Consider the following 60948-nt stretch of genomic DNA (forward strand, 5'->3'; position numbering starts at 1 on the left):
GGCTAAGCTGACGCTAGCTACCATGGTGACACAAAGTAATCATAGGCTAAGCTGATTCTAACTAGCATGGCGAAACAAAACAACCATAGGCTATGAAAGCTGATGCTAACTATCCTGGCGACACTCAATGAAAACATATAGTACCACAGGGCATGTAAATGCTACTGCTACAACAAATAGCCTTGTTGTAAAAAGCTGTACAAGCTTCCTTCGCATATGTAACCAGTTTTCGCCATTTTTATACCGGTACTATCACAGTCCCTATGGCAGATTATCAAATCCCGGTACCTGGCAGAATTCCAAGATGCTGTAGTTTGACTTCTGAATTGTTAGTATAGCGGAATTCAGAGAAACTGGTTTACCAAAACTTGTCATTTGTCTTGTGTGAAATTCTCCCGGAAAATTTGCAGAACTACAATTATTTAATCAAAGGTAACATGGCTTTGGATCCGTGCAACGTTTATTAAAAAAAACTGATAAAAATTGTCAATACTCTTTTCGTCCACACTTGTCACTTTTTGTTCACATTTTTAAATGCCCTATAACATAGTTTTGTGTTAGCCTATACTTCCAGGATTATGTCACAAGACCAGCAGAAATATGACTCGGCACTTTCAATCAATATTTCTGTTTCGTTTTTCATTTCTTTCAGGGTTGAATTCTGTGCGCACGACCACGTCGTTAAAGATGACCATGTGATTGCCCTGTTTAGAAGCCATGGTTGCTAGGGACGCCATGCACGAATCAAAATGTTAGACCTGTGATTTGTATGTACACGATAATGTAGTTCTACATATACGCAAACCAATGCTCACTCTCACTGAATAGTTTCTGATAAATGATTGGGAAATATAGCAGATGTGTGACAGTGTGTCATAACACACGTGCTCTTTTTATCGGTACTGTAGGCTGAAATAAAACGCCTCCCACTGTATTTTGTAGATTTCCTGTAGATTGTAGATTGGCGATAGCAATAGTTTACTTAACCCATTTATCATGGTGTTAAGTCAGATGTCATTCCCGCCTTAGCCAGTTAGTCGTCGGTTCTTTGGTGGTACATGTACGTCAGGTCTGGGCCATTAGGTGTACCTTTCAGTGATCAATAGCTGAGGATTTGCATCTTCAAATATTTATTAGATATTTTGACAGACAGTTAAATATAACTGTAGAGCGCCCGCACAAAGTGACCACAACTGGGTGAGAAACAGTGACTTAATCGGTGATGTTCACCAGAAGCTCCAGGCCTATGTAGTGTGCAATGGCCTGACTTTAATCTATAACAAGACGTCATTCAGTCCAATCCTGCAGCAATGAAACCGTCAGAACAGAGGGCATTCATGTGTCCAGTGGAGGTACATATCAATATACCTCCATGATGTATCCAGTGAGAGGTACATGTTTATATACCTCCATGATGTATCCATGGAGGTACATGTTTATATATCTCCATGATGTATCCAGTGGAGGTACCTTCATGATGTATCCAGTGGAGGTACATGTTTATATACCTCCATGATGTATCCAGTGGAGGTACCTTCATGATGTACCAGTGGAGGTACCTTCATGATGTATCCAGTGGAGGTACATGTTTATATATCTCTATGATGTATCCAGTGGAGGTACCTTCATGATGTATCCAGTGGAGGTACCTTCATGATGTATCCAGTGGAGGTACATGTTTATATACCTCCATGATGTATCCAGTGGAGGTACCTTCATGATGTACCAGTGGAGGTACCTTCATGATGTATCCAGTGGAGTTACATGTTTATATACCTCCATGATGATTCCAGTGGAGGTACATGTTTATATACCTCCATGATGTATCCAGTGGAGGTACCTTCATGATGTACCAGTGGAGGTACCTTCATGATGTATCCAGTGGAGTTACATGTTTATATACCTCCATGACGTATCCAGTGGAGGTACATGTTTATATACCTGCATGATGTATCCATTGGAGGTACCTTCATGATGTATCCAGTGGAGTTACATGTTTATATACCTCCATGATGTATCCAGTGGAGGTACATGTTTATATACCTTCATGATGATTCCAGTGGAGGTACATGTTTATATATCTCCATGATGTATCCAGTGGAGGCTTTGGCACATGACGGGCGCAAGTTTCACAGCTGTTTCACCTTAATAAATCACAACGGCCACGTACGCTATATCAGTGCTCAAGAAGTCGTCAGTTATGAAATGATGGCCAGGTTTATGGACGGCGTAAATCTGAGTGCTCGGAGTAAACCACCGACCCTGACCAGGTTCCTGACAAACCTCTTGACCACAAAGCGAGTTTGGTCAGAGACTCGGTCATTGATTTCCTGTAAAGTATCATGATAGTCGTAGTGAGTTAGCCATTATGTCAACTTTGTTCTCATGCGTTAATTTATTTATTTGATTGGTGTTTTATGCCGTACTCAAAAATATTTCACTTATACGACGCCGGGTAGCATTATGGTGAATGGCAGAGCATGAGGACAAACCCACAACCATTCACAGGTTGCTGACAGACCTCCCACGTGCGGCCGTGGAGGAAGACTTGATCTCACAGTGATCGCACTGGTAAGAGGCTCCTGGGTCACTGCGTCGTGCTGGCACACTGACTACCTCAGCCAAGGAAGCACCCCACTCATGCGTTCAACGCATTTGTGTAAATAAACACATTAGCTTTAACAGCTATAGCCCAGCCAAGAAAATCATTGTACTGCCAATGAAATCTATCCTCTGTCCCCCCTTGAAAAATAATGCTTTCATAATGTGCGGTGAAATCTACCACTTTATTATTCCTATCAGTATGAGACAAGGTGATAAACTAATTTATTTAATAAATGAATACAACGTATCTGTATCACGGCAACACACCTTGCTGGTGGATAGGTATACATTTGACGACATGTAATGAATACCTTGTTATCAGGTTTATGAAATGTTTATCAATAACAGTTTTCTGTGTATGGGCAAATGCATACTGTATCAATGCATGTACAGACTTGGACACCTGGTCTGCTATAAAAAATAAATAATCTTACTCAAATGGCACTTAAATATACACACATAATAATAATAATAATAATAATAATAATAATAATAATAATAATATTTCAACATATGGCAAAAAAGTATAAATGAAACAGACTGTGCAGCCCTAGGTATAAATATGCACTCTATGTGAAATATATAATAATACTTCAAAACAATCACAACAATATAGATACATTAAAAATTTTATGAAATGTGTGGAATTCCTACAATGCTAGTAATCACACATGACGTGTGTTGTACAAATCAAGAATATAACTGTTTCACTGGCAAGACAAATTCTTGGCAAATACAAGTTTACAGAGGTTTAAAATTTAATTTCATCTCAACAATTATATATGATGATATCGGAAATTCATTTCCAGAAAAACCTGTTACTGTGGTGTGAAGAACTTCATTAATTCCTCCCATGACCACAAAGGTTCATCAGGGTAGGACATGAAGCTGCTTTGGATCACAGTGTTAAGAAGACAGGACTAGGTGGTAGCTGGCGCTCACGTTGCTATTTTTACCGGCTGCTGAAATTGGTGGTGTCAAAAATATTCAAGGTGTTTGGAGTTGGGGCAGTGGCGTTATTGGGTAAGAACATGGCAGGTAGTTGAGTATGCTGTGCCATCAGCTGGTGTCCGTTCTTTTGGTGGTGTAGAAAGTCTACATATGTAAACTTTCTCGCAGCGACAATTATACGTGTTTAATTGTTGAATCGTTCTGATGAGGCTCACCCACTCCAGAACCTATATATCTTACAACAATGTAGCAATCAGGTGTCGAGCCTTACTGAACCCACAAACATATTGACCAGCTTTAAAAACGCACCAACATGAATCTATGATAGTTTAAGAATAGCAACGGAAATATCCATGGTTAGGGGTTAAGGAAGCCCCAAAGATGTTGTCAGGTTTGAAAGCGTTTGTGTGAATGGTCACAAAAACGCAACAGGGAACAGTACCTGAAAACATGTTTTTTACACCTGAAAATCACGAAAAATTCAAGGTGTCATTACTTGTCGGGGCAGAAATGTTGTAGTGAGGGAAAGCATTTGAAGGCTATCTGCATAAAACGACTGAGGAATACCACTGAGGACGCAACGCAGCGATTGACACCTGAGCAAAGGGAGCGCGCCATTGCATTGATTAAAGTTAGCCTGACTACAACGGCCACAGCAGCAAGGCTTGGATATCACCACAATACCATCACAAGACTGAACCAGTGACTGCAGCAGAAGGGACGCACCACAGACCGGCAACGACCAGGGCAACAACAAGGTGACAACAGCAAGGGAAGACTGACAAATTGTGAGGGCTCATCTGTGTGATCGAACACTTCCGGCGTCCAACAGCAGCTACCATCGTAGGTCGTAGGTTAGTTTTAGTGGCCGTCGTGCAAATGGAGGTGGTCGTTCCCGATAATGACTTTGTCTTTTACATCTTGTCTGTTCCATTTTCTTTACATTAAAATTGTGTAGTTTCCAATGACCCTAGTCATTACTACTGCGTAACTGACTTATCTGAGACTGAGTGTGAACGTAATACCATGGAGGCATACACAGCAAACACCACATAAAATTTTGGTTTAGCGTTTAGCGTTTTTTACCTCTGGTGCGTTTTTAATGCGTTTCAGTATATAACAATCAAACTGTCAGAGCGTAAATTACATTGAAAAATACAAAACACACAATTTATAATGTATTATCACAGGAAATGCGTACAAATAAAAATAGTCCAGCTCATGCTGGCTTCCTCTCCAGTCGTACATGGGAAGGTATGGCAGCAACCTGCGGATCATAGTGGGTTTCCCAATACCATAATGCTGGTCGCCATCGTACAAGTGAAAATATTCTTGAGTACGGCGTAAAACACCAATCGAATAAACATATAAATAAAATAAAAATACATAAATGACACGGAGTTGAGGAATTGCACGAGTGGAGAGGTATTGGCAAGTCAAACAGATCTTTTAGCCAACATGGCACAGTGTAGTTCAGCTGGCCTACATAAGGATTTTATGCACCGGAACGCTCTTTGTTCCACACCAGCATGGACCTGAATATTTGCCCGCTCTGAATAATTTACAGCATTCTGCCAACGCAGATGTAAGAAACAAATCTTACGCAGATATCATCTCAACTGATGGTTTTTTAATCGGCACAATTCAGTGCTCATTTAAATCGGTGTTCATTGTTCATTTTGACCTCTCATCTTTCTTCTGCCTGTTTTTCCTCTGGAAGATAACACGTCAGACAAATTTGATTATTGAGCACACCTATGCAACATACACAGTAAAAATGGAGGGAATGTGTGGCCACATCACTGAAAGTTGACTGGTTGATGTTCAAGCATAATTCCTTCAAATGCATATATTTATTGTGCTTGTGTTGCTGATCATAATGTAAGAACACTAGCTGGCAAGGATATAAGTATAAGGACATTTTTTTCATTTACGTGTCCTTTTTTATTTTATTTTACAGTGTTCCACATCATATTCTAAAAATCCTCACTCAAGCATAATGGGTCTGATTTATGGTTGTGGAAAACCACAGTGCATGGAGTAAAACCACTGGTCTTTGGCAAGCAACTGATGCACTTCCTGTCTTAAAGTTGCAACTTCAACAGCCAGAGCTGGATTTGAACTGCAACCTATGGTTTAAATAGGGTCAGGTTGGCTGAACAAGAACAAGGCTTTAGCCCGCTAAGCCAGCAATGGCCTTCCAGTGATAGTTAACTGCATGGGAAGTTAGCTGTATTCTTGTCTACTTGTGCTAATTGCTTACTTCAATCTTACAACCACACATTTCTCTCTTTGGCATCCATCACACATTCGTCTACACTACCAGTCATATTTCTTCTACTCACCTTTTCCTGAATGGCCAGGTAGGCAGTGGCTATGTTACTTCTCTTGACCGGCTCTTCCCCTGTCCTGGCCACCACGTAGTCAATCATGTCCAGACAGAGGGAATAAGCAAACACCTCAGGGTGGACATCCCCGGCAATGTAAAACTGACCACCGTTCATTCTCTCACTGGGCGGGCACAATGATTGATTACCCCTATCAACATAGACGTAGGTGTATAAGTACACATACCCTCATCAGACCCAACTTTTACCACTGCTGAATAGCCTTCAAATCCTGCCATGGCATCTTAGAGATAGTTAATTAGCATAATCGAGGCTAACAAATGACAACGAACAAACCACAGCTATAACAAGTTGTTGTTGTTGTCAAGTTACTGAGAAAGCTCCTCTTTTTGTCTTCAACCTGCATTCAAACACATATTTTCCTTAAAGTAAACTTGAAAGAACACTCTCTGATAATGCATATTGCTGTTTGAACCTCAATTTCTCAAACAATAAGGTCAACTTCCCAGTGAATTTCTTTCATTTTATGTCCAGTACTGGTAGATACAGTGCCTCTGTCCAAATCATGAAAAAGCACCTCCTATCGGACTACTGAAAATTTTAAACTCATACAGGACGTTGACTGGATAATGCTGATTACAGATACATGTGCCTGTACGTCACTTTTCACTCATATCAGAAAACTATGTGTCTTGCAATGGAGCTAGAAATTTCAAATGGTCTGTCATGGAAACACGCAGTAATCAGTATGTGACATGATGATTACAGACTTTCATTTCCCCTCTAAACCACCTAAATGACTTGAATAGCTAATATTCATGATCACTTTTTGTAACGGACATGTACATATACTGTTCTCCAGCAGATCTGGTTTATACCGTACCATCTCCTGAAGGCCACAGTCATCTTTCTGCGGCTTTCCTGTGAAGCTCTAGCCTGAAGGGTCATGACATTGACTGTGTTAGACTTCTGAAGTAGAGGAAAAATTATTCATTAATGATACAGTATTATTGCATTAACACAAGAATTTCATTTACACTGTATAGGACAGCTGACAAATTTCTAGATGAACAGAATACTTAGGAACTCATCACACTTTGGCAGGCCCCATATCCGACAAAGATCCCAGGGGGGCCTCCGTGGCTCAGTCGGTTAGCGCGCTAACAAAGGGTAATGACCCAGGAGCCTCTCACCATTGCAGTCGCTGTGAGTTCAACCTGTGGATGGTCGTGGGTTTCCAGTGGGCTCTGACCAGTTTCCTCCCACCATAATGCTGGCCGCCGTGGTATAAGTGAAATATTCTTGAGTATGGTGTAAAACACCAATCAAATCAATAAATAAAATAAAGCTCCCAGCTCAAAGATACGTGTAGACTCTCATAGGTGAATTTTTATTAATCCACTAAGGCTGGCAATTAGCATAAACAAACAGTTAAAAAGTGACAGTTCAAAATAAATATCATATACAGATACATGTATATGATATTTATTTAAAACAAAAGCAATGCACTTAAAAATCCCTTTGCCTTGAGCACCGAACAAATGAACTTACTATATGGTGTTTTAATATGGGCAAAAGTCTTCACCTATAATCCTTCAAGCATTCAGCCTAAAATAAGTCTCCACGGCTAGATGTATCTGTGACATGAAAACAGCAGCCCTGTCTTTAACTATTTATTAAAAAAACATAACACATGTTTAAACCCATTTACCATAAAATAATCCAGATTACCTTGAAAAAAAAAGGCAAGGCTAGTAACAATGAATAACGTACTACTCTCATGTATGAGGACTATGCAACGAGTTTCATTATTTTTGTTCCATGCCTTCATAAGATATCATGTTTACAAATGCTACATGCCATTTAACTTCAGCACCTCTGCACATGCCATTTAACGTCAGCACCTCTGCACAGGCCATTTAACTCCAGCGCCTCTGCACATGCCATTTAACTCCAGCACCTCTGCACATGCCATTTAGCTTCAGCACCTCTGGACATGCTATTTAGTTTCAGCACCTCTGTACATGCCATTTAAAATCTTCAGCACCTCTGCACATGCCATTTAACTCCAGCGCCTCTGCACATGCCATTTAACTTCAGCGCCTCTGCACGTGCCATTTAACTTCAGCACCTCTGCACAGGCCATTTGACTTCAGCACCTCTGCACATGCCTTTTAACTTTAGCAAACCTTGTTCCCCTTGGAAAAAATAATCAATGATGTGTCTCTCCAAGGCTAGATGCATCTGTGACATTAATACAACAGCCTTAACCTCAAGATACAGCAAACATGTTTACACCAACTTGGAATAATAATCATGATGACCTTGAAAAAACAGGTTGAGGTCACTTAAAATCAATAATGTTTTACTCCCCTATAGTAGGTATATGTGACAAAGTTTCGTTAACTTTGCTCCACGCCTTCAAAACATATCATGTCTGCAAGCACTACATGCCATTTAACTTCAGCGAACCTGTTTACCTTGAAAAAAATATGGCAAGGTCGCGGAAAATCAATAAGGTTCTTCTCCATGGTTGTGTACATTTATCACACAAATTTGGTAAATTTCACTTTAAAACGATGCAGAGAAGTGTTTACAGAAAGTGGACGGATGGATGGACCCCAATCGCAAGCTTAAGGACAATATGCCTAGGCCATTTCGTGTGGTAAGAATTAAAGAAACTTAAATACACTCACCTGCGCATAGTTAACAACGTATAAGCTCCCAGCACAAGACACAACTGAGATCTTAGTGTTAGGAGGATTATTCCAGGCTAAGGCATCAATACTGCACCCTCCAAAATCTGAAAACAAACCCAAAATGTTCACCTACAATGGAGGGCAATGTACATATATTTCATTTTTATTGATGAGCCGACTGCTTCGGTGGCGAAATCGTAAGAATGTCCTCCTAAAAGTTGGGAGATCAAACCCGGATCGGGTCATACAAAAGGCGCGCAGCACTGAGGTGTTTGAGCAAGGAAACAAGACTGACTGGCCCGATCTCACTATAATGTGACTGGGTGGGGTGTCATGTCTGGTGTCTTCAACACGATACTTCAGTGGTGGCAGTACTTTGGCAGCATGGGCTTGCCCGGCCACAAAAAGACACAGTACATGTACACACACATAATGACTCCTTGTCATCATATGACTGAAAAACAGTACGACATTAAACCCCAAGCACACATACATACATAATACCCTGAAAGGCTATTACAACTTTCTTTGACCTGTGTGTTTTTTTTTTTGTGAGGTTGTCCCATAAAGAAACTATCTTCAGTTTCACAAACTATTAGCACGGCTGCTACCTAATTAAACTGATCTTTGGCATAGGCTATAGACTGGCAGTAGGTCCAGGGCCAGTCCTTAGTGCAGTCACACCAAAGACCTTAAAAGAGGAAGTTGTAACTTCCTCGCTTGCAGTTCAGCATGAAGAGGATAGTGCAACGACTGGTTGACTCGTATCAGTATAATAGCTTGGACAGGTCGGCTTACTTGCCTTCGGTAAGTCGTCTCAATGAAGCAGCAATAGATAAAATGGCGGTGGAAATCTGTCCTGCAACAAGGAGGCACATTACATGCACTCTAAGGATTCCTTCATCATCATATGACTGAAAAATTTATAAGTACAACGTTAAACTCCAAGTACCCACTCACTCCAATTTTATAACCCACCTTTCATTCACAAAAAGCCCCATGGCATGACATTTTGGTGTGAAATTCAAGTAAGGTGAAATCATGCTTTAAGCCAGAGCTGCATGTTATCATGCTTATCAGAAAGACTCGTGTTCATGTGCCTGTGGCATGATCATGAAGAGAACGCCCCTCTTGTCCTTTGTGTTGTGTTGTTTTGACTATCTACATGTTCACAAGGTTCAAGAAAACCTCATGCATGCTGCAAACTGTTGGGATACAAGAGTGGAATCCCAATTCTCATCGGCTCATGGCAAATCTGGTTCTAAAGCGTGATTTCACCTTACAGGAATTTGTACCTCTACCTGTGATATTAGCATTAGGATCCTCCAGCTGAAGTATGATTTGGCCAGTCAGGAGTGACACTCCCAGAATCTCCCCCCCTATAGACACCAGCAGGTAGTCAGTGCCAGGTGGGCCCATCACTCGTGTGACCTGTACTCAACAGGTACATGTAGTACAAGTTAGTAGAATTTGAACTTAAGGAAACCGTACTGTATTGTTATACAGAAGAACAACTTTAAATTAACTATGTTCTGATTTCCCAAAGTTGCACTTATCACAATTTGATATATTTTATTTATTTATTTGATTGGTGTTTTACGCCGTACTCAAGAATATTTCACTCATACGACGGCGGCCAACATTATGGTGGGAGGAAACCGGGCAGAGCCCGGGGAAAACCCACGACCATCCGCAGGTTGCTGTCAGACCTTCCCACATACGGCCGGAGAGGAAGCCGGCATGAGCTGGACTTGAACTCACAGCGACCTCATTGGTGTATCACAATCTGACTCTGTTCACATATTTATCTATCCACATATGTGAATTACACATAACCATATATTTTAAATGTTGTTAATAAATCTATCAAAAGATAAGCATTCGTTTTTCTTTCACGGAATATTTCTTGAAAACCACACGGGAACAACAAAACTTTGTATTCCTTAGCAAAGTTTGCATCTTAATGATGCATATTTAAACTCCTCCTCAAAGAATAATGCCTAGAGAAATAAATATCATAAGTATTATCCACAACACATGACATTAACTACCTGACCTACAATAAAATTCTATTAAAATACATATATCCAGTGATAAAACACACTGATTATGGATAATATGATTATGGATATATATATCTGCCCATACAAAAAGCCAGTAATTTCCCTGACCGTAACCTAACGGGATCAGATCAAACACAAAGAGACGTCCCCACAATGCCATAAACTGAACAAAAGTATAAACGTGACACCCAATATTTTGAGAAAAATTAACGTCATACTGAATTCCACACTTCAGAATCGAGCATGTTTGCCGTTTGCCTGCTGTACTGCTACACACTGTTGACGCATAGACCTGATGGCATGGTTAATTGTGACTTGCAGAATGTTTTCCCACTCCTTTGCAAAAGCCAAATGCAGCTCCGTGATGTTACGCGCAACTGGATGTTGCTGACAGTAGAGCGGTTCCGTTGGGGATAGATCAGGTGAACATGCTGGCCAGTCAAGCACTTCAACGTTTCCGTCCTGTAGCAGCAACATGAGGATGGGTATTGTTGTGCTGAAATTTTACCCCATGGCGCCGAACAGTGTACGCATGACATTTTTGCTCTAGGTCATGCTGTGGTGCTATACTGACAAAACCACAGCATTATCTTGTGAAATATTGCACAAAAGCGATGCATTTATATTTCGTTCAGTATATATACCCTCATACTTACACCACATGACACATTGTTGAGCTTTAGGGCGTCCAAATACTGATCTTCAGAGATAGGAATGTCCACTCTCAGGTCCTTAACCTTCAATGTCAGCACGTTAATCACAATAACACTCACATGGTGACCTAAAATGTCAAAAACTCCCAGGTGATTACCCAAAACAATAGTTGTAAACTCCTAAATGGTGAAATAGAACAAAACATTTAGAAAGACAACTTAACAGACAGATCCTATTCCGCATGTTTTGTCTACATTCATGGGCAGGTAGGTACACAGAAAGCACAGGTATGAAACTTAAAAAATGTTTATTTGGATACCCAAAACTATTTCATTTATTATGCAAGTGCACAATGTATGGGTGTAGGAAACCAGACAAGAGCGACTGCACTACACCAAGTACCTGACTGATTTCTTGATAAAAGGTCGCCATGCAAATGTTTTCGTGTGAATTTCTTGCTAAATGTTGAGGAGCTATTGACATGCACATACCTTTGGGTGTGACCTCTGGGTAGAGGAGAAGAGCAATAAGCTCTGTACTGGATGGATTAAGAACAACAGCCCAACAACCTGCTAGACTTCACCTGAAACGTAACAATATTACATGAAGCCTGGTGGAGCTCACATGGTCTCATGGTGGGATGATTCTGTGGACATTACTGAACATCCATGTCAACTGCTACCTACCTTTTATACTGTACACATGCTTTGTACCAGTGAATGTAATTTGCTTCAACGGTCTGACTGATTACTAATATGATGATATGCGGCAAAGTGCAATAATCTCTCCACTGCATTTTAACTGTCTGCATTAAAATTTTTGTGCCTGAACCAAGTATGACATTTTACAGTCTCCAACAATATCTCATATCACAAACCAGAAACATGTAAATGTGATAAAATTTAAAATCTTAACTGAGACATAATGAGCCATTGTGAGGGTTAAACAAGCTGCTTGCCATCCTCACTGGTTGGTTTGTTTCTATTGATCAACCCATACTCAATAATTTTTCAATGTACAATGGCATGTGCGATGACTCACCCTGACTGGTGTCTACAATGACTCATTCTGACTGTTTCGTGCAATGACTGACTCACACAAGTCTGCACAATAACTCATCCTAACTAATTTGTACAATGACTCCATGTGGCTGGTTTGCACCATGATTTACAAAAACAAGGTTGCACAATGACTATTGCTAACTGGTTTGTACAATGACTCACCTAGACTAATTTGCACAGTGACTTGTCCTGACTGGTTGCACAATGACTCATCCTGACTGTTTAGTATGACTCATTCGAACTGCTTTGCATAATGACTTACAAAGGCTGGTTTGCACAATGACTCACCCTGACTGGTTTGCACAATGACTCACCCTGACTGGTTTGAACAATGACTCACCCTGACTGGTTTGCACAATGACTCACCCTGACTGGTTTGAACAATGACTCACCCTGACTGGTTTGCACAATGACTCACCCTGACTGGTTTGTAGAGCCGTGTGAAGTAAGTGGAGAGTAATCCACCACGCTGATGTCTCATCACTGTGTGAAACAAAGCCCCTGAAGGAGAGATGAGCTTCTTAGGTATGTAGGTGCAGGCCTGTGGGAAAAATTGAGCACAGATTTGCCAATCTGGAGTTAAATTTAGTAGCAAGGCCCAATACACTTTCATGTAGCACATGTACTTTTTGAGATACTACCCTACATTTACCATAACACTGACTGGAACTTGTGAATTTTGTAATTTTTGTTAGCTAGTATGCACAAAGGGCATCAACATCAAATATCCCTATCAAAATATTTGCTTTAAATGTATGTAGAACTTTATCTCGATACATGCTTCCTGAGCTCTAATCTGCTAATTTGAGTAAACCAGCTGAAGACAGCAAAATAATCGTACTCACACGATGCTCATGAGACACATGAATGCAAATTGTCAATTCAGTATATGAAGGACTGAAATATTTACCTTATTAAACATGGATTCTAATACACAAAATGAGATGTGAAGGTCAAGAATTCTGCTACATACAGTAATCGACACACATGCAAGGCATCAATGAGAAGACATTCCTGCTGTGTTATTGTGCGTTACATGTCAGCAAAACCTGAGCTCAATACATGCAGCACTTTTTGAGACACTACCCTGAACATTTACATGTGGTTTAACACTGACTCCAGTATACACAAGTACATCTAGCTAAACCGTGAATATATTAATTCAATGAATCTGCACAAATGGCATTGGCATGGGTCATCCTTACCACAACATTTTGTTTTATGTGTATGCAAAATTTAAGATCAATACATGCAGTAGTTTTTGAGATACCACCCTTGACAGTGCTTGGACTGTCATTGGAAGCTGACACTTGTGATCATGACATGATGATTACTGACACTTGTGATCATGACATGATGATTACTGACACTTGAGATCATGACATGATGATTACTGACACTTGTGATCATGACATGATGATTACTGACACTTGTGATCATGACATGATGATTACTGACACTTGTGATCATGACATGATGATAACTGACACTTGTGATCATGACATGATGATTACTGACACTTGTGATCATGACATGATGATTACTGACACTTGTGATCATGACATGATGATTACTGACACTTGAGATCATGACATGATGATTACTGACACTTGTGATCATGACATGATGATTACTGACACTTGGGATCATGACATGATGATTACTGACACTTGTGATCATGACATGATGATTACTGACACTTGTGATCATGACATGATGATTACTGACACTTGGGATCATGACATGATGATTACTGACACTTGTGATCATGACATGATGATTACTGACACTTGGGATCATGGCATGATGATCACTGACACTTGGGATCATGACATGATGATTACTGACACTTGTGATCATGACATCCTAATAACTGACATTTGGGGTCATGACATCCTGATAACTGACACCTGGGATCATGATATGATGATACCTGACACCTGGGATCATGACATGGTGATAACTGACACTTGGGATCATGACATGATGATAACTGACACTTGGGATCATTACATGATGATAACTGACACTTGTGATCATGACATGATGATTACTGACACTTGTGATCATGACATGATGATTACTGACACTTGGGATCATGACATCCTGATAACTGACATTTGGGGTCATGACATCCAGATAACTGACACCTGGGATCATGATATGATGATACCTGACACCTGGGATCATGACATGGTGATAACTGACACTTGGGATCATTACATGATGATAACTGACACTTGGGATCATTACATGATGATAACTGACACTTGGGATCATTACATGGTGATAACTGACACTTGGGATCATGACATCAAGATAAATGAACTACACTGTACTAAACTAGTGCTCAAAAGAAAGTATACACCAAAATAAATACATAAAAATCGCGCAAAGTAAAAAATTGAGAAATTATCCATGATGAGCCCTATTACCTGTGTAAACGCCGATCCATCCAGGGAACAAACTGGCCCAACCAAGCAAGATTTGCCTAAACTTAGCATAAAATCGAAAAATGGCCCTTCCACGTGTAACACGACATGAACGTGCATTTTGGCGGTATAAATGAGTCGACGGGAAACGTTAGGAACACAGTCGTCAGAAAAACACCAGAGGTATGCCACGTTTGAGCCAAGTTGAGCGAGAGAGAGCCGTCGGCATGGCCCAGCAAGGAGCGACCAACGCCGCCATTGCCAGAACCTTTGGTTGCACAAGAGCAACTATCGTCAGACTTATGCAGCGACTCCGGCAGACAGGCGTTATATCCGACAGGCCTAGGAGCGGTCGACCACGCGTCACCACCCCCGCTGAAGATCGACACATCCGGACCATTCACCTCCGCAATCGGAACATAACGGCAATGTCAACGGCGGGGACGGCACTAGGGCACCTGATTAGTCGACAAACAGTCTACCGTTGACTACGTCAACACGGTATTCGGGCACGTCGACCGTATTGTGGAGTTTATCTGACGCCTCAAAATCAACGTCGTCAGCTGATATGGGCCAGGCGCGTTCTACGCTGGCAGAGGCGTGAATGGGCACGGGTAATGTTCTCCGACGAGAGCAGGTTTTGCGTGTACAAAAATGACGGTCGGGCTAGGGTATACAGGCGTGTAGGAGAACGTTTGGTTCTAAATTGCGTTCAGCAAGTTCGAGCGTTTGGAGGTGGTAGTGTGATGGTGTGGGGAGGCATCTGCAGCGATCTGAAGACGAGGCTGGTGGTGATTCATGGGAACCTCAATGCTCGCAGATACACGGATGAAGTTTTACGACCGGTTGTAGTGCCATTCATCCACCAACAGCAAAGAGGAATTTTGTACCACCATGATAATGCAAGACCTCATACTGCAAGATTGACGAACAACTTTCTACAGAACGCCAACATCGATCTCTTACCATGGCCGGCATGTTCACCCGGCCTCAATCCAATTGAGCACTTGTGGGACCACCTGGGCAGACAAGTCAGAAGACTGCCAGTGCCACCTGTGACCGTTCAACAGCTGGAAGAGTGTCTCCAACAAGAATGGCAACGAATCACACCTAACGTCATTCGACGCCTGACGTCATCAATGCGGCGACGTGTTGTGGCCTGCATCAATGCCAATGGAGGCCACACTCGCTACTGAGCATGATTTGAATGACATTTCCAGAGGGAAAAATGCTTCATTTGAATTTTGCAAATGTGTAAATGTTCTGTTGACACCACATCTCTTTGACTGACCATCAAACCAAACCTTCACCATTTAATGAACTGTATGTATGAACGTTTCAGGTGAAATGGAATATTCTTATGGAATTAAAAATAATTTCAAATATATTTCTTTCTGTTTTTATTTGATGTCTGATCAAACAGCTGTATACTTTCTTTTGAGCACTAGTTTATGTACAGGAAAGTTAAAAATGAAAACACTCATGCAGTTCCAGTGTGACATTAACTCTAAATACATGCAACAAGTGATATAAATTTGTTTTGGAACATTTGCCTTCCTACCGTCAACCTCTGGGCTGGAATCTCCTGAATATGCCACGGTCGTCCAATGTCACAGGATTTTATACTTGAATCCACTACAAGAAAAGTGAATGTCTACTTACATGTCATGAACCCCACATCAGAAAGAAATTGTGTACATCAACATACATGTTGGGCAAACAGCCAAGTACGAACATGTACTGACAAAAAAAAAATTCATAATTAAAAAAATAACTGTCTACACAAGAAGTATTTCATGATGACCCAGACAATAGTTTAATGTTAATTGTCCATTTTTAGTTCACATTTTCAATGCTGATATGATGTCTTCCATATAATTGTATTTCACATTATAAATTCCTACGTTTCCATAGAATGACAAAAGAATGAATTTAGTCATTTGAATAAGAGTTCAAAAAAAACTTGACATTATGAGAAATTATTTATTAATTTGATTGGTGTTTTACACTGTACTCAAGAATATTTCACTTATACGACGGCAGCCTGGATTATGGTGGGTGGAAACAGGGCAGAGCCCTGGGAAAACCCACAACCATCTGCAGGTTGCTAACAGACCTTCCCACTCACAGCTGGAGAGGAAGACAGCATGAACTGGACTTGAACTCACAGCGACCGCATTGGTAAGAGACTCCTGGGTCATTACGCCGCGCTAGTGCGCTAAAAAATGAGCCACTGAGGCCCCCCAACATTATGAGAAAAGGTGTTGATGTTCTGCATCACTACTTTACACTGGTTAATACTCTAGCCAGCTAATACAAGCATTATGACAAAACTGCTACTTGCTATATTTCTGTCTGTGAAATTCTGACAATACTACTTACTATAACATCAGATAACCAAAACCAACAGTAGAGACAGAGAAGCTAAACATACATAGCTGCATTTTTTGGGTGTATTCCACTTAACTTCTCATCATGTGCATAGAGGTGCGCATGTAGGCGCAGGCGCTGTGTACATCAGTGCACATGAGAACTACAAGTTCACAATAGGCACACAGAACAAAGCACTTCTCACAAATACATGTAAGTCAGTGACACATATACCAATACCACTCCCTAAGTCTAGCACATCCCCTAAAACCAGTTTCAAACCCTTCCATATACATGTACATATGAATAGCACATTAGGCTGGTCACAAACAAAAATAACAGAGAACATACCCTTCAAGAATCCTATCCTGTAAGCACGACAACAGAAATGTAACATTACATTATTGGTCAGTTTTAACATTGGTAACAAACCTGCCTTACAAGATTTACCAGCTGAAGTTCATTTGAAATCATTTGTACCCGACAGACCTGTTGGCATTAAGTCCAATCAAAGCAACAAGAGCTGGGCTTGAACACGTGACCTCATCGTTGAAGGATGGTTGTGTGCATGGAAAATCTTTCACTCGTATCATGGCAAGTGGAGGAAACTGGGCTGACCCAGAGGAAAACAATGCAGATCAGCATATCAGCATTTCACACATACAAAAACATAATAATCAATAATTACCTTGCTTTCGCTTCACTTCAACATGCTCACTGGGAACCTGCTTGATTTTCATATCTCTTTCGCTAAAAATAACCTGTAACATACATGTATGATTATCAAAACCTGAAGTAAAAATGAGGGGATAGCACTGCTGTTGGGATTTGTTGGTGGCCATCTTGATTGACTTTTGCACACTTCTAGGGGTAGGGGTGGGGGTGGGGTGTAACTTCCAAGCATTATACCCTATGTAGGTAGATTTCGAAACACCATAAATTAAAAAAAAAATAACACAAAAACTGACAACTGTACACACAAAATGTGAAAATATTTTTATTTTTAGAATACTTTAATTTTTTATACTGATTTATACATACATGTATTTAGAAATTGTTTATATTGATATAGTTGGCATCTAATAATAGTTATACTTAATACTTACATATCTATTCATGTTACTTACTATTGTGAATTAATTTGCTTATTACATAGATACTGATTATCACTGACTGCCTCCTTGTAATATAATCACATATCAGAACAGAATACCACAGTACTATTGATTACTGTCAATATGGTTTACTGTTAGAGTTCTCCATGGGAGAGCAAATTATATTTATTTGAGTGAATAACCCTTGATAAATAAAGTTATCATTATTATCATATCCACAAACTTTAAAGGGGCATACTACCGACACTGGAAACATTGTGCTGTTATTTCAGAAGGTCTGTCAGCAGCCTGCGGATGGTCGTGGATTTTCCCCCAGGCTCAACCTGGTTTCCACCAACCATAGTGCTGCCCGTCATTGTATATTTGAAATATTCTCGAGTACGGTATACAACACCAATCAAATCAATAAATGCATTAAACAATTAATTTCCTGATGTCATCCTACAAGAGATAATATTGCCCACAGTGAAAATATGTGCAACAGGTAAAGAGGGTTATCACCTCAACAAAGACAGTAGTCAATCATTGTTTGGAATGTTGAGTTCAGACTTGCATAACACAGACTCAGATTTGGTAGCAAGGCAACAAAATAGCTCGCTGGAGGAGACATATGGATGCAAAACCTCAGCTCAATACATTAAGTACTGAAATTGTGAATTTGGTAATTTATGGCAAATAATATGCACACACCAGCGATGCAGTATCCCCTTTGTGTCACTGTGCTTTATATTCAGGTAAAACTTCAGGTCAATACATGTTGTACTTTTTGAGATACCACCCCTACCATTTTGTTTAACTTTGATTCCAACACAAAATACACTGGGTGAAGAATTTTGTAATTTTACGGTATTTAATATGCACACACTTTATCAACAATGGAATTTCAAATTCAAATTCAAATTCAGTTTATTCAGTATGTAAGACCATAGATCTGAATACAGTTTAACTGACATTTTCGATCAACAATTTTACGCAAGTAAACATGTACACACTAACATTTCGATTAACCTGGCTTTCCCTGTTAAGGGATACTGACGCCGATGATCAGGGTGGGACAGAAGCTACAGAGTACAGGAGAGCTAAGAAACACTCACATTTCGTGGGCTGTCTTTCTCAGGAGAGTACATGGTCTTGTAGCGGTTGATACAATATCGCTGAGCAGGTTCTACCCAATCAGATCCCTGTATGTCTTCTCTGAAAATAACCTGCATTTTAATCTTGTAACAGTATTTAACAGAAGCTTTTACCACAAACTCAGTTTTACTTGAATTTAATCAAAATTTAAAATTTTTATGACAAATGGACACTGAAGCTCTCCTTGCTTTGGAAATTTGTAGGAAATTATACCTGGAGTATTTGATGTATTCCTGATGCATACTGTAAGGGTACAACAGTTGTACAGCTACATCTGTCCTGTCTCATGTCAGTTACTTCCCCTTACAAACTACACATGCTGGAATAGTTCACCCAGATATAGCCCCTGCCCATTTCAGTTACTGAAAATTACATACACCTGAAATAGTTCCACACACAGATATAGCATGCCTCATGTCAGTTACTTCCCCTTACAGCTGTACTGGTTGAGGGATTTAACAACGTGGGTCACCCCAGGGTTCAAACCCGGGTCTCAGCTAGCTACTTCTAGTACAAGCACTGGAAGACTGCACCTTTGACACTCCCCTCCCTACTTAAATCTTTGCCCCTCTCCCAAGACACACACACGTCCACAACTACACATACCTGGAATAACTCCACAGACAGATATAGCCCTCCTCATCCACACTGATCATTTTCCCACAGTTCTGCAGATAGCCAATCAACATCAAGGGACTGCTGTGTTTACGCAATAACTCTGCCAACACCCCTCCGCCCATCAAATTTGGGTTGTCTGATGACAGCTACAGATATAGAGGGAAGAATACCTACTTATCTATTTATCAAAAATGCAGGTTACCATTAAAAACAAGTTTACATTGGTTAGATAATGAATTTTTTTACTAGTGTTACTTAAATGAGAGGCCTGTAAGATAAAGTGGAAGGTAAAGTGCAGCAGTTGTTCTGCACTCCTCCCCTTTTCTGGAGTACATGACATTTGCATACCCTGGTAAATGTGCCAATTCAGCTTGGGCTCCAGATGCCATTTCCTGGGAAAAGCTACTCCATTACAACTGAATGAACTGGACAAAATTACAAGAAAAGAAAACTCTTCAAACGGGTAAATTATGTTCCAATTATTTTGTTTAACTACATGGCACCAAAGACAGAAAAAGATAGCCAATGAGATGGGAGGATTCTGGGAAATCCCATTACGTCCCACTGTGAAACAGCAGTTACACAGTACCCTCTTACAGCTGACGTGTGTCAGTAGACATGGAGAGTAAGCTTAATATCGAAACCATTGGTCATACGACATTACCTCAAGACACAAAAGAGTTCAGGGCCCAGTTTCACAAAGTGGCGTATGGCATTTTTTCATCTTACATTTGTCATACGATATGTTGCATGTCACTATTACCATATCATTGTCCTATATATGTGGTTATTGTACATATACAATGTCTTTGTAAAACTGGGCCCTTGGTGGCACCCCAGTTTTTGCATCCCTGCTGTGTTAAGTGAATCATTTACAAAATACCTTTAAAAAAATATGTAAGCAATCATAATTTTTTTTCTGAGAGTCCACATAATTTGAGTTTCTTTTCATTATGTCTATATCTTACAGGCTTATGTAGGAATCTAGTTGACTGCTCCAACAACATTGATGGTAATTGGCCAGTTGTTCGCTTAATGTCCTCTACTGAGTGCTGATTGGTTGTTGCTGCTGCTGTCGCACTTTCTGTATTCAGTTTGAGAATATCTCCATTGGACAGAGCTACACATATCGAATGCTGAAAATATTAGAAGTAGCCTTGAGGGGCTGCAAAGTTCATCAGCCAAGACTGCTGCCATTGACATTATAAAAGAAACAGAATACAAATGTTCACAACTAGAGCCGATGCCAAATTTGAAGAGAAAATCAGAGAATGCCAAATAAAACAGACCTCACAGCTCCATACCCAAGACAAGCAGAATATAATACCACAAAACTTACTTTAAAATGTTTAGTTTCAATGAAAAAAAAAACCAAAAAAAAACCCTAAAAAAACAACACTATAGAGCCAATTCAGATTACACAAACACTAACACAGTGGCTGCCTGGTGACTGTGTGGTTTTATTAGTTTTCTCTTTTTGAAATTCATAAACATTCTCACAAATCTGCCTTCTTAATTTTTTTAAAATAATAATATAGAGTTGTCTGAAGTTCTGAAAGTTCCAGAACAAGACATATCTTGCAGCTGCATCAGTTGCTGTAACCTAAACTGTCGCACCTACCTGAACACCCAGAAGTGTCACGTCAGGGAAAAAAGTAGCCTTAGTGGGGAAATAATCATCAGGAATGGCTTGTCTCTCGGCAAGTGGTCCTGCCAAAAATAGAAGTAAGATTGTACAGCATTCTTATAAAATATGCATTTGTTCATCTGGGGCCACTTGCACAAAGAGATTGTAGACACTAAACTTGAGTTTATAATTGATTGTAAAAATAAATAGCGCAACCTATTCAAAGGAATTGTAAGGCAATTGGTGTTTGAATTTTTGAAGTTAAAATCGGATCATTATCCATATTTAACATGTACATGTACATAAAGATGGCCTGTGGTAATGGACACTGCAACTTTTCTTGTTTTCCCATAATAGCACAACACAATCATTCAGCAGCTAACAACAACAACATGTGAAAAACTGCTCGTAAAAGCATTTGGAGACAATTACATTGCACATTGCCCAAACCGAGTCGAAAAGTACTCATCAACAGTCTACCTAAGGCTTTTGTACTTAGCAGTAATTTTGGGACGACTGTAAATATTTACAACAGGGTCGACTTGATTGTAATTTTGGATTGTAAGTTATTACAATTATTGTAGCTTATGATCCCTTCATGCAACAGGGTGTTGATTGTAAGCTTAGTGATTTACAATCAACTTAGGCTTACAAAATCCCTTTGTGCAAACAGCCCCAGTATCTTAGCCTCCCATATATAGGCTATATAACTCCACTCCAATCTTTGATACATTCTGGTCGCTGTGAGTTCAAGTCCAGCTCAAGCTGGCTTCCACTCTAGCCGTACGTGGGAAGGTCTGTCAGCAACCTGCGGATGGCCGTGGGTTTCCCCCCACCATAATGCTGGCCGCCGCCGTATAAGTGAAATATTATTGAAATATTCTTGAGTAAAATACCAATCAAATAAATAAATAAATTTGATACATTCTCCCGATTTCACTGCTTGTGGGACCTTGTTGACAACAAGGTGTAAACAACTCTTGCGTGGCCTTATACGCAGTCTTATATTCATTGAACTTCTCCTCCACCATTATGGTAAGTGAGTTGTCACATATATACTACATATGGTAAAGTTTGTCAGCAACTTCCCAAACATCAATGGTTTGTGCCAGGCACTCTGGTTTCCATCCCATATAATACTGACTGCCAGCCTACGGGTGACATTAAATAGCATTCAAATAAATAAATACGCTTATCCTTGAAAAAAAACTATGTACTAGGTTGCGTGTCGTCCAGTTTAATATAACTAGGTAGAGTGTCACATTAGGATTTTAACCCAAATTTATTTAGTGAATCCACACTTGTAACACACACAAATGTACGGAATATACGTATATTAAAACCTACCTGACTGAAACCTGAAATCCCCATCTTCAGTGTGAAGAGAGAGTAGAGGGAGGAGTTGGAAAGGGAGGTAACTACCATTGGTGATGGTTAATCCCAGAGTCCTCATGGTGCTTTTGTCCACAGGAGCACCCCAGGGCTTCATGGACCACAGCTGTACACCACCCTAGAATACCAATCAAGTCAGTAAAAGGAATGACACACCTGTATCATTTCAATCTTAAATGAGATTTAATGTCTACATGAGATTTTGCACACATAATAAAATCTACATCTTGTGACTTGCTGCAGAAGAGCAATCTTGTGAAGTACCTGTAACTTGAAGTAATCACCACCAAATACGAGCAGGCTACATGTAGATGACCAAAAACTTTGTTATAAAGATTTCTTTTCTTTTCAGACTGATTTATACCTGACCATATTAAGTTTCATCTTACAGTTACATTCTTTGCATGAGGTACTTGTTTTCCACCTTAAATTTCTAGACCTGTTTGCCATTGTAAACATATTTTTTGTGAACTATAGTATCAATGTTAGCTAATCAAAGCATTGGTGTACATTTTTTATTGATCTTTTATAAAATAGGCTGAGGAAACATTTTTATCTGGTAAGCCACCAGATAAATCTGCAGACATAAAGCCACATTCAGTGAAGTCAGTACATGTGATTGGCAGACTCATATATGTGACATGTGGTTGTGGCGGACTCAAGTATGTGACATGTGGCTATGGCAGACTAATATACGTGACATGTGGGTGTGGCAGACTCATATATGTGACATGTGACTGGCAGACTCATATATGTGACATGTGATTGTGGCGGACTCATATATGTGACATGTGGCTATGGCAGACTAATATACGTGACATGTGGGTGTGGCAGACTCATATATGTGACATGTGACTGGCAGACTCATATATGTGACGTGGTTGTGGCGGACTCATATATGTGACATGTGGCTGTGGCAGACTCATATATGTGTGACATGTGGCTATGGCAGACTAATATACGTGACATGTGGGTGTGGCAGACTCATATATGTGACATGTGGCTGTGGCAGACTAATATACGTGACATGTGGGTGTGGCAGAATCATATATGTGACATGTGACTGGCAGACTCATATATGTGACATGTGGGTGTGGCAGACTCATATATGTGACATGTGGGTGTGGCAGAATCATATATGTGACATGTGACTGGCAGACTCATATATGTGACATGTGGGTGTGGCAGACTCATATATGTGACATGTGGGTGTGGCAGACTAATATATGTGACATGTGACTGGCAGACTCATATATGTGACATGTGGCTGTGGCAGACTCATATATGTGACATGTGACTGGCAGACTAATATACGTGACATGTGGGTGTGGCAGAATCATATATGTGACATGTGACTGGCAGACTCATATACGTGACATGTGGGTGTGGCAGAATCATATATGTGACATGTGACTGGCAGACTCATATATGTGACATGTGGGTGTGGCAGACTCATATATGTGACATGTGGGTGTGGCAGACTAATATATGTGACATGTGACTGGCAGACTCATATATGTGACATGTGGCTGTGGCAGACTCATATATGTGACATGTGGGTGTGGCAGACTAATATATGTGACATGTGACTGGCAGACTCATATATGTGACATGTGGCTGTGGCAGACTCATATATGTGACATGTGGCTGCGGCGGACTCATATATGTGACATGTGGCTGTGGCAGACTCATATATGTGACATGTGGGTGTGACATTCATATAATGCGACCCCAATGGTCAAAGGACTCAGAGAATTGAGCCATTAAGGACCCTTGATGTAAACAGATCCAGGGTACGTTAACCAAACTATAAACGAAATTCTACTGCAGTGTACTACATTCTGACAGCTGGGACAACACTTGTTCTTTCTGTCCACTGACCAGCTTGTTGACAGTGACGAGTCTGGTATGGTCAAGCGACCAGTGAATGTCCTGCACAGGATCATCTGCCTTTCCCTGATTTAACGCCACTCTCACGATCAGCCATGGGGTTGTCCACAGTCCATAGATAAGGAGGTCGCCTACAATAAAGAGATTGTACACTGGTGCAAGGTTTTCAGGGTACAGAACAGAGTTCACCACACGTATAACTTCACAGCTGACATCAAATTCTAAAAATATGTTATCCCATTCACTACACTGAACATAAGCTAACAAAACTTTCATTTTGTTCCCGAACATTTTGACACAAGTTAATCCATGTAATGATGAATTCCTCAGCAAAAAGCCATGCAACTACCGCAGTGTGGCATATGTTTGTAACAACAGGAAACACTGTTACTTAGTTGTCAAATTAAAACACCTAAAATCTAGCCTGTGATAATCTGAACGTCAATGTACATGTACCTTGGGTTTCAGTTTTACGTCAGCAGAAGATCTCAAATTTTCATAATTATATCTGTTTACAATGCCAACAAAAATGAATGTTTTTTTTTTTTAAAATAGGCGACACAAATTTTATTCTGTGTTTTATGGGTGAAAAATACATTAAAAAAAAATAAATATAACTAACCATGCCCAGTTCCCACGGCCAGGTATCTGTGGTCAGCTGATGGCTGAACAGAAGTCACTCCCCGACACCTTTTGGCTAATGTGATGTTGGACAGGAAGGGTTCCGTCTTCTACAATATGTTCATATATGATATCCCTATGTCACTCATTACCAAAGACATTGATTCTATCCTGAGAGTCTGCTGAAGGAAGTACACCATTATCAACAATCTAACGTTTTACTAAGAGCATTTTCAACGACTTAACGCTTCACAGTGCTTTTAATGACCTAACGCTTTACTAACACTGCTTTCAACAACATAACGCTTCACAGTGCTTTGTATGACCTAACGCTTTACTAACAGTGCTTTCAACGAAATAACGCTTCACACTGCTTTTAACGACCTAACGCTTTACTAACAGTGCTTTCAACAAAATAACGCTTCACAGTGCTTTTAACGACCTAACGCTTTACTAACACTGCTTTCAACAACATAACGCTTCACAGTGATTTTAACGACCTAACGCTTTACTAACAGTGCTTTCAACGAAATAACGCTTCACAGAGCTTTTAACGACCTAACGCTTTACTAACATTGCCTTCAACGACTTAACGCTTCACAGTGCTTTCAAGAACCTAACGTTTCACAGTGCTTTCAATGACCTCCTAATGCTTCACAGTGCTTTCACCGGCCTAACGCTTTGCTAACAGTGCTTTCAATAACCTAACGCTTCACAGTGCTTTCAACGACTTAACACTTCACAGTGCTTTCAATCACCTAACACTTCACAGTGCTTTCAATGACTTAACGCTTCACAGTGATTTCAATCACCTAACACTTCACAGTGCTTTCAAGGACCTAACACTTCACAGTACTTTAAAGGACTGCTCAGATTATTAAAGAACAAACATTCATGTGGAGATTCAGCCATACTATATTGGTACATGTAGCTTCTTTATTGATCCATTTCCAAGATGCCGCAATCCAATATTTCAGCCCAAAAAGTAACCTTTATTTCAAAGGAGTTTTGATACCATGAAAACCTTCAAGATAATTCACATACTAATCCTTTCAGGGATTTTAAGAACCAATACAAGCCCCGTTTTAAGTTCCTACCCCAAAAAGGAAAAAACTAACACTTAGGTCAGATACAGAAAAGTGAAGTTTTAAACCACTGAATAGCCTATTTCCAGTTTACCAATATCAGGTTATCACATCAGCATTCAGGTTATTAACATTAGAGGTTATCACATCAACATTCAGATTATCAACATCAGAGGTTATCACACCAGCATTCAGGTTATCAACATCAGAGGTAAATCACATCAGCATTCAGGTTATCAACATCAGAGGTTATCACATCAGCATTCATGTTATCAACATCAGAGGTAAATCACATCAGCATTCAGATTATCAACATCAGAGGTTATCACACCAGCATTCAGGTTATCAACATCAGAGGTAAATCACATCAGCATTCAGGTTATCAACATCAGAGGTTATCACATCAGCATTCAGGTTATCAACATTAGTGGTCATCACATCAGCATTCATGTTATTAACATCAGAGGTTATCACATCAGCATTCAGGTGATCAACATAGAGATTATCACGTCAGCATTCAGGTTATCAACATCAGAGGTTATCACATCAGCATTCATGTTATCAACATTAGTGGTCATCACATCAGCATTCATGTTATTAACATCAGAGGTTATCACATCAGCATTCAGGTGATCAGCATAGAGATTATCACGTCAGCATTCAGGTTATCAACATCAGAGGTTATCACATCAGCATTCATGTTTTCAACATTAGTGGTTATCACATCAGCATTCAGGTTATCAACATTAGTGGTTATCACATCAGCATTCATGTTATCAACATCAGAGGTTATCACATGAAATTTAATTTTTTTTACTGTGGATCAGAAATGCGTGCATAATATTGAAGAATAATATTACCCTCCAGTAATTCAGCTCCTTGGTTATGTAATGATTTTGCGCTAGTTGTGTCCCCTTGAAGTCATCCTTGCTTCTGGACACCAGGGGGAGACTGACATCAATAACAGTTGCAAAGTCAAAGTCTATCAATGGAGTGCCATCACTGGCATATGCATCTTCCCCTTCTGGAAGCCTGTAAAACAAAGTATGAGGCATTTTATTTTCCTTCAGCATTGAAAGATGCATCACGGTCAGTCATCCCTAAGGATCAGACAAATGGATTGTATGACTCAAGAACTGACAGCTATCTCCCTCATCACAGTCAGTCATCCCTAAGGGTCAGGCACATGGATCACATGACTCACAAGAAATGACAGCTATCTCCCTCATCACAGTCAGTCATCCCTAAAGGTCAGGCACATGGATCGTACGACTCACAAGAACTGACAGCTAGCCATCTCGTCACAGTCAGTCATCCCAAAGTATCAGGCACATGGATCACATGGCTCACAAGAACTGACAGCTATCTCCCTCATCACAGTCAGTCATCCCACAGGGTCAGGCACATCAATATCAGACAGCTAGCCACATCAGCACAGTCAGTCATCCCAAAGCATCAGGCATATGGATCACATGGCTCACAAGAACTGACAGCTACCCGCCTTGTCACAGTCTGTCATCCTACAGGATCAGGCACATGGACCACATGACTCACAAGAACTGACAGCTATCTCCCTCATCACAGTCAGTCATCCCTAAGGGTCAGGCACATGGATCACATGACTCACAAGAAATGACAGCTATCTCCCTCATCACAGTCAGTCATCCCTAAAGGTCAGGCACATGGATCGTACGACTCACAAGAACTGACAGCTACCTGCCTCATCACAGTCAGTCATCCCACAGGATCAGGCACATGGACCGCATGACTCACAAAAACTGACAGCTAGCCGTCTTGTCACAGTCAGTCATCCCACAGGATCAGGCACATCAATATCTGACAGCTAGCTGCCTCATCACAGTCAGTCATCCCAAAGGATCAGGCACATAGATCGCATGACTCACAAGAACTGACAGCTAGTCACATCATCACAGTCAGTCATCCCAAAGGATCAGGCAAATAGATCACATGACTCACAAGAACTGACAGCTATCTCCCTCATCACAGTCAGTCATCCCACAGGATCAGGCACATGGACCGCATGACTCACAAAAACTGACAGCTAGCCGTCTTGTCACAGTCAGTCATCCCACAGGATCAGGCACATCAATATCTGACAGCTAGCCACATCATCACAGTCAGTCATCCCAAAGGATCAGACAAATAGATCACATGACTCACAAGAACTGACAGCTATCTCCCTCATCACAGTCAGTCATCCCACAGGATCAGGCACATGGACCGCATGACTCACAAAAACTGACAGCTAGCCGTCTTGTCACAGTCAGTCATCCCACAGGATCAGGCACATCAATATCTGACAGCTAGCTGCCTCATCACAGTCAGTCATCCCACAGGATCAGGCACATGGATCACATGGCTCACAAGAACTGACGGCTAGCCGCCTCATCACAGTCAGTCATCCCACAGGATCAGGCACATGGATCACATGGCTCACAAGAACTGACGGCTAGCCGCCTCATCACAGTCAGTCATCCCAAAGGATCAGGCACATAGATCGCATGACTCACAAGAACTGACAGCTAGTCACATCATCACAGTCAGTCATCCAACAGGATCAGGCACATCGATCACATGACTCACAAGAAATGACAGCTATCTCCCTCATCACAGTCGGTCATCCCTAAAGGTCAGGCACATGGATCGTACGACTCACAAGAACTGACAGCTATCTCCCTCATCACAGTCAGTCATCCCTAAAGGTCAGGCACATGGATCGTACGACTCACAAGAACTGACAGCTAGCCATCTCGTCACAGTCAGTCATCCCAAAGGATCAGGCATATGGAATGCATGGCTCACAAGAACTGACAGCTAGCTGCCTCATCACAGTCAGTCATCCAACAGGATCAGGCACATGGACCACATGACTCACAAGAACTGACAGCTAGCCGTCTTGTCACAGTCAGTCATCCCAAAGGATCAGGCACATGGATCGCATGACTCACAAGAATTGACAGCTAGCCACATCATCACAGTCAGTCATCCAACAGGATCAGACAAATGGATTGTATGACTCACAAGAACTGACAGCTAGCTGCCTCATCACAGTCAGTCATCCCACTGGATCAGCTACCTCCCTCGTCATAGTCAGTCATCCCAAAGTATCAGGCACATGGATCACATGGCTCACAAGAACTGACAGCTAGCTGACTCATCACAGTCAGTCATCCCTAAGGATCAGACAAATGGATTGTATGACTCACAAGAACTGACAGCTATCTCCCTCATCACAGTCGGTCATCCCTAAGGATCAGGCACATGGACCGCATGACTCACAAGAACTGACAGCTAGCCGTCTTGTCAGAGTCAGTCATCCCAAAGGATCAGGCACATCAATATCTGACAGCTAGTCACATCAGCACAGTCAGTCATCCCAAAGGATCAGACAAATGGGTTGCATGACTTACAAGAACTGACAGCTATCTGCCTCATCACAGTCTGTCATCCCACAGGACCAGATAAATGGGTTGTATGACTCACAAGAACTGACAGCTAGCCGCCTCATCACAATCAGTCATCCCACAGGATCAGACAAATGGGTTGTATGACTCACAAGAACTGACAGCTAGCCGCCTCATCACAATCAGTCATCCCACAGGATCAGACAAATGGGTTGTATGACTCACAAGAACTGACAGCTAGCCACCTCATTACAATCAGTCATCCCACAGGATCAGACAAATGGATTGTATGACTCACAAGAACTGACAGCTACCCGCCTCATCACAGTCAGTCATCCCACAGGACCAGACAAATGATTAGGACTGAGGCAGCAAACGAGGACATCCTCAATCATGCAATCACATACGAGCTACGTGTACATGAAGCTACATGTGGAGCCCTCTTACAAGTCATCACACTTCATAGATAACCCATATACATATAGCAGCATTGCACTTTCCATAAAATTAAAATGTCCTGGGCGACTGATGGTACCAGGTGAACGGCTCTTGACATCTGACATGAACTGAAAGCTTGGTTTTATGAACCAAACGGCCAGACTATTCCCATGTCAGAACACAATTTTTTTTTTACTAAAAGCAACTAAAAGTGTTATTTAAGTAATATCTTATTTGGGGATAATATGAACTATTCCAACATTAAAAAGCTTTTGCATGGAGTGGGGAAAAACTTCTTGTGATGTAAGAGTATCTCGATCAACACCAGCTCTTTGGTTCACCACAGATTTGTAAATATGTAGGCCCCACCACTCTGGAGTCTTTTATCATAAAGAGGTCACTGTGAGTTCAAGTCCAGCTCATGCTGGCTATTTCCCCAGCTGTACGTAACATGGTCTTGCAGCAATCCGTGGATGGTTGTGGGTTTACCCCAGGGCCCTGCCCAGTTTTCTTCCAGCATAATACTGGCTGTCGTTGTAAAAGTAAAATATACTTCAGTACAGAGTAAAACACCAATCAGATCAATAAATAAATAAATATATGCTCATCCATTTAGTCAACTCGCATTACGCACAGTGTTATACACTACAAAATTTTAAAACAACAAGTGTAGAATTCTTAAATGTCAATAAATACTACTACCAATAAAATTTTTAGTCCTTCATTAGAAATACACTGCATGCCCATCCCAATTTTTATGAAACTTCTAATTCGTGTGCACACAAAATGTGAGTATATAATTTTGTATTAATCTTTACCTGAATCAAAATCTTTCAGTAAGTAGCTAATATCCGGTTTTAAGACAGCTCACATTAGCAGCACTGTACAAACTAAAAGGAAATCTTATACTGAAAGAATAACTGTAAAAAATAATGTATCACAGAAAGGCATTTAGTTCTCACCTCCCACAATATCAGCTTCAAGCCTTTCATGGTAAGGCACTTAGTTCTAACCACCCACAATATCAGCTTCAAAGTTTCACTGTAAGGCATTTAGTTTTAACCACCCACAATATCAGCTTCAAACCTTTCACGGTAAGGCATTTAGTTCTCACCACCCACAATATCAGCTTCAAACCTTTCACGGTAAGGCATTTATTTCTAACCACCCACAATATCGGCTTCAAACGTTCCACGATAAGGCATTTAGTTTTAACCACCCACAATATCAGCTTCAAACCTTTCAGGGTAAGGCATTTAGTTCTCACCACCCACAATATCAGCTTCAAACCTTTCAGAGTAAGGCATTTAGTTCTCACAACCCACAATATCAGTGCCTGATCATCCTAGCGTGAGTGAAAAGAAACTGGCCATCCCATGTTAAAGCATGGGAAAAAGGCCCATGTTTGTCATTCTGTCAGTGACCAGTGAGCCCTGGTTGTACAAAAAAAAAGCATCGCATAAGCTCTACAGAAATACTCAGGCTATCTGAAAAACTGAAAGTTATACAAATCCAACAAACACAATATCGCTGACGGCAATTCAAAGATAACCATTTTCCTGTTCTACAACATTAGGGGGAAAATTTTCTTTGTCCACGCCTTTAGTAGGATAAACCTACAAACAGAAATTTATACCTGTAGATTTTAATTACATGTATGTAATACTATACTGCTTTTGATAAGAGTATCGTACTTTCCTCTCTTTTCAGACAGAAAACTTGACAGGTTTGTAGTACAATAACATTTTAGAAACTCAAAAAGCACAGACTTTTTCATCACTATAATATTTTCCTTTTGCTAATCAATTTTCAGAAGTTTGGTGCTTCTATCTTTGATTTAAGAATAGACAGTGAACTTATCTGGCATATAAATCCAGTCGCTCAGGCATGTCCACGGGCTCAAAACCGGCTGGTCAGATAGTTGTCTATTCTGACATTTAAGCTCTTCCCTAACATGTTTTAGAAGCTTTTTATATTCACCAGTCCTCCATTAAATTTCCCATATCCAACACAACATGCAAGGAAAATAACATACACTCACAGCATGCAAAGTATCTGGTAACCTTTATGTCATACTTATGTCATGATAACTGAATGCGTGGCAGGACAAGTCAATTCCCCCTAAAGTGCTCCTGCCACAGAAGTATCATGCTGAAAATCTCGACACCAGACATGACACCCCATCCAGTCACATTATACTGGCACCGGACCAACCACCCCTGTTTCCTTGCTCTAACCTCTCAGTAATGAAGGCAAAACGAGGCAGCAACAAGTACCATTTTTTGAAAAAGTTTTTAATTGGTATGACCCGACCCAGGTTTGATCTCAGGTCTCCCGGTTTTGAGACGGATGCTACAACCATTAGGCCACCGTATTTACATGTAGTAACACTGTGAGTAATACTCACTCTGCATCTTCAACATCAGGAATGTTGATGGACAGGGGCTGTGTATGACTCCATATGTTTGCTCTGAAAAATAACAACCAGGACAGACTGACCACTGTGTGTCTAGTAGTGATTCAGGCAAGTTAATCTACATGTAGACCTATGTATAAGCTTAACCAGGGACATCACTGGGAATGCCTTATTCAACTAATGAGTTTTGTTGAGACTTAATTAGGTGTTTCCGATACCAAACAGAATCTAAAAATTCTCTTTCATCACTTAATACAAACTTTATTCAGATAATTCATTGGAGAAAAAACGCTGTCCATAAACACTTAAAATTATCACCATGATCTCTGTTAAATGGCAAAAATAGTAAATCAACACATAACAACTCAGGGCTGTTCCTGGTAACACACTGTACCTTGACAAAGTTCTCTCCCTTTGATGCACAAAGAATGTTCTGGTAACATCCCTGTACTCTGGTCCACCTGGGTTATGCCCTCTTTCGTTTCCAGTCACAACATGCTAAAACAAACCAGCAGGAAGTGACAGCGTAACAATGTGATGGTGAATTTCAAATAAAAGTGTACTAGAACACAGATCAAAACTTTGAATGGAGCTACATTAGTCGGGTGTGTAACTTATTTCTAACTTTGGCTGACGACTGTACAAACATAGTCACGTGGTTGACCTTTTGACCTAGCTTTGCTCTGCTGTTAGATGAAAGCAGTTGATGTCGCTCAATCAGCAATCAATAGATGACTCCCACAGGCTGTGATTTAGTTACTCGCCTTGTGCTATACTCAACTTTTCAACTAAAATCTAATTTCCTTCCTGCCCCCTTTCCATTGTGTCAAATATCCCTGGAGAAGATCCGCTTAGCTGGCCAGTTCAGGAATTCTAATACATACACTGGGGTATGTTAGTAAGATTAATATAAACAAAATGCTTATTTTGCTTCTGGATAATGGACTGTTTTTCAACATTTTTTGTTTTACTTCAGCATGTGCAAGAAGAACACTTTATTCAAAGTCACATAAATTCTAGCCAGTGATGTACACAGCATTCTGTAGCTCTGTGGATGTAGCAGACACCCAAACCAGACAGGCCGTACATATATGATGCATGGCACTATCAAAAAGTTGCTTAAACAAACTGTCAATGATGACGTAAGAAATCTTTTCAACGGGCACTACTCTTAAACTGCTGGATTTGTACACAAATCCTGCATTCATCATATCTACAAAACGGCCTAGTGACATTAAATTATTTTCTGACAAATCTTTTCTAGTTTCAAGTTGGAGGCCATATTTATCTTTTCACTACAGTCATGTAAACTGTAGGATACTACATCATTTGACCAGCAATTGTCAAGTGAATTAACTAACTCTTGCTAAGACAGAAAAAGAATGGTCAGACTGACCTCAGCTGAGGTCATGATGGTTTGGTCAGCCAGATTCCTCAGGACACCTGTCAAATGGTAGATGTCACAGACCACAGACTCTACCATGGAGCCCGTCACCTGTAGACAACACAAAGTGGATGTGACAAGTGATGTGACATCAGAAATGACCTGATAAGATATCTGATTGTGACGTGCACATGTAGTTGCTGTATGAAGGTCCCAGAAAAGAGTAGAAAATTTGCTTATGTTACATGTACATTCAACTATAAACATGTTTACCTGTTAAATAAACTCAAAATAGTTAAAACTACAATTTATCAAACACTGACAATATACTAATGATGGTGAGATCATGCCAGTGTAACCCTCAAGGTCAATACTCTTAACTAACATACAATCTGATCTTGGGGGCTCCGGTTCAGGTTTCTTTCTCTTTGTGCTTCATTCACCTGTGCTACATGTATAAGCGTACATGGAGCCAAATGTGCTGCTGTGGTAGGGCACTAGCCTCCTAAGAACATGGCACATGAGGTTCATCAGGTGCAGATTCCATCCCTTAGACAGGACATAGGGAGGCTCCCCTGAACTCAATGTCTATGCAGCCTTGGTGACGGCCCAATAAATGCTGGTAGTACATTTGTAAGTTCATTAAAAGTCACTTGTTTCTCCCCATTTGACATGCAAGGTGTCTACGTGTGAAAGTTCACTAGTAGCTTGCCAGAAGTCCTGGGTTTATGCTGCTGGCCTCCTCTGTTTCATGACTGCCACTGTATAACTGAAACTTGGACATTAGCAAGTCTACCAAAGAGCTCGCATGTTGGAGACACATGAATGCCAAACTTCATATGCACCTTAATTTCCAGTAAATTAATATGCAAAGAGAGCATCAGCAAGGGAACAGCCCCCTTACCTCTTTGTGCTTATCATGCCTGTAAAACTTCAGGTCAATTCCAAGTCCTTTTTTATGATACCACCCCTAACCTTCTGTTTGATATTGCTTTAATTCCCTGTTATTGGAGGCCTATGCCGACACTCAAAAACTCTCAGGTATGACATTAAACTCCAATCCATCAAACGATCCCACACCAGATGTACAGCCCTAAAGTCACTGTTGATCCAACTCAATTGACATCTTCCATGGTAACCCACTGATGTTTAGATGTAAGACAGACTGCACTAGTTCATTTCAGATCATGTCTTACCTCCAGCACAATTTCCTCAGTAATAAGATTCATCGCCCTATCTTCTGCTGAGACTTGGTGAATTAGATGTTTCTCTTTCATGTCAGCTGCCAATCTGGCTCTGAATGTAAGAAATACATGTACAAAACTTTGATCGTTCCACCAGCAATACATTCATGGTCATGGTATTATTCTTCTTGTGTGGTTCATATAGCTTGAGAATAATGTAAAATGACACTATTATGAAGCCCTGTCATTGGCCCTCCACCCTGTGCAATATAAATTTATTCCATTTATAAATATAGTAAAATATATATGCATGCCTATATTAAATTCAAACACACTTCTGTTGTATGATGAGAAGACAACATGTACATGTATAATCATGTTGTTATTAGTGATAGTATGTAATTACATTTGATTTATTTATTTGATTGGTGTTTTACGCCATACTCAAGAATATTTCACTTATACGACGGCGGCCAGCATTATGGTGGGAGGAAACCAGGCAGAGCCCAGGGGAAACCAACGACCATGCGCAGGTTGCTGGCAGACCTTCCCACATACAGCCGGAGAGGAAGCCAGCATGAGCTAGACTTGAACTCACAGCGACCGCATTGGTGAGAGGCTCCTGGGTCATTACGCTGCGCTAGCGTGCTAACCGACTGAGCCACGGATGCCCCTAACTACATTTGAAATCACTGAATAATATACAGGAGACATATATATTAGATGACCGCTTGGTGTGTTCTTTTGTTTATGATAATAAAGGGTCAAAAATTTAACGTATTCGGATTACAAAATATCCAGCAAATTTCCTGGTCTCGTAATTATGGTCTCGAATATTAAGGAATTATTAATTTTTATGATTAATGAGAGATGTTCTGAGATACTAAATCATTGCCATCTTCACTTAAACTACAGTCATTACTCACTGGGCCACTTCTTTCTCCAACAGATGATAATCCGGAGGCAGATATTTATCCAAAAAGCCATCAAGAAATTCATCCAGCAGTTTTCGGACCTGAAATAAATGAATGGATGTTATCTGTGCATTTTTCCAACATTAGATTGGGCAATAAAAATTTTTGACCAGTTCATGCACTTTTTTTCAAAATCGATGCACTTCTAGGATTTTACACTGTCCGATACAAATCAGATGATCAATATAGCAAATATACGGATCACAACTATTTATTGACTGAGTGACATTTCAGTATACATACTAATATCGTTATCAAGCAAGAGAAAAATAAATGAAATCTACATCAGATTTATCGCTTGTCTACTGTCACCATGATATCATCTCAGCAGCCTTGCCCTAGACTGTCAGCCATCCTGACTCACACCTTTGCCCATAGTTGTTAATGTGTTTTGTTTATCTGATGTACGTTTCATGTAGTATATGTTTAATCTGTTGTTCACAATGTACCCTCTCTCGTCAGTCTGTTATATTTTTTTCTATTCCTCACATGTTGAAATCAACAGTTTGGCCCTCTCTTCATATACTGGTACCCAATGCTGAAACGAATTGATCATTATGCTTGATAACAGTATTACTTATACCAAACCGCCGTTCACTGAGTAAATAGAAGTTGTTATCCATATACATGTATTTGGTTTGTTATGCTACTCAACTTCTAATTGCCATTAAAACATGTCAAACCAGATAATTAGAGACATGATTCTTGGAGATAATAGAAAACCCAAACCATTCACGGACAAAGAGATGGGAGCCAATGGCAGCCTAGAGCCCTGGACACTAGTAGAAGCATTCTAGGCCAGTTGTTACCCTTACAAAAGTGTCAGAAGAGTCAGAATTTAGCACTTCACATGTATTTATGTATTTCGTTATAATTTCTCGACTTTCAAGACAGTTCCAAACTCATTCAGAAAGTAGTATTGTGCTAACAAGCAACTGGCTTGTTAAAGGACTGGCTGCTGTCATGTGAAAGATGAGTGGCTGAACCAGAATCTGCTTTTTCACAGTGAGCATCTGAGAGGTGAGTCATGGAGAAAAATAGACAGCACTGCTAGACACAGCACCCGACTCTTTCATTTTCCCATCATATCCATTTATTAATTCATATGCCGATAAAAGCATTTTAAGTTATTCTGATATTAGAAACCAATTTTGTACACGCTTTTGTCTGCTGATCCACATTTGATTATCCTAGAATGGCACAGTTTAACATCCTAATGACATGTCATAGTCCACCTGCATGGGCCCGCTCCAGGAGAATTCCTGTATACACATATGGTTAATGTCAACACCTTTGCCTTCTTGTCAATATCCCAAAAACCAGTGTGAATTGCCATTTATAAAGTTTTAATATCCATCATTACATCATGTTAATGGCTAATTGCATGGTTTTGGTATCCATGATTTCATATAAAATTCACCATAATTGGATTTAGGATAGTGATTCATTTAATTTTGGAGTGAAAACAGTGTTTAGCTGGACTAATGAAATGGGTTAGTTTTTGCACCGAAGGCTTGACGATACTCCTTACAGTGAATTTGTGCCATTCTCTACGCTCACTTCATATCACTGCCACTACTGGGAAGTTTCATGTTTGGAGCTGAGCAATGCACATAGGCTTGTTTAGACTAATATCCTTACCACTGGTGTCCTCACACAAACGTACATGTAGGCTTGTTTAGGCTTATATCCTCACCACTGGTGTCCTCACACAAACGTACATGTAGGCTTGTCTAGTTTAATATCCTGACCACTGGTGTCCTCACACAAACGTACATGTAGGCTTGTCTAGGCTAATATCCTCACCAATGGTGTCCTCTTGCAAACGTACATGTAGGCTTGTCTAGGCTAATATCCTCACCACCGGTGTCCTAGCGCAAACATTCATGTAGAGGGTAATAACCTCACCACTGGTGTCCTCGTGCAAACGTATATATATAATCAGCTTTCATCAATAAAACTGTTTAAGGCGTCCATTACAATCGTGCAGGACATACTTTGGATGAACAGAATGCATGTGCATCAAGTATGTGATTTCTGACATCGATTCCTGCATCATCACCGTAAGTGATTACAAGATTTCCATACAAAATTTTCTAGTGGTAGCAGTGATGTACAGGGAATGTAGAGAGTGGCACATGCGCTGTCAGGAGTTTGAACAAGGTAGTGAACCAATCAAACAATTTCTGAATGCCAAAACAGACTATACTTCACAACAGCTAGATCTTTGCCAGTCATCTAGACTACTTTGCAAAACCTGAGCGGTGTTTTATTACTGCAAAAATTGTGAAAATAGCTGAAATAAATGCAAAAAGCTGACTTTTGCTTTAAAGGGGAAAAAGAGTCGTGTCTGTAATTAATGTTTTTCCACTATATATTCAAAAAAAAGAATATATATCAGCAAACAATGAAATATACAACCCAGCTCACAACAGTCCTTAGTGGTATGGATGTAAAAAGCTTTAACTAATGTGAAAACAATTATACCACAGGGTAGTCCTCCATCTGCCAAGGGGCATAACTCTCCCAGCCAAGTTCACCTGAATAAGGCTTTAGCTTTTGGTTATACTCTTTGTTGAAAATAGATCTGTTGAATGAAAGAGAAAGGTTTTAATTTTTCATATCAGTCAGCAGTATAATTATGAAAAATACTGAACAGTGATAATGGTTAATAAAACTGTGTGAATGAGAAGTACTTTGGTTACTGAGCTACATGTAGTACTACCGGTACTCTGATGTTTGTGTCAACTCAACACAGCATGACAACACATGAGCACAGAGTGACAACACATAAGCACGGAGTAACAACACATGAGCACAGACTGACAACATATGAGCACAGCATTACAACACATGAGCACAGGATGACAACACATGAGCACAGTATGACAACCCGTGAGCACAGCATTACAACACATGAGCACAGAATGACAACACATGAGCACAGCATGACCAAAAATGGGCTCAGCTGACACACTGACACAGCAGGACAACACAAGGCCACAGAGGGATCATGCATCAGCACAGCATGACAATCCAAGGACACAGCATGGCAACCCAAGGACACAGTAAGACAAGATATCAACACAGCATGTCAACACATGAGCACAGTATGACAACCCGTGAGCACAGCACGACAACTCATGAGCACAGTATGACAACACATAAGCACAGCATGACAACACAAGCACAGTATGACAACACATAAGCACAGCATGACAACACATAAGCACAGTATGACAACACATGAGCACAGTATGACAACACATGAGCACAGTATGACAACACATGAGCACAGCATGACAACACCAGGGCACAGCATGACAACACATGAGCACAGTATGACAACACATGAGCACAGCATGACAACACCAGGGCACAGCATGATAACACAATTGCACAGCATGACAACACATAAGCACAGCATGACAACACATTGCACAGTATGAAAACACATGAGCACAGCAAGGCAACACATGAGCACAGCATGGCAACACATGAGCACAGTATAAGACATGAGCAGTATATTACAACTTGCACCTTCGGGAGAAAAAAGCACGAGCTTCAAGAGGTAACTTCCTTTTCCGTTCAGAAATGAACGACTCCATTTCACGAGGTGAGGAGCCTGTCTCATGGAAGGAAAACGTCTCATCGTCACGAAATCCATGCTCAGCTCCATTCAGACTGTAAACTGATGCCACAACAATAATCAATGACTGAAGTGAACAAACTTTTATTCTCTAGCTGTGCTTTTATCCAACAAACTGAATCAATTACTTACAAGTAATGCAGGACTTTCAAAATACAAGTTGTTAACAGCTGGCTGCAAATCAATCTTTTACGGCAATCCAATCGAAAAGATAAGGATGTTTTGTTAAGTACTGGGTGACCGTGGTCTGCAAAAGGTGACCGTGGTCTGCACAAGGTGACCTGTGAAACATATGCCAGGCCCAGAACACGGTCACACACAGTTGTCATACCTAATACCTCAAGTTTTAGTAAATGAATGATCATGGCTTAAAGGATAAGACAGCGCCTAGCTAAAACCTATTTCAACTGAAAGTCGTATACTCAGGCTTGCTAAAAAGTATCATACTTTATTATTTCAATGAGATTTTACCGAATCAGATCTAGAACAAAATGACAATACTGCACAAATGGCTGTTGTGACACATCCATGAAGAAGCATGCAGGAAAGTTGCACCTCCATGATCAACAATAATAATGCCAAACCATGCCAAACTGGCAAGGGTAATGAAGAATAGCCATGGGTTTATGGCCATGTGCTTATGGCCATACTCCTCACACTGCATGCACTGCTCTCTATATTTCGCATTAGATCACTATCACCAGTAGCAAAATTTGTACAGAAATCTGGGTTTACGGTAATGAGGCATAAAGTGATTTAAGAAAATACAAAAACTCTTAACCTTTGTTAATACATGTAATACTTCATACGCATGGGTTCTCTTTGTACAATATGCTGCACATGATTCTAGAACAAACACCTGAAAATTATTTACCGACAAATGCTGATTAAACAGTCCCACGTGAGGAAACCAGTGGTTAGGCTAAGTGTAAACAACAAGTAAACGTGTGTCCCAATGGCCGCAAAGGTAAGCTTGCCCAGTGGTGGCAGTGATGGAAAGCGATCATAGAGAGGGTGACACATGCTTTCATGTATGTGTATGTATGACTTAAGACCTGGCTCACGAAGCGGTCTCACAATGTCAAAATTTCAATCACAAAACTTGCTATGTCCCTTCCCATTATCATAGCTGAAAGTTGTTTTACAATAACTTACACAGAATGACCCTTGTCAAGCAAGTACACTTTCACCTAATAATTGTGAAACAATTTTAAATTTTTGCTGAAGTTTAAGATCACTTCATGAACGCAGGGCCTGTTGTATTATATTATACTTAGGGCACATGTGTGGTCAGACAACCATTATTATACTATATGACAAAGGGGAATAACCATTACCGAAGTTTCATTACCCTGTGTTATATTTCACGCACATGTTTAGTTACTGAATGCATTACTACACCTAAACATGTGAGGGTCCATTGGACCATATCAAACATAGGCTACATTATACTGACAGTGCATTAAGAGTTGGTGGCCCATTGGACCATATCAAACATAGGCTACATTTTACTGACAGTGCATTAAGAGTTGGTGGCCCATTGGACCATATCAAACATAGGCTACATTATACTGACAGTGCATTAAGAGTTAGTGGCCACTGGACCATATCAAACATAAGCTACATTATACTGACAGTGCATAAAGAGTTGGTGGCCCATTGGACCATATCAAACATAGGCTACATTATACTGACAGTGCATTAAGAGTTGGTGGCCCATTGGACCATATCAAACATAGGCTACATTTTACTGACAGTGCATTAAGAGTTGGTGGCCCATTGGACCATATCAAACATAGGCTACATTATACTGACAGTGCATTAAGAGTTGGTGGCCCACTGGACCATATCAAACATAGGCTACATTATACTGACAGTGCATTAAGAGTTGGTGGCCCATTGGACCATATCAAACATAGGCTACATTATATTGACAGTGCATAAAGAGTTGGTGGCTCATTGGACTATATCAATCATAGGCTACATTATATTGACAGTGCATAAAGAGTTAATGGCCACTGCACCATATCAAACATAAGCTACATAATATTGACAGTGCATAAAGAGTTGGTGGCCCATTGACCATATCAATCATAGGCTACATTATACTGACAGTGCATTAAGAGTTGGTGGCTCATTGGACCATATCAAACATAGGCTACATTATACTGACAGTGCATTAAGAGTTGGTGGGCCCATTGGGACCATATCAATCATAGGCTACATTATACTGACAGTGCATAAATAGTGCTAAAAGAGTTAAATATCACTTGTCGAGAGCACACGGCATGCACTGTATGTTTTATTACAGTATACTGGAAATACAGTGTGCCTTGTCAGAGGGTACTTCAAAATCACTGAATTTCTACATCGATGGCAGAGCTACATGTCATTAAACAAGTACAGTATAGAGAGTAAAACCAGAGTAGTGATGACAGTGTAACAGCTAGCAAATGGTCACATGTAACCAGTAAAATATGAACAGCCTCTTGTCAAATTACCTCAGTCAGTTTTTTTTCTAACTACTAGTGTAAATGCATAAATAGTAGCAATTTACAAGCTCCTAGCACCATGGCTTATGCAGAGTTAGGTTAAAAAAAAAATGCAGTAATGTAGCTTTACTTACAAGTAGACATCAAAGAGCACCAAAGGGGTTAATTGCAGTAGTCAAATGCATGTGATTGTTAGATATCTGCACAAGATCATTGGTTATTTCATAGTAAATGTGGAATATATTTATTACCTTGTGTGAGAGTGACTTTGCTTTCCTTAAACCTGGTTATCACTGTACATTGTTTTGCGGAATATCATGTAACTGTGTACTAATGAATGGTAACCAAGAATCACTCTATGAGGTATAATAAATACAATCATATAATTATGGTCCTTCCTGACTAACCTGGAGAAGGTAAGGGGGAATAACCATTACTGAAGGCTCGATTCTCCTTAATCCTCTCTCTGGCTTGCCAAAGTCTCAGCCTCTCTTCATTCAGGTTTCTGCACGAAAAAAAACAGCACCATCAGTTTCTCCTTGGCTTACACATTGTTTAAGTTCTGCCATCAATATTATTAAATCCTTTGTACGCTCCACATATATGTCGGGTGGGCATAAAAAAATGGGCCGTACTTTGACTCTCAATATCTCTGAAACCCTCTAACGTTAGCTTCTAAAATTTTACACACTCGAAAGCCATTATGTCCTAAGTATACAGACCAAATTTCAATTTCATCCTTTAAGATTTCTGTTCATCGTACCAAAATCAAAATAGAGTCAAAAATGCATGTTCCGGACATTGCAAAATGATGTTCTACCTTGTTTTACTTGAGGTGATCAATTCCTTGTCCGCCGCAGAGAAAACCATTTTGATTCAGCAAAACTTGTGCCTATCTGGCAGAAGGGTTTCTCTGACACTAAAGCCAGACAATTTTTCCAGACGACACTGGATTGAGGCAAGTCACACAGGTGCAGCGCGCGCTCAACTCATGACACCTGACAGGTGATGCAATGTGGGTCACCGGAACGTGCATTTTTGAGGCTACGTTTTCATTTTAACCCTGTGTACAGACTACTCCAGCTATGACCTTGAAAATTGGTCAGTATATTAACAAAATCATGCCATTTGAATGTCTTAAGAGTGAAAGGGTTTGAACAAAGGATAATGGAGCAATGCAGCATCAAAGTACGACCCATTTTTTATGCCCACTCGATATATTCACTGTCTTACGAAATGAAATCAGGCAGAATCTGAGGTTTGCAGATATGTAATTCCACATAGTCAGCAAATATCTGCAACATAACTGTTTATAATGTTATCTGTACCACATCTTTTCTCTATGAAACATGTTAAACCTGAACATTTTTGGCTTTAGAGTAGTCTGTTTTGAAAACTACAACACTTTTACCACAAACTACAAATACGAAAGGCAATAGAAGTTAATAACTGCTGGAATTACTTCATTTGCAGCAGGATATCTTGCTGGTTTTGCATGAATTCCTTTTTTCTCTCAGATAAGACAGTCTCAAGCATTCCTGAAACAAATGTTAATGAAATCAAATACAAATCTTAACCACAGAGTTTTGCATGTAGATACACGTAACACAGACACTGATGTCACCTGTGTACATTTACAAAAATTGTTGTTTCAGTGGTTATAAACACTGTGTTTCACAAAAGAACATGTTAATGTGAAATACAGAAGAACTCAATTTCAACTTAATATTTTGTTTTTTATCATATATTAGCGAAACTACAAACATTAACAATACTAGTTTTGGAAATGTAGGACTATTTTTTCTTTAATCAACATGAGTGAATTGAACATATCTTTACACAAACATTTGAAAATATCCTACCCATAGCCACATGTTCCGTTCCATACAGTCTTTTCGCTTCTTCATCCAGAAGTAACTTCCTTTCATGATGAAAACCACTCTAAACGACAACCAATAATACTCCGTGGAAAAAGGCCCTGATAGTGGAATCCTTATTATAACTCATTTTCCATCAAATTTTGCCACAATCCAAACAGATACCCTGAAATTTATCTCAAAGGAATCCATGGGAATCAAGTTTTAGATTTTTTTTTATTCAAGTTACTATTCATTTGTATTTTTCATGACAAATAACTGACTAAATGTAAGCTGTATCAGAGATGAACACTTAGAACTTCAGACAAGCTGTATCAGAGATAAAACACTTAGAACTTCACACAAGAACTTCAGATTTATTATTCTTTTTAACATTGTCTCCAAGGACAGATGTAGAACGTATGGCTGATTACTAGCAAACGTTATGACTTCCTTATGACAAACATAATCTCAAGGGATAACCTCAAAGTAACATAGGATAGTAACAAAGTAACACTGTACATGTGCTCCTGACGTGGACATAGGATACACATTGTACACGTGCTCCTGATGCTGACATAGGATACACATTGTACATGTGCTCCTGATGTGGACATAGGATACACATGGTACATGTGCTCCTGACGTAGACATAGGATACACATTGTACATGTACTGCTGGCATAGAATTAGGATGCACATTGTACATGTGTTCCGGACGTAGACATAGGATACACACTGTACATGTGCTCCTGACCTGGACATAGCATACACATTTTACACGTGCTCACTGATGTAGACAGTTATAGGAAATACAACATTACCATGACTCTGTCCTCTGTTTGCCTTCGCTCCTTCTCCTGACAGTCATGGGAAATATTCCAGTTGTTTGGGACCGGGCTAGAAGCTGCCTCTCCACATGTTCTTTACTGCCGATGAATTTCAGCTAATTTTCTCTCTGGATCAAGGTAATAGTACTAGCCCTGATTGGTAGCCATTGTGATCCATGTTGACCTCTAAACTCATTGGTCACATGACCACTACAGATTTCTGTACAACCTGGCAGAAAAGACGTAATCTTGAGTGAGAAAGGAATGGCCTTTATAAAATAATGTACTTCAACCCAAATATAAAATTATGTACATTCTGATTTTTACTTGATCGAATTCTGAGTACAAAAAAAATAATAATAATAAAATGAAGGTAAATGAAGACTCTATTGATCACATAGAAAATATTTTTATGTAAATGAACACATGAAATTTTCATGACAAATCCATTTCTGCCATTTTACCATTTAACTGCCAAAGAGAATAAAATGAATGTGAAGAGTATGAATAGCGATACATGAAACTCTTTCATCACAGAATCAGTTGTGTTCTACACCATGGGTAACCGACATATTGCAGTTCAAAGGAAGCAAAATCACAGACATCAAAAAATGAAAGGGCTGCCATGTTATCAGGTGCAAGTTATCTCTTTACCCTGAGAATGCAACTGTTTCCACTTATGTCACCTGGACCACGTTTGCCTTTTGAACCCATGAGTGTGTCAGCTGATACGTCATGCAGCACTGTGTTGCTGGTTGCTCCAACATGGCAAATCCTTGTACAAATTTCACATTGAAAACTGATTTATAGTTACCACGAACGTCGGAAAAAAATGGCTACTTTCCACCCCTGCTGTGAGTTCAACCCTGCTGTGAGTCCAGCTCGTGCTGGCTTCAACTCCGGCAACCTGCGAATGGTCGTGGGTTTCCCCCGGGCTCTGCCCAGTTTCCTCCCACCATAATGATGGCTGTCATCGTATAAGTGAATATTCTTGAGTACGGCACAAAACACCAATCAAATAAATAAATAAATAAATCTTTCCATCCCATTTCTAAATAACTCAGATTGCATTAGTTGTCTTTTTTTAATGGAATTAGTGATGTCCTCCACGCCTCGCCCATGCGCCCCCCGTGACAACCAGCTTTTGACATGTGTGGTGAAAGGTACTCACCACCCAATCATGCGTCACTCGCTCACAGCAGAGGCTCCCAAGCTGTTTTCATGGGCTATATAAGACAGGATAAGAGAATATATGTAAGACCACTTTGATTCATGCAGTCATCACAGAGGAATGTTGGAAACGCAGCAGAAGAAAGGCAGTAACACGTAAAATAAAAAAATGGCAGCTGAAATTTAACGTGCTTAAAAAACCAATGACAGCGTTTGTAAATCTCTTTCTTGATGAAATCTGAAAGATGGATTAAAACATGATCAGGGTTACGCTTATCATTTAGAACTGTTTGGGTTGATACTCTTGATGATAATGTGGTGCGCTGGTTATGGGCATATACTTTACCTGGAAAACACTTTACATAGAGAAAATTATATGTCTATTATATGATTGCACTAAGCACCTGATTGGGAGTCATTATAAAAATTACCTGAATAAGGAATAGGCTCAGTGCTTCAGGAAGAGTGCATGGACAAAATCTGAAAACATGGAAAAGCACTATAACACAGTCATTACAGTCCTAAATGGGTACCAAACATGTGCATATAATTATGAAAAAAACTAGAATTCAGATGTCCAAAATACCACCTTCTGATCACTCAGCATTTACACGGGTAAATGCAAAATAAATATAATGATCATACTGTCATTATTATTTAAGCATGTTGATGTTTAGATCATATACAAGATATGCACAAAACTCAATGAAATTGGTGCAATACTTTTCATGAAAGTAGTTACCTAACTGCTAATAAACTCCAGCATGCACAAGTTCCCAAGACTGACAAAATCGTGTCTACAGTTAGGGTGATTTCGATATGCAAAATGTACGCTAAGTTTCATCAAAATCTGTGCAGTAGTTTAAAAGCACAATGCATGGACAAAGTTGTGTCTACAGACAGGCAGACTGACAGACAGGCAGACTGACAGACAGGCAGACTGACAGACAGGGTGATTCCAATAAACATTGATCATACACCACCCTGTTCTTTTATTGTATCCTGAAAAGATCCTATAGTAACAAGTTTTACACAAGCAGCCTTACTTGCTTGTTGGAATGGGTATACAAGCTGTGCGACACATACTCCCTCCAATATATCATCCCTGGAATTTTGCAAAGCACCCTTAAAATCAGCCTGAAAACGTGTATATTAAGATGGCATTATAACTGTTATGATTAAACAAGAGAGACATCCCTGTCACATGAAAGCTCTGTTTTATACCCACGCAGCATTTGGACGCACCAAAGTTTATTATTCCCCTCTCACGATGGTACACCTTAGTGCTGACCTTGGTAAGGCAGGTACTGCATACAAATATTAGCAGGAGGCAATAATCACTTAGCAGAGGCCTTTTTTTTTCACTGCAGGTAATGTTCCTTAGTGAGATAATTCCCCCAATCAGTGGGATCTACGCATGCACATCTACGTACATGTATGTCAACTGGCTGTACTTTTTATGTAATGTTGTATATGAATATTGTGTTGACAAAAAAAAAACTTATTAAGGAACTACTTATGCTGCACATAACCAATTTTGGATATTTTTATAAAAATGGCCAATCTACAAATATGTATTTCAAATGGCCCATTTCCTCAATTTTTGATCACAATTTAGAACAACTGATCCAGTTTCTCTCATTAGGGAAATGCCCCAAACTAATTCTACCATGTAACTTGAAAACATGATAGTACTATGCATGCAGACCAGAAAACAGTGAATAAAACAGAAAATGAACATGATAGTTGAATAATAGGCTATATCTTGCGATGCAATAGTCCACCAGTATCAATGTGATTAAAATGCCCACCTCAATTCACAAATATGACCTTACTACATCTTTGTTGCGCACATGATGGGGCCCTAGCTCGGGTCGCGTATTCCCTTTGTTGTGTAGTTGCGAAATGTAACTCTTTATTTTCGTGTTGCTCGATAGAGAGTTACATTCCGCAACTGTCTGTCCCGCGGTATATCAAACGCTGCGTTGCCGCAGAAGGTTCCGCTCAGAGTACATTAGCACAACAGGGAAGTCTGGCCGTCTTCTCGGACAAACTGGGTAAGTTGTGCCTTGCCAGGGTAGGCGTTAATCACTAAATGTCACACTCAGGTCAAACATTATGTTACACGATGATGACATCACATGGTGCATTCTAAATTTAATTCAAAGTCGTATATTACACTACCTTGCCTGATCTGTTGAGACAACGACAGGCTGTAATCATGCTAAATTCGCACATTTTAAAACAAGTGAGCCATAGTTGTAGCTGTTTGCCGCCATTCTTAAACACGTTCCCTAGCGATTTTGTATTTACTTACCCACATACCACGAAGATTGAACAAAGGGAGACAATTATAGACGGACACATTGTATTCAAACACACATTAAAACTCTTTTCAACAACGCTCTTTTATGGTCAAACACTGAGTGAGAAAAGACGTTCAGACTGGGTGAGATACCAGTCATCCAGTTATTTAACCACCATACATGCATTGACTGAGATTTATTTATTTATTTGATTGGTGTTTTACGCCGTACTCAAGAATATTTCACTTTTACGACGACGGCCTGCATTATGGTGGGAGGAAACCGGGCAGAACCCGGGGGAAACCCACGACCATCTGCAGGTTGCTAACTGACCTTCCCACGTACAGCTGGAGAGGAAGCCAGGTCTTGAACTCTCAGCGACCGCATTGGTGAGAGGCTCTTGGGTCATTACGCTGCCCTAGCGCGCCAACCAAATGAGCCATGGAGGTCTGTACTGACTAAGATGAACAAAATGTGCAAATGGATCCACCTAGGATTAAGATCCGTCTATCTTAGTTGCGGAATGTAACTTTTGAATCGAACAACACGAAAGAGTTACGAAAGTGTTGCTCGATTTAAGAGTTTGGCCTGCGTTTTGCAGCTACGTCTATCTTAGTTCGTGTCACACTAAAGTTAATGTCGCACAAAGAACAAGAAACCGTAGTGGTGTAAGTGTTTCTACGGAGATGGAAAGTGAAATTGCATTTTGTGTTACATTTTTGTTACCTCCCCTTTCCAAAGCGCTCTTCAGTGTAAACATGAAGTTACGAAAAGGTGAAAGTTGCCACATGCTTACAAATTCAAGGTTTGTGAAAAGATAAATTCTTCAAAAGACGGCGAAAAAGGCGAATGTGTCATGCGTAAATCTTTCTACATTTGTAAAGACAAAGTTCATGCCTTTGTTGGTTGCTGCTTTTCACACTAGAGTATCTGAAGGACGATAAGAGTTCTGTCCGATCCTAAATACATCTCCATCCTACGCGCAACTTGATCGGGTGTCATGCGGACCCTACCCTGATTTTATGGCCAATGCGACCAGTAGGGCCTAAGCGTACAAAATAACACCACGAAAGTTCTGCAGAAATACTCAGACTATCTGTAAAGGTGACAAGATCGCTGGCAACGATTCAAACCTAGGCATTTTCCTGTGCAATAATGCTGGGACGACCGTTTGCTTCACGCACTCCGTTTGTTACTTAAAAGATAATGTGGTCTCTAGCTTATGATCTGTCTAACAGAATGATCGGCGGCCTATCGATCTTGATCGCATCTTACGTAGAACTTGATTGGTCAGTGCATGACCTATGGTAGTCTTGTTCAGATTGTTTCATGGCACTAGCATGACACGATATGTTTTCAGTTACTGTACATTTGCTTAACTGGTAGGGCAGGAACTGGTGATGAGAAATCATGCCTAGGTGCTACTCTGCCTTAGTAGTGGAGTGGTTACTAATGGAAATGTAAAGTCTTAACCTCATTCCTGGACAACCAGAGACACCAGGTACTAGACCTTGCCATTGGTGAATATTTTTTTTTTATTCTGAGAGGTCATGGCAAATTTGTTTTAAGTTAGATGAGTTTATGTGAGGTGCCAGTGTATGTCATAAAGCCTTGATCCGTGATCCTATGTCCATTATAGGTGGATGGTACGTCCATCTTGATTGGCTGTATGATCAGCATATGATGTGAATATCTTCCTTGGATATTATGCCCTTCCTGCGTTCATGTTCCGACCCACATCCATGCCTGATATATCATTAGGGTCAAACACTATTGTATGTGGTAAAATGGAATAGTTTACAGACTGCATGGATGCGAGCACCTGTGTCTGACATTCACATGGACATGCACATCCAGGCCTGTCATCTGACATTCACGTCCATGTACTTCACCTGACTCACATAGTTCTCCACCTGACACACATACAGCCTCTTCACCTGACACACGTCCTGGCATTTCACCTGACATGCACACATCCAGGCACATCAGCTGACATACACACTTGGACACTTCACCTGACACACACACCCAGGCTCTTCACCTGACATACACACTCGGGCACTTCACCTGACATACACACATCCAGGCACTTCACCTGACATGCACACATCCAGGCACTTCACCTGACATACACACTTGGGCACTTCACCTGACACACATACTCAGGCACTTCACCTGACATGCGCACATCCAGGCACTTCACCTGACACACACATCCAGGCACTTCACCTGACATACACATTTGGGCACTTCACCTGACACACATCCAGGCACTTCACCTGACACACACATCCAGGCACTTCACCTGACATGCACACATCCAGGCACTTCACCTGACATACACACTTGGACACTTCACCTGACACACATACCCAGGCACTTGCCCTGATATACACACTTGGATACTTCACCTGACGTACACACCGAGGCACTTCACCTGACATACACACATCCAGGCACTTCACCTGACATGCACACATCTAGGCACTTCACCTGACATACACACTTGGGCACTTCACCTGAAACACACCCGGGCACTTCATCTGACCTGCACTCTGCCCACTCTATGTACCCCAGTAGTGACTGTGTTGGAGTGGATGCTGATGTTCACTAAGGCCATAAATTTTGCGCCAGTGGACACTCCTGGTTGCTATCTAACCCTGAGAGAGAGGGGGGTATGAGATTTATTACCTACTCATCTGGTTTCCTAGGGTGTTAGAGACAAAAGCCTGCCTCTTTTTTTCCTGGAACAGCTGACCAGTAAACACCTACTTGTACAATCACAGCAGCTTTTTGTATATTGTATTTTGTGTCTAGGTATTTAGCCCTCAATGCCTTGGAACATTATCCTGAACAATAGTATTTTATTTACTTATTAAATGGCTTGAGCCATGTGGGATCATTAAACTGTATTGTAAATTTTGGCATGTGGGTATACATATATGTATATATGTAAAATTTTCCCCATTGTTCCAGATCTTTAGTATTACTGCTCAAGAATTTATCCTGCAAGTTTTAAGTGATGTTCACTTTACTCATTCAGTGTTCTAGTGTTTTATTATTACCTATCAGCAAAACATTGAAATTTCTTAAATTGATTACATGCCATTTCCACAGTCTTTGGACAATTGTGAGATTTCCACTGGTAATTTCAAGACGTCACATGTTCTGTAGTGTTAGTACATGTATCTTTGTTGTTAATATTTTGGTACTTTTTATGGAAATACATATACTGCAATATTTAAGGCAATATTTATAGCCTTGAGTGCTCTTTAACCATTTATTTGCAAATTCCAAAGGATTTGTGGGAAGCTAGTCACATGTATGCTAACCCCTAGCTGAGGCATGGTCAGAGGGATAATTTTCCATTCCACATCCGGCAGCCATTAACCCCTGGACTGTGGGCTTGGCTGAAGCCTCTCTCTGGGTCCTTTTTTGGTTGTGTGACAAGATGGCAGAGCCCAGTGAATGTAAACAAGCTGCTGTCAAATATCCATACAATTCTGTCACAGATGTATAATTGTGCCTTTGACTTTAATGTCATCCTTGGTCATCAGTAGTAACATGGATAACATGGACTTACTCAGGGGTGATTTTTTAGCTCTCTTGTGATGAAATATTGAACTCTATTAATTTATTTACTAATTTGTGAACACGTGGATCCCATATGGCCAAGATGCATTGGACGATGATGGGTTTAATAATTCATCCTGTTACCTTGATAGTGGAATGTGCACTTTATTTTACATTCACAACGGTTAATTTCTCGGCCTACGTTAGTGTTAATATGCACTGGCCATACTTCTGTGTATGAGGGGCCTCCGTGGCTCAGTTGATTAGCGCGCTAGCACAGCGTAATGACCCAGGAGTCTCTCACCAATGCGGTTGCTGTGAGTTCAAGTCCAGCTCATGCTGGCTTCCTCTCCGGTCGTAAGTGGGAAGGTCTGCCAGCAAGACGGATGGTCGCGGCTCTGCCCGGTTTCCTCCCACCATAATGCTGGCTGCCGTCATATAAGTGAAATATTCTTGAGTACGGCATAAAACACGAATCAAATAAATAAATACTTCTGTGTATGTGCTCAATTGTTTATACATACACATACAAAACATGAGCTCATTGCATCTACTTTCACAAATTACATATTCATGGTAGATGGATTTTTTGATTGGTGTTTTACGCAGTACTCAAGAATATTTCACTTATACGACGGCGGCCAGCATTATGGTGGGTGGAAACCGGGCACAGCCTGGGGGAAACCCACGACCATCTGCAGGTTGCTGGCAGACCTTCCCACTTACAGCCGAAGAGGAAGCCAGCATGAGCTGGGCTTAAACTCACAGCGACCGCATTGGTGAGAGGCTCCTGGGTCATTACGCTGTGCTAGCGCGCTAACCGACTGAGCCACAGAGGCCCCTCATGGTAGATTGATTTGTCAATTTCAAGGACATCACAGTCAAATTTATTGTACACAAGTAAATAATGCATGTGGTTATTTGTTTTGCGAGTTTATGATCCATATTTTAGCTTTATGCAATGGCAAGTTTATGGTACACATGTTTGACTGTTAGATATTGTATGTGGTGACTACCTTCACTTATGTGTATTTTATATAGTTGTGCAATGTGCATGATTGTCTGTGAAACTGCTAACATCTGCCAACTTTAATTGTCTGTGTATAGGCACAGCTTGTATTGTGCAACCACTCTTAACTCTTGACCACAATTCTTTAAATAGCGCGGCGTAATGACCTAGGAATCTCTCAACAATGCGGTCACTATGAGTTAAAATCCAGCTCATACTGGCATCCTCTTCAGCCATACGCAGGAAGGTCTGCCAACAACTTGTGGATGGTGGTGGGTTTCCCCTGCGCTGTGCCTGGTTTCCACCCGCCATAATGCTGGCCGTCGTCGTAGAAGTAAAATATTCTTGAGTGCGGTGTAAAACACCAATCAAATGAATATTTAAATCAATTCTTTTAAAGTACAACGTATGTCAGTCACGCACATGCGGGCACTTCGTCTGAATCATCTCAGATACCCTGAAGGACTACTAATTTCAACCATGACTAACTTGCCTATTTTTCCGTTTTCTGAGTGTTCTGTAGACTTTAGAAAGGTATTTTGAGGTTTACTTGGAACATGGGATGATATTCTATTGGAAAATTGTAAGTTTCAGTACCAAAAATAATATTTTGTGACATTTATTTGCCTCTTAAAATGTACTTTTGTGGGCAAAATTTTAGGTCATTTAGGGTAATCTCCCACTACAAATCAGTGAACAGTTTTAACTTCCTTCTATGTGCCTCTAGTAAAGGTTATTGCAAACCCAGAAGCATGTTCAGAACTCAGGGAACATGCTGGGAAATTAAAACACAAATCCTTTGCTGGCTTTAACGATGGAAAGTATGTAAACTGCTATTTTCTAGCATACTAAAATTTAATTCTGGATTCTACCTGGTCATTTGGCATATTTGTCGAAAAGTGTTTATAACTGGCAACTTTTATGTTTTACTTTACAAACTCTTTGTTTGGATTTTATGCTGTGTACATATAATGCCATTATAGTCAAGTGGAAAGGGATGGTTTTTAAAACCCCGAGCTGGAGACTTAGTCATTGTTCTTCATGTAATATATTTACAGTGCACTGACTTGTAAATGTGTCTGTCACGAAAGCTCTAGATTCCATTGTATCAGAATACATTTACCTGTAACCTTGTAGAGACATGCAAAGGGGCCTATGGTCAGTGGTACTAGGTTTGACCTCTAATGGTGTATACATGGGTGTATACATGATTCAAAGATATTTCACGGCAGCCAAGAGGGGTAAGTGGAGAAAAAAAGTCCTCATATTATACATGTAGATCAAGTTTAGGTGTAAAAAAAAAAAACAGTATGTGCATTACAGATCAGTTTTGTGCTTTGTATTATAGATGAGACCAAATGCAACAAATGGCCAAAGTAACCATTTGCAAGTTGTAAGAGGACAACCCAGTAGCGTGTAATTGTACATGGAGATGTTAAGAATTCAAAAGGAAAGGAGACCAAAGTGGATTTCCCTTGGTGTATGTATATGTATTACAAAATTAAAGCATAGAAGTATCAGTCCTGCATTACTGTGTGTCAAAACAATGTGAAAAATTTCTGTTTGAAGGTCTGGCTAATTTCCAACATATTATATACAAGTTTAGGGTGAACATGCTTTAGTTCTGTTCATTGTTTGCTTTTTTTTCTCCAGATTCAAATAGAATAAATCAGATACCGGGAAGCACTCAGCCAGGGTAAAGCTCTGCTACAGCTTGATGAACAAATTCCTATACTACAGACAAAGGGACAGTACTCCGTAATATGCATCACTACTAAAATTTAATAGATTGGTCAGTAATGCCCAAGGCCAACCTGTGCACAAAGTTTCGTCCACATTCAATGGCAAATGCAGAACCTCCTTAGCATATTCTTCTGTACTTCTTGCTACCGGGCTTGGTGCTTGGCACTGAGGCTTTACAGTAAAGAAACAGGACTGATTGTCCTGGTGTCAGTATAGTGGTATTGGGTAGGGTGTCATGTCTGGTGTCATAATCGGCATGATACTTAAGTGGCGGCAGCATTTTGGTGGCATGGACTCACCCTGCCACAAGAAGACACTACATGTACACGCACCCAATGACTCCACATGGTCATGTGATTGAAAAATTGTTAAGTATGACGTTAAAACCCAAGCATTCATCCATTCTTTCTGTACGACAGTTAAATATGATTAAGTCAATAAAATTCCTTGAAAATTTCTGTTCATCTGAGCAGTTTGAAGATATAGCAGTTTAATGTGAGGTCAAGGCCCTCTGACATGCCTGAATTAGTGGAAGTAGATTTACATGTACTTGTGTATTGAGGCAAAGAAAAGCTTTCATTTGTGGAGGTCTAGAGGTCTTAATAAGATAAACCAGAGAAGGAAGGTCTGCACATCTGATGTACTTCTCTGTATTAAGGCAGCTTCAGACAAAAGAATTAAATTACCAGTGAGCGTGTCAGGAATCCAGACCAAAATTACACAGTAAAAAACTGTCCACTGTGACAAGTTGTCTGTTTATTGTATCAAGATGGAAGAATTCACTTTGACGACCATTATGTAATTGGCATAATGCTCTGGGAGCTTTTATAATTTGTCAGTTACAAGAAATCAGCAGTTTTTCTCAGGCAGTTTGTAAAAAAAAAAAAGAAACTCTTTCGGGAAGGATTAGCTCTTTGATCCCAAGCTTGTGTTCAAAGTAATTGAAACATCAATTTCCACATCAGATTTGATGTTGAAAGCTTAATGGTTGTCTTGAAAGAATCAGTGAAGCCTGAAAAACACAAAAACTGTTGTTGTACATAACATAGTGACATTACAGTCACACTCACTTGCCGCCATTACTCGACACTGTCAACATTTTTAAATGTAACATGGCATTTCTTTATGGTGCCATGTATTAAAAATGCACATGGGAAACTGTATTGCATGTCAACTTGTTTAATGATAGTTTTATATTGTTTGTTTTAGTATACCCATTTTGCCAGCATTTGAAGACTTGTCCTGCTGTAGAGTGATTTTGTGGAGAGTGAGGTTTCTTTTTGTACGTTTGTTTATTTGGGGTTAGTGCTATGTAATGTTCAGTGAAATCTATATACTCTTTACAGTAATTCTATCCCTTCAGTCCAAACTCCTCACCTGTAATATACAGGTTTTCCGGTTTTGTAAGTCATTTGCTCTAAAGCGTGACAGTTGACGTGGGAACGAACTTTTGATAGGAGTCTTGTGTAGTGAGGCTGTAGTTGGGATGTGGCTTCCAGCCTTTTTGGCATCACTGATGTGTTAGATTTAAAGACTTTGGGGAAGAAATTCATCATTAGTGAATCGTACTAGGTAGGGATATTGCATATAACTGGGTTCGTATTAACTTGTACCTTGTCGTCATGGTTACTAGCTTGCAGGTGGAATGATATTTAAAATGTTATTGAGGATTTATAGTAAAATTACATGAGTTAGTGTCGTCTCGTAAATGATGTTTAGTTACAAAAGTAGAGGTAGTAGGTTTTTCATATTTGCATACCTTTAGAGTATAAATAGGGGATTAAGCAGCAGTTAAATGTTTTTACATGTATTGTTTAGACTTTGTTTAAATGCAGTGTTTCTAATTTTTTGGAAACACAAGTTTTAGTTAAGTTATGTACTGAGTAGACAAGCACAGCTGGGCAATTAAATGCTTTCTCTAAGGTCGTCGCTGGGGCTGTGAAAGTCCAGCCCTAATGTGAACAGGGCAGTGAGGTGTTAGTCACCACCTTGGGCAGTCATCAGCTTGGTTAGTCACCTAGATGACAGCAATGCACATCACTCCCTCTGATTTTGTGTTTGTGTCAGTGATTTGCCTACCACCTACCATCCCCTAATGTTAGTGATAGCTAACCTGTTGCCTCGCCCAAGGCAGGGTTACACTTGTGCTAAATGGAGGTCTCCTGTTCTTGAAATGTGCTACATATAAATCCAGATTTTTATTTGTTGCATCTTCCCCCTTTGTTTGCCTGTTTTGAAATGCACGTATAAATGTCAACACAAAAATCCAGCGGAATGAACTTCTGTGCATATGTGATGTAGAAGATTAAGGGAATTTTATGAATTAAGCCTTCCAGAAAGTGATGGTTTTGTACATTTTAATATTGCTGCTTTCAGCAGTTTCCTGTTTGATTCTAATAATGTCATGGTTTTGTGCATTTTAATCTTGCCCCTTTCCTGTTTGATGTTAATAAACTTCAAAAGCGTGTTAAATGTCGACTAGCTAACCTGTTGCCTCGCCCAAGGCAGGGTTACACTTGCCCTAAATGGAGGTCTCCTGTTCTTGAAATGTGCTACATATAAATCCAGATTTTTATTTGTTGCATCTTCCCCCTTTGTTTGCCTGTTTTGAAATGCAGGTATAAATATCAACACAAAAATCCAGCAGAATGAACTTCTGTGCATATGTGATGTAGAAGATTAAGGGAATTTTATGAATTAAGCCTTCCAGAAAGTGATGGTTTTGTACATTTTAATATTGCTGCTTTCAGCAGTTTCCTGTTTAATTCTAATAATGTCATGGTTTTGTGCATTTTAATCTTGCCCCTTTCCTGTTTGATGTTAATAAACTTCAAAAGCGTGTTAAATGTCGACTTTGCTGAAGCCTAGAGTTGTTGGAGCTATTTAAGTTTCTTGTAATTGCCGAGGGACAAAGGAAAGTGATACAGGAATGTAGTGATGTTCAAGTTCCAGTCCAAGGTACACTCGTGAACGCTGGTGGTTACAGGTAAACATTTGTGTTATAAAGACAAAGCCTCCTTCACAGTTGTCCAACTCAGAGTTTGACATGCTATTAACCATCATCATGAAAAATGGTGGATGTACAATATAGTTCAGTGAGTAAGGTACGCAATTCAGTCCCAGTCTTTCACGCTCTCACCATTCACGGAACCATATAGTGATGATAAACGGTTGGTAGTTATGTATGTTGCTGTTTGCATATAGCTGTAATGTTTGTTTAAGACTACATGCACTTACCTTTCACAAGTATGACATGCTTATCTGTTCATGACTCTTGGGCTTCGGGAGCAGTAGATCCCATGAAGGGGATAGTTCAATGACTGGTTGACCCATATCAGTATTGGTTCGAGTGGGGCGGCTTACTTGCCTTCGGTAAGGCCTCTCAGCGAAGCAGCACTAGATAAAAGAGCGGTGGAAATCCGTCCACAAACAAGGAGGCATATTACATGCACCTTAAGGATTCCTTCGTCATCATATGATTGAAGATTTGTTAAGTATGACATTAAACCCCAAGCACTCACTCACTCGTGACTCCTGGGAAGTTAATCACTTGATCGTCAGTGACTTGCCAAAGGTCAATGTTTTACTGGGAGCACAAGAGCTGAGTTCCATCCTGACTGCCATCATATAGAGTAGTCTTGAGTATGTTATAAAACAACAATCAATTGAGAGGTCTCTTTATAGGGCTGTAACAGAGTGGCACTCACATGTTACATGTGTATGAATATGAAATGATGGTCTGAATTAAGAGGGGAATTAGTAAAGACCTTAGTTGACTGGGGAAATCAATACATTTGAATTCTGTTGAATGTAATTAAGAATATTTATTAAAATCAGCATTGAAATAAAAATTGAATAAGTGAAGGTGTACGTGTAGTGTATGTCTTCCCCTTTTAGCCTGCAGCTGTCTCTATGGGGAATACTGGATAAACACTGTATTTCTAAGGACTCCAGTCCTGTACTTGACCAAGGCACTGATTGGTGGCAGGTATGGCCTACAATCAAGCTGTATGCCTGGCCCCTCAGCCTTAATGCTGGTAATTGTATGTTGTTAAGGGTTAAGAATGTCAGGGTGGTGAAATTGCTGGGCTTGGAATGCACTCATCTTCTCATTACACTCCCAGCATTTCCATGTATTGTTGTGTGTGATTTGGGCTGGATATCGATCTCATTTAGAATGCTCTGATTACCAAGTGTTTCTAGATCTGATTGCGGATCTGCCCGTGACACATGTCTGATGTTAGTTTTATTTACTGACCAATAGGGCAGGAACTTTTGGCAGTTTTAGTACGTGGAAATGTGCCAGGATTTTACCCTAGTTTATATCAAAGATACTATACAGAAGTAAACTGTTGTAAAAATTATAAGTTTCCATGGTCTTGGAACGATTTTGTTGGGGGAAAAACATTCTAGGTAGTAACCTGAAAATCTAAACCCTCCTTTAAAAATATTTATATAAGATGTGTGTGGTAGAATAATATGGATTGTAATAACATTCTTATTTTTGCTTTGTATAAGACAGGATTCCCCAGTATAATATAACTGTTAATTAAATTGTTAATTAAATTAAAATAACTGTTAATTAAAGAGAGTATGTGGCCTTCAGAATTAGCATGACTTTGGTCCTCTGAAGACATAATTTGGAAGCCTAACTGCTCCTGTCACATGTATTTTCCCCATGTGGAAGATTATCTATCAAATACCAATAACTTAAAGCAGGGACTTTGATTTTTTTTTTTTTCTTTTTTTTTTTTGATTGGTGTTTTACGCCGTACTCAAGAATATTTCACTTATACGACGGCGGCCAGCATTATGGTGGGTGGAAACCGGGCAGAGCCCGGGGGAAACCCACGACCATCCGCAGGTTGCTGGCAGACCTTCTCACGTACGGCCGCCAGCATGAGCTGGACTTGAACTCACAGCGACCGCATTGGTGAGAGACTCCTGGGTCATTACGCTGCGCTAGCGCTTTAACCGACTGAGCCACGGAGGCCCCGCAGGGACTTTGGAAGGAATGTGAAAGTGGCATGGCCATTGGTTAGCTATCCCAGCGCATAAGATGAGGGTCCAGGGGCCACTATTAGGCCCCGGAGCTTTGGGATGATGAGGTAGTCAGTCTGTGCATGTATTTTCTTATGGGATAGTCAGTCTATGCATGTATTTTCTTTTGATTGTCTGTGCATGTATTTTCTCATGGGTAATCTGTCTGCATGTATTTTCTCACGGGATAGTCAGTCTGTGAGTGTATTTTCTCATGGGGTAATCTGTCTGCGTGTATTTTCTCACGGGATAGTCAGTCTGTGCATGTATTTTCTCATGGGGTAATCTGTCTGCATGTATTTTCTCACGGGATAGTCAGTTTGTGCATGTATTTTCTCATGGGGTAATCTGTCTGCATGTATTTTCTCACGGGATAGTGCGTCTGTGCATGTATTTTCTCATGGGGTAATCTGTCTGCATGTATTTTCTCACGGGATAGTGAGTCTGTGCATGTATTTTCTCACGGGATAGTCAGTCTTTGCATGTATTTTCTCACGTGATAGTCAGTCTGTGCATGTATTTTCTCACGGGATAGTGAGTCTGTGCATGTATTTTCTCATGGGGTAATCTGTCTGCATGTATTTTCTCACGTGATAGTCAGTCTGTGCATGTATTTTCTCACAGGATAGTGAGTCTGTGCATGTATTTTCTCATGGGGTAATCTGTCTGCATGTATTTTCTCATGGGGTAATCTGTCTGTATGTATTTTCTCACGGGATAGTCAGTCTGTGCCTGTATTTTCACATGGGGATCAGCTTTAATTTCTGTGGCATTTTGTATTTTCCAAAAGGTATA

General features: G+C 40.2%; 2 protein-coding genes and 1 long non-coding RNA gene across 3 annotated transcripts in view; 1 reads left to right on the forward strand and 2 right to left on the reverse strand.

The window, feature by feature from the left end:
* LOC135479523 (pancreatic triacylglycerol lipase-like) overlaps positions 1 to 883 on the forward strand; it is a 9909-nt gene extending 9026 nt beyond the window's left edge. Inside the window, exon 9 of the mRNA XM_064759394.1 lies at positions 653 to 883. Coding sequence (XP_064615464.1) covers positions 653 to 728 — 76 coding nt within the window. The 3' untranslated portion in view covers positions 729 to 883. The remainder of the gene's footprint in view (positions 1 to 652) is intronic.
* Positions 884 to 10012: 9129 nt separating this feature from the next.
* On the reverse strand, positions 10013 to 36999 carry LOC135479535 (uncharacterized). Its single transcript, XM_064759409.1, has 19 exons — positions 36438 to 36999; positions 35524 to 35623; positions 34340 to 34438; positions 33338 to 33441; positions 32935 to 32997; positions 27525 to 27696; positions 25581 to 25689; positions 24950 to 25089; positions 23024 to 23186; positions 21671 to 21759; positions 21018 to 21185; positions 20038 to 20195; positions 19392 to 19491; positions 17871 to 17943; positions 16374 to 16447; positions 12799 to 12921; positions 11811 to 11902; positions 11322 to 11446; positions 10013 to 10033 (listed from the first exon to the last, which is right to left on the reverse strand). Exons 2-17 carry the CDS (start codon positions 35602 to 35604, stop codon positions 11867 to 11869), a joined length of 1752 nt encoding a protein of 583 aa, XP_064615479.1. The 5' UTR covers positions 35605 to 35623; positions 36438 to 36999; the 3' UTR covers positions 10013 to 10033; positions 11322 to 11446; positions 11811 to 11866.
* Positions 37000 to 40031: 3032 nt separating this feature from the next.
* LOC135479671 (uncharacterized) lies at positions 40032 to 48754 on the reverse strand. The gene is made up of 7 exons (XR_010445879.1): positions 48667 to 48754; positions 46914 to 46962; positions 46484 to 46538; positions 45307 to 45541; positions 44089 to 44164; positions 43034 to 43131; positions 40032 to 40176 (listed from the first exon to the last, which is right to left on the reverse strand). It is a non-coding gene; the product is annotated as an uncharacterized LOC135479671 (long non-coding RNA).
* Positions 48755 to 60948: the final 12194 nt, after the last annotated feature.

This window comes from Liolophura sinensis, chromosome 12, assembly GCF_032854445.1.
Source record: "Liolophura sinensis isolate JHLJ2023 chromosome 12, CUHK_Ljap_v2, whole genome shotgun sequence".
NCBI lineage: Eukaryota > Metazoa > Mollusca > Polyplacophora > Chitonida > Chitonidae > Liolophura > Liolophura sinensis.

What these genes read in the sequence shown, in the direction of transcription:
- LOC135479535 (XM_064759409.1), bottom strand. Translation starts at nt 35,604, where the DNA reads ATGAAAGAGAAACATCTAATTCACCAAGTCTCAGCAGAAGATAGGGCG. An exon ending in CTAGATTCCTACATAAGCCT is followed by an intron (nt 20,196 to 21,017) that starts GTAAGATATAGA and finishes CTATATCTGTAG; the next exon opens with CTGTCATCAGACAACCCAAA. An exon ending in TGAAGTGAAGCGAAAGCAAG is followed by an intron (nt 16,448 to 17,870) that starts GTAATTATTGAT and finishes CTTTTCTTGTAG; the next exon opens with TGGATTCAAGTATAAAATCC.